The sequence below is a fragment of the Leucopleurus acutus genome (genome assembly GCF_964270905.1).
Source record: "Leucopleurus acutus genome assembly, chromosome: 10".
Classification (NCBI taxonomy): Eukaryota; Metazoa; Chordata; class Mammalia; order Artiodactyla; family Delphinidae; genus Leucopleurus; species Leucopleurus acutus.
The window spans coordinates 179355-251443 of NC_139153.1; positions in this window are offsets into that span (position 1 = coordinate 179355).

Sequence of the window (72089 nt, forward strand, 5' to 3'; positions counted from 1 at the left end):
CCCCTAACCCTAACCCTAGCCCGAACTCTAACCCTAACCCTTACCCGAAGCCTTCCCCTCACCCGTCCCCTAATCCTAACCCGTACGCTCACACTAACCCGCGCCCTCACACGTACGCTCCCCCTAAACTGTTCTCGTACCCTCATCGGGACCCTAAACCGTCCCCGTCCCCTAACCCTAACAATATCCCGAACCCTAACCCTAACCCTTCCCCGAAGCCTTCCCCTCACCCGTCCCCTAATCCTAACCCGTACGCTCACACTAACCCGCGCCCTCGCACGTACGCTCCCCCTAAACCGTTGTCGTACCCTCACCTGGACCCTAAACCGTCCCCGTTCCCTAACGCTAACCCTAGCCCGAACCCTAACCCAAACACTTCCCCGAAGCCTTCCCCTCACCCGTCCCCTAATCCTAACCCGTACGCTCACACTAACCCGCGCCCTCACATGTACGCTCCCCCTAAACCGTTGTCGTACCCTCACCTGGACCCTAAACCGTCCCCGTCCCCTATCCCTAACCCTAGCCCGAACCCTAACCCTAACCCTTCCCCGAAGCCTTCCCCTCACCCGTCCCATAATCCTAACCCGTACGCCCACACTAACCCGCGCCCTCACACGTACACTCCCCCTAAACCGTTGTCGTACCCTCACCTGTACCCTAAACCGTCCCCGTCCCCTAACCCTAACCCTAGCCCGAACCCTAACCCTAACCCTTCCCCGAAGCTTTCCCCTCACCCGTCCCCTAATCCTAACCCGTACGCTCACACTAACCCGCGCCCTCACACGTATGCTCCCCCTAAACTGTTCTCGTACCCTCACCTGGACCCTAAACAGTCCCCATCCCCTAACCCTAAACCTAGCCCGAACCCTAAGCCTTACCCTTCCCCGAAGCCTTCCCCTCACCCATCCCCTAATCCTAACCCGTAGGCTCACACTAACCCGCGCCCTCACACGTACGCTCCCCCTAAACCATTGTCGTACCCTCTCCTGGACCCTAAACCGTCCCCGTCCCCTAACCCTAACCCTAGCCCGAACCCTAACCCTAACCCTTCCCCGAAGCCTTCACCTCACCCGTACCCTAATCCTAACCCGTACGCTCACACTAACCCGCGCCCTCACACGTACGCTGCCCCTAAACCGTTGTCGTACCCTCACCTGGACACTAATCCGTCCCCGTCCCCTAACCCTAACCCTAGCCCGAACCCTAACCCTAACCCTTCCCCGAAGCCTTCCCCTCACCCGTCCCCTAATCCTAACCCGTACGCTCACACTAACCCGCGCGCTCACACGTACGCTCCCCCTAAACCGTTGTCGTACCCTCACCTGGACCCTAAACCGTCCCCGTCCCCTAACCCTAAACCAAGCCCGAACCCTAACCCTAACACTTCCTCGAAGCCTTCCGCTCACCCGTCCCCTAATCCTAACCCGTACGCTCACACTAACCCGCGCCCTCACACGTACGCTCCCCCTAAACCGTTGTCGTACCCTCACCTGAACCCTAAACCGTCCCCGTCCCCTAACCCTAACCCTAGCCCGAACCCTAACCCTAACCCTTCCCCGAAGCCTTCCCCTCACCCGTCCCCTAGTCTTAACACGTACGCCCACACTAAACCGCGCCCTTACACGTACGCTCCCCCTAAACCGTTGTCGTACCCTCACCTGGACCCTAAACCGTCCCCGTCCCCTAACCCTAACCCTAGCCCGAACCCTAACCCTAACACTTCCCCGAAGCCTTCCCCTCACCCGTCCCCTAATCCTAACCCGTACGCTCACACTAACCCGCGCCCTCACGCGTACGCTCCCCCTAAACCGTTGTTGTACCCTCAACTGGACCCTAAAGTGTCCCCGTCCCCTAACCCTAACCCTAGCCCGAACCCTAACCCTACCCCTTCCCCGAAGCCTTCCCCTCACCCGTCACCTAATCCTAACCCGTACGCCCACACTAACCCGCGCCCTCACACGTACGCTCCCCCTAAACCGTAGTCGTACCCTCACCTGGACCCTAAACAGTCCCCGTCCCCTAACCCTAACCCTAGCCCGAACCCTAACACTAAGCCTTCCCCGAAGCCTTCCCCTCACCCGTCCCCTAATCCTAACCCGTACGCTCACACTAACCCACGCCCTCACACGTATGCTCCCCCTAAACCGTTGTCGTACCCTCACCTGGACCCTAAACAATCCCCGTCCCCTAACCCTAACCCTAGCCCGAACCCTAACACTAACCCTTCCCAGAAGCCTTCCCCTCACCCGTCCCCTAATCCTAATCCGTACGCTCACACTAACCCACGCCCTCACACGTACGCTCCCCCTAAACCGTTGTCATACCCTCACCTGGACCCTAAACCGTCCCCGTCCCCTAACCCTAACCCTAGCCCGAACCCTAACCCTAACCCTTCCCCGAAGCCTTCCCCTCACCCGTCCACTAATCCTAACCCGTACGCTCACACTAACCCGCGCCCTCAAACGTACGCTCCCCCTAAACCGTTGTCGTACCCTCACCTGGACCCTAAACCGTCCCCATCCCCTAACCCTAACCCTAGCCCGAACCCTAACCCTAACCCTTCCCCGAAGCCTTCCCCTCACCCGTCCCCTAATCCTAACCCGTACGCTCACACTAACCCACGCCCTCACACGTATGCTCCCCCTAAACCATTGTCGTACCCTCTCCTGGACCCTAAACCGTCCCCGTCCCCTAACCCTAACCCTAGCCCGAACCCTAACCCTAACCCTTCCCCGAAGCCTTCCCCTCACCCGTCCCCTAATCCTAACCCGTACGCTCACACTAACCCACGCCCTCACACGTACGCTCCCCCTAAACCGTTGTCATACCCTCACTTGGACCCTAAACCGTCCCCTTCCCCTAACCCTAACCCTAGCCCGAACCCTAACCCTAACCCTTCCCCGAAGCCTTCCCCTCACCCGTCCCCTAATCCTAACCCGTACGCTCACACTAACCCACGCCCTCACACGTACGCTCCCCCTAAACCGTTGTCGTACCCTCACCTGGACCCTAAACAGTCCCCATCCCCTAACCCTAACCCTAGCCCGAACCCTAAGCCTTACCCTTCCCCGAAGCCTTCCCCTCACCCGTCCCCTAATCCTAACCCGTACGCTCACAATAACCGGCGCCCTCACACGTACGCTCCCCCTAAACCGTTGTCGTACCCTCACCTGGACCCTAAACAATCCCCGTCCCCTAACCCTAACCCTAGCCCGAACCCTAACCCTAACCCTTCCCCGAAGCCTTCCCCTCACCCGTCCCCTAATACTAAACCGTACGCTCACACTAACCCGCACGCTCACACGTACGCTCCCCCTAAACCGTTGTCGTACCCTCACCTGGACCCTAAACCGTCCCCGTCCCCTAACCCTAAACCAAGCCCGAACCCTAACCCTAACACTTCCTCGAAGCCTTCCGCTCACCCGTCCCCTAATCCTAACCCGTACGCTCACACTAACCCGCGCCCTCACACGTACGCTCCCCCTGAACCGTTGTCGTACCCTGACCTGAACCCTAAACCGTCCCCGTCCCCTAACCCTAACCCTAGCCCGAACCCTAACCCTAACCCTTCCCCGAAGCTTTCCCCTCACCCGTCCCATAATCCTAACCCGTACGCTCACACTAACCCGCGCCCTCACACGTAAGCTCCCCCTAAACCACTGTCGTACCCTCTCCTGGACCCTAAACCGTCCCCGTCCCCTAACCCTAACCCTAGCCCGAACCCTAACCCTAACCCTTCCCCGAAGCCTTCCCCTCACCCGTCCCATAATCCTAACCCTTACGCTCACACTAACCCATGCCCTCACATGTACGCTCCCCATAAACCGTTGTCGTACCCTCACCTGGACACTAATCCGTCCCCGTCCCCTAACCCTAACCCTAGCCCGAACCCTAACCCTAACCCTTCCCCGAAGCCTTCCCCTCACCCGTCCCGTAATCCTAACCCGTACGCTCACACTAACACGTGCGCTCACACGTACGCTCCCCCTAAACCGTTGTCGTACCCTCACCTGGACCCTAAACCGTCCCCGTCCCCTAACCCTAAACCAAGCCCGAACCCTAACCCTAACCCTTCCCCGAAGCCTTCCCCTCACCCGTCCCGTAATCCTAACCCGTACGCTCACACTAACACGTGCGCTCACACGTACGCTCCCCCTAAACCGTTGTCGTACCCTCACCTGGACCCTAAACCGTCCCCGTCCCCTAACCCTAAACCAAGCCCGAACCCTAACCCTAACACTTCCTCGAAGCCTTCCGCTCACCCGTCCCCTAATCCTAACCCGTACGCTCACACTAACCCGCGCCCTCACACGTACGCTCCCCCTAAACCGTTGTCGTACCCTCACCTGAACCCTAAACCGTCCCCGTCCCCTAACCCTAACCCTAGCCCGAACCCTAACCCTAACCCTTCCCCGAAGCCTTCCCCTCACCCGTCCCCTAATCCTAAGCCGTACGCTCACACTAACCCGCGCCCTCACACGTTCGCTCTCCCTAAACCGTTGTCGTACCCTCACCTGTTCCCTAAACCGTCCCCATCCCCTAACCCTAACCCTAGCCCGAACCCTAACCCTTAGCCTTCCCCGAAGCCTTCCCCTCACCCGTCCCCTAATCCTAACCCGTACGCTCACACTAACCCACGCCCGCACACGTACGCTCCCCCTAAACCGTTGTCGTACCCTCACCTGGACCCTAAACCGTCCCCGTCCCCTAACCCTAACCCTAGCACGAACCCTAACCCTAACCCTTCCCCGAAGCCTTCCCCTCACCCGTCCCCTAATCCTAACCCGTACGCTCGCACTAACATGCGCCCTCACACGTACGCTCCCCCTAAACCGTTGTCGTACCCTCACCTGGACCCTAAACCGTCCCTGTCACCTAACCCTAACCCTAGCCCGAACCCTAACCCTAACCCTGCCCCGAGCCTTCCCCTCACCCGTACCCTAATCCTAACCCGTATGCTCACACTAACCCATGCCCTCACACGTACGCTCCCCCTAAACCGTTGTCGTACCCTCACCTGGACCCTAATCCGTCCCCGTCCCCTAACCCTAACCCTAGCCCGAACCCTAACCCTAACCCTTCCCCGAAGCCTTCCCCTCACCCGTCCCCTAATCCTAACCCGTACGCTCACACTAACCCGCGCCCTCACATGTACGCTCCCCCTAAACCGTTGTCGTACCCTCACCTGGACCCTAAACCGTCCCCGTCCCCTAACCCTAACCCTAGCCCGAACCCTAACGCTAACCCTTCCCCGAAGCCTTCCCCTCACCCGTCCCATAATCCTAAACCGTACGCCCACACTAACCCGCGCCCTCACACGTACACTCCCCCTAAACCGTTGTCGTACCCTCATCTGGACCCTAAACCGTCCCCGTCGCCTAACCCTAACCCTAGCCCGAACCCTAACCCTAACCCTTCCCCGAAGCCTTCCCCTCACCCGTCCCCTAATCCAAACCCGTACGCCCACACTAACCCGCGCCCTCACACGTACGCTCCCCCTAAACCGTTGTCGTACCCTCACCTGGACCCTAAATAGTCCCCGTACCCTAACCCTAACCCTACCCCGAACCCTAAACCTAACCCTTCCCCGAAGCCTTCCCCTCACCCGTCCCCTAATCCTAACCCGTACGCTCACACTAACCCGCACCCTCACACGTTCGCTCCTCCTAAACCGTTGTCGTACCCTCACCTGGACCCTAAAACGTCCCCGTCCCCTAGGCCTTACCCTAGCCCGAACCCTAACCCTAACCCTTCCCCGAAGCCTTCCCCTCACCCGTCTCCTAATCCTAACCCATATGCTCACACTAACCCGCGCCCTCACACGTACATTCCCCTAAACCGTTGTCGTACCCTCACCTGGACCCTAAAACGTCCCTGTCCCCTAACCCTAACCCTAGCCCGAACCCTAACCCTAACCCTTCCCCGAAGCCTTCCCCTCACCCGTCCCCTAATCCTAACCAATACGCTCACACTAACCCGCACCCTCACACGTACGCCCCTCCTAAACCGTTGTCGTACCCTCACCTGGACCCTAAACCGTCCCCGACCCCTTACCCTAACCCTAGCCCGAACCCTAAACCTAACCCTTCCTCGAAGCCTTCCCCTCACCCTTCCCCTAATCCTAACCCGTACGCTCACACTAACCCGCGCCCTCACACGTACGCTCCTCCTAAACCGTTATCGTACGCTCACCTGGACCCTAAACCGTCCCCGTCCCCTAACCCTAACCCTAGCCCGAACCCTAACCTTAACCCTTCCCCGAAGCCTTCCCCTCACCCGTCCCCTAATCCTAACCCGTACGCTCACACTAACCCGCGCCCTCACACGTACGCTCCCCCTAAACCGTTGTCATACCCTCACCTGGACCCTAAACCGTCCCAGTCCCCTAACACTAACCCTAGCCCGAACCCTCACCCTAACACTTCCCCGAAGCCTTCCCCTCACCCGTCCCCTAATCCTAACCTGTAGCCTCACACTATCCCACGCCCTCACACGTACGCTCCCCCTAAACCATTGTCGTACCCTCACCTGGACCCTAAAGAGTCCCCATCCCCTAACCCTAACCGTAGCCCGAACCCTAACCCTAACCCTTCCCCGAAGCCTTCCCCTCACCCGTCCCCTAATCCTAACCCGTATGCTCACACTAACCCACGCCCTCACACGTATGCTCCCCCTAAACCGTTCTCGTACCCTCACCTGGACCTTAAACAGTCCCCGTCCCCTAACCCTAACCCTAGCCCGAACCCTAACCCTAACCCTTCCCCGAAGCCTTCCCCTCACCCGTCCCCTAATCCTAACCCGTACGCTCACACTAACCCACGCCCTCACACGTACGCTCCCCCTAAACCGTTGTCGTACCCTCACCTGGACCCTAAACAGTCCCCATCCCCTAACCCTAACCCTAGCCCGAACCCTAAGCCTTAACCTTCCCCGAAGCCTTCCCTTCACCCGTCCCCTAATCCTAACCCGTACGCTCACACTAACCCACGCCCTCACACGTACGCTCCCCCTAAACCGTTGTCGTACCCTCACCTGGACCTTAAACCGTCCCCGTCCCCTAACCCTAACCCTAGCCCGAACCCTAACCCTAACCCTTCCCCGAAGCCTTCCCCTCACCCGTCCCCTAATCCTAACCCGTACGCTCACACTAACCCGCGCCCTCACACGTACGCTCCCCCTAAACCGTTGTCGTACCCTCACCTGGACCCTAAACCGTCTCCGTCCCCTAACCCTAACCCTAGCCCGAACCCTAACCCTAACCCTTCACCGAAGCCTTCCCGTCACCCGTCCCCTAATCCTAACCCGTACGCTCACACTAACACATGCCCTCACACGTACGCTCCCCCTAAACCGTTGTCGTACCCTCACCTGGACCCTAAACAGTCCCCGTCCCCTAACCCTAACCCTAGCCCGAACCCTAAGCCTTACCCTTCCCCGAAGCCTTCCCGTCACCCGTCCCCTAATCCTAACCCGTACGCTCACACTAACCCGCGCCCTCACACGTACGCTCCCCCTAAACCGTTGTCGTACCCTCACCTGGACCCTAAACCGTCCCCGTCCCCTAACCCTAACCCTAGCCCGAACCCTAACCCTAACCCTTCCCCGAAGCCTTCCCCTCACCCGTCCACTAATCCTAACCCGTACGCTCACACTAACCCGCGCCCTCATACGTACGCTCCCCCTAAACCGTTGTCGTACCCTCAACTGGACCCTAAACCGTCCCCATCCCCTAACCCTAACCCTAGCCCGAACCCTAACCCTAACCCTTCCCCGAAGCCTTCCCCTCACCCGTCCCCTAATCCTAACCCGTACGCTCACACTAACCCACGCCCTCACACGTATGCTCCCCCTAAACCATTGTCGTACCCTCTCCTGGACCCTAAACCGTCCCCGTCCCCTAACCCTAACCCTAGCCCGAACCCTAACCCTAACCCTTCCCCGAAGCCTTCCCCTCACCCGTCCCCTAATCCTAACCCGTACGCTCACACTAACCCACGCACTCACACGTACGCTCCCCCTAAACCGTTGTCGTACCCTCACTTGGACCCTAATCCGTCCCCGTCCCCTAACCCTAACCCTAGCCCGAACCCTAACCCTAACCCTTCCCCGAAGCCTTCCCCTCAACCGTCCCCTAATCCTAACCCGTACGCTCACACTAACCCGCGCACTCACACGTATGCTCCCCCTAAACCGTTGTCATACCCTCACCTGGACCCTAAACCGTCCCCGTCCCCTAACCCTAACCCTAGCCCGAACTCTAACCCTAAACCTTACCCGAAGCCTTCCCCTCACCCGTCCCCTAATCCTAACCCGTACGCTCACACTAACCCGCGCCCTCACACGTACGCTCCCCCTAAACTGTTCTCGTACCCTCACCGGGACCCTAAACCGTCCCCGTCCCCTAACCCTAACAATATCCCGAACCCTAACCCTAACCCTTCCCCGAAGCCTTCCCCTCACCCGTCCCCTAATCCTAACCCGTACGCTCACACTAACCCGCGCCCTCGCACGTACGCTCCCCCTAAACCGTTGTCGTACCCTCACCTGGACCCTAAACCGTCCCCGTTCCCTAACGCTAACCCTAGCCCGAACCCTAACCCAAACACTTCCCCGAAGCCTTCCCCTCACCCGTCCCCTAATCCTAACCCGTACGCTCACACTAACCCGCGCCCTCACATGTACGCTCCCCCTAAACCGTTGTCGTACCCTCACCTGGACCCTAAACCGTCCCCGTCCCCTATCCCTAACCCATAGCCCGAACCCTAACCCTAACCCTTCCCCGAAGCCTTCCCCTCACCCGTCCCATAATCCTAACCCGTACGCCCACACTAACCCGCGCCCTCACACGTACACTCCCCCTAAACCGTTGTCGTACCCTCACCTGTACCCTAAACCGTCCCCGTCCCCTAACCCTAACCCTAGCCCGAACCCTAACCCTAACCCTTCCCCGAAGCTTTCTCCTCACCCGTCCCCTAATCCTAACCCGTACGCTCACACTAACCCGCGCCCTCACACGTATGCTCCCCCTAAACTGTTCTCGTACCCTCACCTGGACCCTAAACAGTCCCCATCCCCTAACCCTAAACCTAGCCCGAACCCTAAGCCTTACCCTTCCCCGAAGCCTTCCCCTCACCCATCCCCTAATCCTAACCCGTAGGCTCACACTAACCCGCGCCCTCACACGTACGCTCCCCCTAAACCATTGTCGTACCCTCTCCTGGACCCTAAACCGTCACCGTCCCCTAACCCTAACCCTAGCCCGAACCCTAACCCTAACCCTTCCCCGAAGCCTTCACCTCACCCGTACCCTAATCCTAACCCGTACGCTCACACTAACCCGCGCCCTCACACGTACGCTGCCCCTAAACCGTTGTCGTACCCTCACCTGGACACTAATCCGTCCCCGTCCCCTAACCCTAACCCTAGCCCGAACCCTAACCCTAACCCTTCCCCGAAGCCTTCCCCTCACCCGTCCCCTAATCCTAACCCGTACGCTCACACTATCCCTCGCCCTCACACGTACGCTCCCCCTAAACCGTTGTCGTACCCTCACCTGGACCCTAAACCGTCCCCGTCCCCTAACCCTAACCCTAGCCCGAACCCTAACCCTAACCCTTCCCCGAAGCCTTCCCCTCACCCGTCCCCTAATCCTAACCCGTACGCTCACACTAACCCGCACCCTCACACGTATGCTCCCCCTAAACCGTTGTCGTACCCTCTCCTGGACCCTAAACCTTCCCCGTCCCCTAACCCTAACCCTAGCCCGAACCCTAACCCTAACCCATCCCCGAAGCCTTCCCCTCACCCGTCCCCTAATCCTAACCCGTACGCCCACACTAACCCGCCCCCTCACACGTATGCTCCCCCTAAACCGTTGTCGTACCCTCACCTGGACCCTAAACCGTCCCCGTCCCCTAACCCTAACCCTAGCCTGAACCCTAACCCTAACCCTTCCCCGAAGCCTTCCCCTCACCCGTCCCCTAATCCTAACCCGTACGCCCACACTAACCCGCGCCCTTACACGTACGCTCCCCCTAAAACGTTGTCGTACCCTCACATGGACCCTAAACCGTCCCCGTCCCGTAACCCTAAGCCTACCCCGAACCCTAACCCTAACCCTTCCCCGAAGCCTTCACCTCACCCTTCCCCTAATCCTAACCCGTACGCTCACACTAACCCGCGCCCTCACACGTACGCTCCCCCTAAATCGTTGTCGTACCCTCACCTGGACCCTAAACCGTCCCTGTCCCCTAACCCTAACCCTAGCCCAAACCCTAAATCTAACATTTCCCCGAAGCCTTCCCCTCACCCGTCCCCTAACCCTAACCCGTACGCCCACACTGACCCGCGCCCTCACACGTACGCTCCCCCTAAACCGTTGTCGTACCCTCACCTGGACCCTAAACCGTCCCCGTCCCCTAACCCTAACCCTAGCCCGAACCCTAACCCTAACCCTTCGCCGAAGCCTTCCCCTCACCCGTCCCCTAATCCTAACCCGTACGCTCACACTAACCCATGCCCTCACACGTACGCTCCCCCTAAACCGTTGTCGTACCCACACCTGGACCCTAAACCGTCCCCGTGCCCTAACCCTAACCCTAGCCCGAACCCTAACCCTAACCCTTCCCCGAGCCTTCCCCTCACCCGTCCCCTAATCCTAACCCGTACGCCCACACTGACCCGCGCCCTCACACGTACGCTCCCCCTAAACCGTTGTCGTACCCTCACCTGGACCCTAAACCGTCCCCGTCCCCTAACCCTAACCCTAGCCCGAACCCTAACCCTAACCCTTCGCCGAAGCCTTCCCCTCACCCGTCCCCTAATCCTAACCCGTACGCCCACACTGACCCGCGCCCTCACACGTACGCTCCCCCTAAACCGTTGTCGTACCCTCACCTGGACCCTAAACCGTCCCTGTCCCCTAACCCTAACCCTAGCCCGAACCCTAACCCTAACCCTTCCCCGAAGCCTTCCCCTCACCCGTCCCCTAATCCTAACCCGTACGCCCACACTAAACCGCGCCCTCACACGTACGCTCCCCCTAAACCGATGTCGTACCCTCACCTGGACCCTAAACCGTCCCCATCCCCTAACACTAACCCTAGCCCGAACCCTAACCCTAACACTTCCCCGAAGCCTTCCCCTCACCCGTCCCTTAATCCTAACCCGTACGCCCACACTGACCCGCGCCCTCACACGTACGCTCCCCCTAAACCGTTGTCGTACCCTCACCTGGACCCTAAACCGTCCCCGTCCCCTAACCCTAACCCTAGCCCGAACCCTAACCCTAACCTTTCCCCTAAGCCTTCCCCTCACCCGTCCCCTAATCCTAACCCGTACGCTCACACTAACACGCGCCCTCACACGTACGCTCCCCCTAAACCGTTGTCGTACCCTCACCTCGACCCTAAACCGTCCCCGTCCCCTAACCATAACCCTAGCCCGAACCCTAACCCTAACCCTTCCCCGAAGCCTTCCCCTCACCCGTCCCCTAATCCTAACCCGTTCGCTCAAACTAACCCGCGCCCTCACACGTACGCTCCTCCGAAACCATTGTCGTACCCTCACCTGGACCCTAAACCGTCCCCGTCCCCTAACCCTAACCCTAGCCCGAACCCTAACCCTAACCCTTCCCCGAAGCCTTCCCCTCACCCGTCCCCTAATCCTAACCCGTACGCTCACACTAACACGCGCCCTCACACGTACGCTCCCCCTAAACCGTTGTCGTACCCTCACCTGGACCCTAAACCGTCCCCGTCCCCTAACCCTAACCCTAGCCCGAACCCTAACCCTAACCCTTCCCCGAAGCCTTCGCCTCACCCGTCCCCTAATCCTAACCCGTTCGCTCACACTAACCCGCGCCCTCACACGTACGCTCCTCCTAAACCATTGTCGTACCCTCACCTGGACCCTAAACCGTCCCCATCCCCTAACCCTAACCCTAGCCCGAACCCTAACCCTAACCCTTCCCCGAAGCCTTCCCCTCACCCGTCCCCTAATCCTAACCCGTACGCACACACTAACCCGCGCCCTCACACGTACGCTCCCCCTACACCGTTGTCGTACCCTCACCTGGACCCTAAACCGTCCCCGTCCCCTAAACCTAACCCTAGCCCGAACCCTAACCCTAACCCTTCCCTGAAGCCTTCCCCTCACCCGTCCCCTAATCCTAACCCGTACGCCCACACTAACCCGCGCCCTCACACGTACGCTCCACCTAAACCATTGTCGTTCCCTCACCTGGACCCTAAACCGTCCCCGTCCCCTAACCCTAACCCTAGCCCGAACCCTAACCCTAACCCTTCCCCGAAGCCTTCCCCTCACCCGTCCCCTAATCCTAACCCGTACGCTCACACTAACCCGCGCCCTCACACGTACGCTACCCGTAAACCGTTGTCGTACCCTCACCTGGACCGTAAACCGTCCCCGTCCCCTAACCCTAACCCTACCCCGAACCCTAACCCTAACCCATCCCCGAAGCCTTCCCCTCACCCTTACCCTAATCCTAACCCGTACGCTCACACTAACCCGCGCCCTCACACGTACGCTCACCCTAAACCGTTGTCGTACCCTCACCTGGACCCGAAACCGTCCCCGTCCCCTAACCCTAACCCTAGCCCGAACCCTAACCCTAACCCTTCCCCGAAGCCTTCCCCTCACCCGTCCCCTAATCCTAACCCGTACGCCCACACTAACCCTCGCCCTCACACGTACGCTCCCCCTAAACCGTTGTCGTACCCTCACCTGGACCCTAAACCGTCCCCGTCCCGTAACCCTAACCCTAGCCCGAACCCTAACCCTAACCCATCCCCGAAGCCTTCCCCTCACCCTTCCCCTAATCCTAACCCGTACGCTCACACTAAACCGCGCCCTCACACGTACGCTCCCCCTAAACCGTTGTCGTACCCTCACCTGGACCCTAAACCGTCCCCGTCCCCTAAACCTAACCCTAGCCCGAACCCTAACCCTAACACTTCCCCGAAGCCTTCCCCTCACCCGTCCCCTAATCCTAACCCGTACGCCCACACTAACCCGCGCCCTCACACGTACGCTCCCCCTAAACCGTTGTCGTACCCTCACCTGGACCCTAAACCGTCCCCGTCCCCTAACCCTAACCCTATCCCGAACCCTAACCCTAACACTTCCCCGAAGCCTTCCCCTCACCCGTCCCATAATCCTAACCCGTACGCCCACACTAAACCGCGCCCTCACACATACGCTCCCCCTAAACCATTGTCGTACCCTCACCTGGACCCTCAACCGTCCCCGTCACCTAACCCTAACCCTAGCCCGAACCCTAACCCTAACACTTCCCCGAAGCCTTCCCCTCACCCGTCCCCTAATCCTAACCCGTACGCCCACACTATCCCGCGCCCTCACACGTACGCTCCCCCTAAACCGTTGTCGTACCCTCACCTGGACCCTAAACCGTCCCCGTCCCCTAACCCTAACCCTAGCCCGAACCCTAACCCTAACCCTTCCCCGAAGCCTTCCCCTCACCCGTCCCCTAATCCTAACCCGTACGCTCACACTAACCCGCGCCCTCACACGTACGCTCCCCCTAAACCGTTGTCGTACCCTCACCTGGACCCTAAACCGTCCCCGTCCCCTAACCCTAACCCTAGCCCGAACCCTAACCCTAACCCTTCCCCGAAGCCTTCCCCTCACCCGTCCCCTAATCCTAACCCGTACGCTCACACTAACCCGCGCCCTCACACGTATGCTCCCCCTAAACCGTTGTCGTACCCTCTCCTGGACCCTAAACCTTCCCCGTCCCCTAACCCTAACCCTAGCCCGAACCCTAACCCTAACCCATCCCCGAAGCCTTCCCCTCACCCGTCCCCTAATCCTAACCCGTACGCCCACACTAACCCGCCCCCTCACACGTACGCTCCCCCTAAACCGTTGTCGTACCCTCACCTGGACCCTAAACCATCCCCGTCCCCTAACCCTAACCCTAGCCTGAACCCTAACCCTAACCCTTCCCCGAAGCCTTCCCCTCACCCGTCCCCTAATCCTAACCCGTACGCCCACACTAACCCGCGCCCTCACACGTACGCTCCCCCTAAAACGTTGTCGTACCCTCACATGGACCCTAAACCGTCCCCGTCCCGTAACCCTAAGCCTACCCCGAACCCTAACCCTAACCCTTCCCCGAAGCCTTCACCTCACCCTTCCCCTAATCCTAACCCGTACGCTCACACTAACCCGCGCCCTCACACGTACGCTCCCGCTAAACCGTTGTCGTACCCTCACCTGGACCCTAAACCGTCCCTGTCCCCTAACCCTAACCCTAGCCCAAACCCTAAACCTAACATTTCCCCGAAGCCTTCCCCTCACCCGTCCCCTAACCCTAACCCGTACGCCCACACTAACCCGCGCCCTCACACGTACGCTTCCCCTAAATCGTTGTCGTACCCTCACCTGGACCCTAAACCGTCCCCGTCCCCTAACCCTAACCCTATCCCGAACCCTAACCCTAACCCTTCCCCGAAGCCTTCCCCACACCCGTCCCCTAATCCTAACCCGTACGCTCACACTAACCCGCGCCCTCACACGTACGCTTCCCCTAAACCGTTGTCGTACCCTCACCTAGACCCTCAACAGTCCCCGTCCCCTAACCCTAACCCTAGCCCGAACCCTAACCCTAAACCTTCCCCGAAGCCTTCCCCTCACCCTTCCCCTAATCCTAACCCGTACGCTCACACTAACCCGCGCCCTCACACATACGCTCCCCCTAAACCGTTGTCGTACCCTCACCTGGACCCTAAACCGTCCCCGTCCCCTAACCCTAACCCTAGCCCGAACCTTAACCCTAACACTTCCCCGAAGCCTTCCCCTCACCCGTCCCCTAATCCTAACCCGTACGCAGACACTAAACCGCGCCCTCACTCATACGCTCCCCCTAAACCATTGTCGTACCCTCACCTGGACCCTCAACCGTCCCCGTCACCTAACCCTAACCCTAGCCCGAACCCTAACCCTAACACTTCCCCGAAGCCTTCCCCTCACCCGTCCCCTAATCCTAACCCGTACGCCCACACTATCCCTCGCCCTCACACGTACGCTCCCCCTAAACCGTTGTCGTACCCTCACCTGGACCCTAAACCGTCCCCGTCCCCTAACCCTAACCCTAGCCCGAACCCTAACCCTAACCCTTCCCCGAAGCCTTCCCCTCACCCGTCCCCTAATCCTAACCCGTACGCTCACACTAACCCGCGCCCTCACACGTACGCTCCCCCTAAACCGTTGTCGTACCCTCACCTGGACCCTAAACCGTCCCCGTCCCCTAACCCTAACCCTAGCCCGAACCCTAACCCTAACCCTTCCCCGAAGCCTTCCCCTCACCCGTCCCCTAATCCTAACCCGTACGCTCACACTAACCCGCACCCTCACACGTATGCTCCCCCTAAACCGTTGTCGTACCCTCTCCTGGACCCTAAACCTTCCCCGTCCCCTAACCCTAACCCTAGCCCGAACCCTAACCCTAACCCATCCCCGAAGCCTTCCCCTCACCCGTCCCCTAATCCTAACCCGTACGCTCACACTAACCCGCGCCCTCACACGTACGCTCCCCCTAAACCGTTGTCGTACCCTCACCTGGACCCTAAACCGTCCCCGTCCCCTAACCCTAACCCTAGCCCGAACCCTAACCCTAACCCTTCGCCGAAGCCTTCCCCTCACCCGTCCCCTAATCCTAACCCGTACGCTCACACTAACCCGCGCCCTCACACGTACGCTCCCCCTAAACCGTTGTCGTACCCACACCTGGACCCTAAACCGTCCCCGTCCCCTAACCCTAACCCTAGCCCGAACCCTAACCCTAACCCTTCCCCGAAGCCTTCCCCTCACCCGTCCCCTAATCCTAACCCGTACGCCCACACTGACCCGCGCCCTCACACGTACGCTCCCCCTAAACCGTTGTCGTACCCTCACCTGGACCCTAAACCGTCCCCGTCCCCTAACCCTAACACTAGCCCGAACCCTAACCCTAACCCTTCTCCGAAGCCTTCCCCTCACCCGTCCCCTAATCCTAACCCGTACGCTCACACTAACCCGCACCCTCACACGTACGCTCCCCCTAAACCGTTGTCGTACCCTCACCTGGACGCTAAACCGTCCCCTTCCCCTAACGCTAACCCTTCCCCGAAGCCTTCCCCTCACCCGTCCCGTAATCCTAACCCGTACGCCCACACTAACCTGCGCCCTCACACGTACGCTCCCCCTAAACCGTTGTCGTACCCTCACCTGGACCCTAAACCGTCCCCGTCCCCTAACCCTAACCCTAGCCCGAACCCTAACCCTAACCCTTCCCCGAAGCCTTCCCCTCACCCGTCCCCTAATCCTAACCCGTACGCTCACACTAACCCGCGCCCTCACACGTATGCTCCCCCTAAACTGTTGTCGTACCCTCACCTGGACCCTAAACCTTCCCCGTCCCCTAACCCTAACCCTAGCCCGAACCCTAACCCTAACCCATCCCCGAAGCCTTCCCCTCACCCGTCCCCTAATCCTAACCCGTACGCCCACACTAACCCGCGCCCTCACACGTACGCTCCCCCTAAAACGTTGTCGTACCCTCACATGGACCCTAAACCGTCCCCGTCCCGTAACCCTAAGCCTACCCCGAACCCTAACCCTAACCCTTCCCCGAAGCCTTCACCTCACCCTTCCCCTAATCCTAACCCGTACGCTCACACTAACCCGCGCCCTCACACGTACGCTCCCCCTAAACCGTTGTCGTACCCTCACCTGGACCCTAAACCGTCCCTGTCCCCTAACCCTAACCCTAGCCCAAACCCTAAACCTAACATTTCCCCGAAGCCTTCCCCTCACCCGTCCCCTAACCCTAACCCGTACGCCCACACTAACCCGCGCCCTCACACGTACGCTCCCCCTAAACCGTTGTCGTACCCTCACCTGGACCCTAAACCGTCCCCGTGCCCTAACCCTAACCCTAGCCCGAACCCTAACCCTAACCCTTCCCCGAAGCCTTCCCCTCACCCGTCCCCTAATCCTAACCCGTACGCTCACACTAATCCGCGCCCTCACACGTACGCTCCCCCTAAACCGTTGTCGTACACTCACCTGGACCCTAAACCGTCCCCGTCCCCTAACCTTAACCCTAGCCCGAATCCTAACCCTAACCCTTCCCCGAAGCCTTCCCCTCACCCTTCCCCTAATCCTAATCCGTACGCTCACACTAACCCGCGCCCTCACACGTACGCTCTCCCTAAACCGTTGTCGTACCCTCACCTGGACCCTAAACCGTCCCCGTCCCCTAACCCTAACCCTAGCCCGAACCCTAACCCTAACCCTTCCCCGAAGCCTTCCCCTCACCTGTCCCCTAATCCTAACCCGTACACCCACACTAAACCGCGCCCTCACACGTACGCTCCCCCTAAACCGTTGTCGTACCCTCACCTGGACCCTAAACCGTCCCCGTCCCCTAACCCTAACCCTAGCCCGAACCCTAACCCTAACACTTCCCCGAAGCCTTCCCCTCACCCGTCCCCTAATCCTAACCCGTAAGCCCACACTGACCCGCGCCCTCACACGTACCCTCCCCCTAAATCATTGTCGTACCCTCACCTGGACCCTAAACCGTCCCCGTCCCCTAACCCTAACCCTAGCCCGAACCCTAACCCTAACCCTTCCCCGAAGCCTTCCCCTCACCCGTCCCCTAATCCTAACCCGTACGCTCACACTAACACGCGCCCTCACACGTACGCTCCCCCTAAACCGTTGTCGTACCCTCACCTGGACCCTAAACCGTCCCCGTCCCCTAACCCTAACCCTAGCCCGAACCCTAACCCTAACCCTTCCCCGAAGCCTTCGCCTCACCCGTCCCCTAATCCTAACCCGTTCGCTCACACTAACCCGCGCCCTCACACGTACGCTCCTCCTAAACCATTGTCGTACCCTCACCTGGACCCTAAACCGTCCCCGTCCCCTAACCCTAACCCTAGCCCGAACCCTAACCCTAACCCTTCCCCGAAGCCTTCCCCTCACCCGTCCCCTAATCCTAACCCGTACGCCCACACTAACCCGCGCCCTCACACGTACGCTCCCCCTAAACCGTTGTCGTACCCTCACCTGGACCCTAAACCGTCCCCGTCCCCTAAACCTAACCCTAGCCCGAACCCTAACCCTAACCCTTCCCTGAAGCCTTCCCCTCACCCGTCCCCTAATCCTAACCCGTACGCCCACACTAACCCGCGCCCTCACACGTACGCTCCACCTAAACCATTGTCGTTCCCTCACCTGGACCCTAAACCGTCCCCGTCCCCTAACCCTAACCCTAGCCCGAACCCTAACCCTAACCCTTCCCCGAAGCCTTCCCCTCACCCGTCCCCTAATCCTAACCCGTACGCTCACACTAACCCGCGCCCTCACACGTACGCTACCCGTAAACCGTTGTCGTACCCTCACCTGGACCGTAAACCGTCCCCGTCCCCTAACCCTAACCCTACACCGAACCCTAACCCTAACCCATCCCCGAAGCCTTCCCCGCACCCTTACCCTAATCCTATCCCGTACGCTCACACTAACCCGCGCCCTCACACGTACGCTCCCCCTAAACCGTTGTCGTACCCTCACCTGGACCCTAAACCGTCCCCGTCCCCTAACCCTAACCCTAGCCCGAACCCTAACCCTAACCCTTCCCCGAAGCCTTCCCCTCACCCGTCCCCTAATCCTAACCCGTACGCCCACACTAACCCGCGCCCTCACACGTACCCTCCCCCTAAACCGTTGTCGTACCCTCACCTGGACCCTAAACCGTCCCCGTCCCGTAACCCTAACCCTAGCCCGAACCCTAACCCTAACCCATCCCCGAAGCCTTCCCCTCACCCTTCCCCTAATCCTAACCCGTACGCTCACACTAACCCGCGCCCTCACACGTACGCTCCCCCTAAACCGTTGTCGTACCCTCACCTGGACCCTAAACCGTCCCCGTCCCCTAAACCTAACCCTAGCCCGAACCCTAACCCTAACACTTCCCCGAATCCTTCCCCTCACCCGTCCCCTAATCCTAACCCGTACGCCCACACTAACCCGCGCCCTCACACGTACGCTCCCCCTAAACCGTTGTCGTACCCTCACCTGGACCCTAAACCGTCCCCGTCCCCTAACCCTAACCCTATCCCGAACCCTAACCCTAACCCTTCCCCGAAGCCTTCCCCTCACCCGTCCCCTAATCCTAACCCGTACGCTCACACTAACCCGCGCCCTTACACGTACGCTTCCCCTAAACCGTTGTCGTACCCTCACCTAGACCCTCAACCGTCCCCGTCCCCTAACCCTAACCCTAGCCCGAACCCTAACCCTAAAACTTCCCCGAAGCCTTCCCCTCACCCTTCCCCTAATCCTAACCCGTACGCTCACACTAACCCGCGCCCTCACACATACGCTCCCCCTAAACCGTTGTCGTACCCTCACCTGGACCCTAAACCGTCCCCGTCCCCTAACCCTAACCCTAGCCCGAACCCTAACCCTAACACTTCCCCGAAGCCTTCCCCTCACCCGTCCCCTAATCCTAACCCGTACGCCCACACTAAACCGCGCCCTCACACATACGCTCCCCCTAAACCATTGTCGTACCCTCACCTGGACCCTCAACCGTCCCCGTCACCTAACCCTAACCCTAGCCCGAACCCTAACCCTAACACTTCCCCGAAGCCTTCCCCTCACCCGTCCCCTAATCCTAACCCGTACGCCCACACTATCCCGCGCCCTCACACGTACGCTCCCCCTAAACCGTTGTCGTACCCTCACCTGGACCCTAAACCGTCCCCGTCCCCTAACCCTAACCCTAGCCCGAACCCTAACCCTAACCCTTCCCCGAAGCCTTCCCCTCACCCGTCCCCTAATCCTAACCCGTACCCTCACACTAACCCGCGCCCTCACACGTACGCTCCCCCTAAACCGTTGTCGTACCCTCACCTGGTCCCTAAACCGTCCCCGTCCCCTAACCCTAACCCTAGCCCGAACCCTAACCCTAACCCTTCCCCGAAGCCTTCCCCTCACCCGTCCCCTAATCCTAACCCGTACGCTCACACTAACCCGCGCCCTCACACGTATGCTCCCCCTAAACCGTTGTCGTACCCTCACCTGGACCCTAAACCTTCCCCGTCCCCTAACCCTAACCCTAGCCCGAACCCTAACCCTAACCCTTCCCCGAAGCCTTCCCCTCACCCGTCCCCTAATCCTAACCCGTACGCCCACACTAACCCGCCCCCTCACACGTACGCTCCCCCTAAACCGTTGTCGTACCCTCACCTGGACCCTAAACCGTCCCCGTCCCCTAACCCTAACCCTAGCCTGAACCCTAACCCTAACCCTTCCCCGAAGCCTTCCCCTCACCCGTCCCCTAATCCTAACCCGTACGCCCACACTAACCCGCGCCCTCACACGTACGCTCCCCCTAAAACGTTGTCGTACCCTCACATGGACCCTAAACCGTCCCCGTCCCGTAACCCTAACCCTACCCCGAACCCTAACCCTAACCCTTCCCCGAAGCCTTCACCTCACCCTTCCCCTAATCCTAACCCGTACGCTCACACTAACCCGCGCCCTCACACGTATGCTCCCCCTAAACCGTTGTCGTACCCTCACCTGGACCCTAAACAGTCCCTGTCCCCTAACCCTAACCCTAGCCCAAACCCTAAACCTAACATTTCCCCGAAGCCTTCCCCTCACCCGTCCCCTAACCCTAACCCGTACGCCCACACTAACCCGCGCCCTCACACGTACGCTCCCCCTAAACCGTTGTCGTACCCTCACCTGGACCCTAAACCGTCCCCGTCCCCTAACCCTAACCCTAGCCCGAAACCTAACCCTAACCCTTCCCCGAAGCCTTCCCCTCACCCGTCCCCTAATCCTAACCCGTACGCCCACACTAACCCACGCCCTCACACGTACGCTCCCCCTAAACCGTTGTCGTACCCTCACCTGGACCCTAAACCGTCCCCGTCCCCTAACCCTTACCCTAGCCCGAACCCTAACCCTAATCCTTCCCCGAAGCCTTCCCCTCACCCATCCCCTAATCCTAACCCGTACGCCCACACTAACCCGCGCCCTCACACGTACGCTCCCCCTAAACCGTTGTCGTACCCTCACGTGGACCCTAAACCGTCCCCGTCCCCTAACCGTAACCCTAGCCCGAACCCTAACCCTAACCCTTCCCCGAAGCCTTCGCCTCACCCGTCCCCTAATCCTAACCCATACGCTCACACTAACCCGCGCCCTCACACGTACGCTCCCCCTAAACCGTTGTCGTACCCTCACCTGGACCCTAAACCGTCCCTGTCCCCTAACCCTAACCCTAGCCTGAACCCTAACCCTAACCCTTCCCCGAAGCCTTCCCCTCACCCGTCCCCTAATCCTAACCCGTACGCCCACACTAACCCGCGCCCTCACACGTACGATCCCCCTAAACGGTTGTCGTACCCTCACCTGGACCCTAAACCGTCCCCGTCCCCTAACCCTAACCCTAGCCCGAACCCTAACCCTAAAACTTCGCCGAAGCCTTCCCCTCACCCGTCCCCTAATCCTAACCCGTACGCTCACACTAACCCGCGCCCTCACACGTACGCTCTCCCTAAACCGTTGTCGTACCCTCACCTGGACCCTAAACCGTCCCCGTCCCCTAACCCTAACCCTAGGCCGAACCCTAACCCTAACCCTTCCCCGAAGCCTTCCCCTCACCCATCCCCTAATCCTAACCCGTACGCTCACACTAACCCGCGCCCTCAGACGTACGCTCCCCCTAAACCATTGTCGTACCCTCACCTGGAGCCTAAACTGTCCCCGTCCCTTAACCCTAACCCTAGCCCGAACCCTAACCCTAACTCTTCCCAGAAGCCTTCCCCTCACCCGTCCCCTAATCCTAACCCGTACGCTCACACTAACCCGCGCCCTCACACGTACGCTCCACCTAAACCGTTGTCGTACCCACTCCTGGACCCTAAACCGTCCCCGTCCCCTAACCCTAACCCTAGCCCGAACCCTAACCCTAACCGTTCACCGAAGCCTTCCCCTCACCCGTCCCCTAATCCTAACCCGTACGCTCACACTAACCCGCGCCCTCACAAGTACTCTCCACCTTAACCGTTGTCGTACCCACACCTGGACCCTAAACCGTCCCCGTCCCCTAACCCTAACCCTAGCCCGAACCCTAACCCTAACCCTTCCCCGAAGCCTTCCCCTCACCCGTCCCCTAATCCTAACCCGTACGCCCACACTAACCCGCGCCCTCACACGTACGCTCCCCCTAAACCGTTGTCGTACCCTCACCTGGACCCTAAACCGTCCCCGTCCCATAACCCTAACCCTAGCCCGAACCCTAACCCTAACCCTTCGCCGAAGCCTTCCCCTCACCCGTCCCCTAATCCTAACCAGTACGCTCACACTAACCTGCGCCCTCACACGTATGCTCCCCCTAAACCGTTGTCGTACCCACACCTGGACCCTAAACCGTCCCCGTCCCCTAACCCTAACCCTAGCCCGAACCCTAACCCTAACCCTTCGCCGAAGCCTTCCCCTCACCCGTCCCCTAATCCTAACCCGTACGCTCACACTGACCCACGCCCTCACACGTACGCTCCCCCTAAACCGTTGTCGTACCCACACCTGGACCCTAAACCGTCCCCGTCCCCTAACCCTAACCCTAGCCCGAACCCTAACCCTAACCCTTCCCCGAAGCCTTCCCCTCACCCGTCCCCTAATCCTAACCCGTACGCCCACACTGACCCGCGCCCTCACACGTACGCTCCCCCTAAACCGTTGTCGTACCCTCACCTGGACCCTAAACCGTCCCCGTCCCGTAACCCTAACCCTAGCCCGAACCCTAACCCTAACCCTTCCCCGAAGCCTTCCCCTCACCCGTCCCCTAATCCTAACCCGTACGCTCACACTAACCCGCACCCTCACACGTACGCTCCCCCTAAACCATTGTCGTACCCTCACCTGGACTCTAAACCGTCCCCTTCCCCTAAACCTAACCCTAGCCCGAACCCTAACCCTAACCCTTCGCCGAAGCCTTCCCCTCACCCGTCCCCTAATCCTAACCCGTACGCTCACACTAACCCGCGCCCTCACACGTACGCTCCCCCTAAACCGTTGTCGTACCCTCACCTGGACCCTAAACCGTCCCCGTCCCCTAACCCTAACCCTAGCCCGAACCCTAACCCTAACCCTTCGCCGAAGCCTTCCCCTCACCCGTCCCCTAATCCTAACCCGTACGCTCACACTAACCCGCGCCCTCACACGTACGCTCCCCCTAAACCATTGTCGTACCCACACCTGGACCCTAAACCGTCCCTGTCCCCTAACCCTAACCCTAGCCCGAACCCTAACCCTAACCCTTCCCCGAAGCCTTCCCCTCACCCGTCCCCTAATCCTAACCCGTACGCCCACACTGACCCGTGCCCTCACACGTACGCTCCCCCTAAACCGTTGTCGTACCCTCACCTGGACCCTAAACCGTCCCCGTCCCCTAACCCTAACCCTAGCCGGAACCCTAACCCTAACCCTTCGCCGAAGCCTTCCCCTCACCCGTCCCCTAATCCTAACCCGTACGCTCACACTAACCCGCGCCCTCACACGTACGCTCCCCCTAAACCGTTGTCGTACCCACACCTGGACCCTAAACCGTCCCCGTCCCCTAACCCTAACCCTAGCCCGAACCCTAACCCTAACCCTTCCCCGAAGCCTTCCCCTCACCCGTCCCCTAATCCTAACCCGTACGCCCACACTGACCCGCGCCCTCACACGTACGCTCCCCCTAAACCGTTGTCGTACCCTCACCTGGACCCTAAACCGTCCCCGTCCCCTAACCCTAACACTAGCCCGAACCCTAACCCTAACCCTTCTCCGAAGCCTTCCCCTCACCCGTCCCCTAATCCTAACCCGTACGCTCACACTAACCCGCGCCCTCACACGTACGCTCCCCCTAAACCGTTGTCGTACCCTCACCTGGACCCAAACCGTCCCCTTCCCCTAACGCTAACCCTAGCCCGAACCCTAACCCTAACTCTTCCCCGAAGCCTTCCCCTCACCCGTCCCCTAATCCTAACCCGGACGCCCACACTAACCTGCGCCCTCACACATACGCTCCCCCTAAACCGTTGTCGTACCCTCACCTGTACCTAAACCATCCCCATCCCCTAACCCTAACCCTAGCCCGAACCCTAACCCTAACCCTTCTCCGAAGCCTTCCCCTCGCCCGTCCTCTAACCCTAACCCGTACGACCACACTAACCCGCGCCATCACACGTACGCTCCCCCTAAAACATTGTCGTACCCTCACCTTGACCCTAAACCGTCCCCGTCCCCTAACCCTAACCCTAGCCCGAACCCTAACCCTAACCCTTCCCCGAAGCCTTCCCCTCAACCGTCCCCTAATCCTAACCCGTAGGCCCACACTAATCCTTGCCCTCACACGTACGCTGCCCCTTAACTTTTCTCGTACCCTCACCTGGACCCTAAACCGTCCCCGTCCCCTAACCCTAACCCTAGCCCGAACCCTAACCCTAACCCTTCCCCGAAGCCTTCCCCTCACCCGTCCCCTAATCCAAACCCGTACGCTCACACTAACCCGCGCCCTCACACGTACGCTCCCCCTAAACCGTTGTCGTACCCTCACCTGGACCCTAAACCGTCCCCGTCCCCTAAACCTAACCCTAGCCCGAACCCTAACCCTAACCCTTCCCCGAAGCCTTCCCCTCACCCGTCCCCTAATCCTAACCCATACGCTCACACTAACCCGCGCCCTCACACGTACGCTTCCCCTAAACCGTTGTCGTACCCTCACCTGGACCCTAAACCGTCCCTGTCCCCTAACCCTAACCCTAGCCTGAACCCTAACCCTAACTCTTCCCCGAAGCCTTCCCCTCACCCGTCCCCTAATCCTAACCTGTACGCCCACACTAACCCGCTCCCTCACACGTACGATCCCCCTAAACGGTTGTCGTACCCTCACCTGGACCCTAAACCGTCCCCGTCCCCTAACCCTAAACCTAGCCCGAACCCTAACCCTAAAACTTCGCCGAAGCCTTCCCCTCACCCGTCCCCTAATCCTAACCCGTACGCTCACACTAACCCGCGCCCTCACACGTACGCTCTCCCTAAACCGTTGTCGTACCCTCACCTGGACCCTAAACCGTCCCCGTCCCCTAACCCTAACCCTAGGCCGAACCCTAACCCTAACCCTTCCCCGAAGCCTTCCCCTCACCCATCCCCTAATCCTAACCCGTACGCTCACACTAACCCGCGCCCTCAGACGTACGCTCCCCCTAAACCATTGTCGTACCCTCACCTGGAGCCTAAACTGTCCCCGTCCCTTAACCCTAACCCTAGCCCGAACCCTAACCCTAACTCTTCCCCGAAGCCTTCCCCTCACCCGTCCCCTAATCCTAACCCGTACGCTCACACTAACCCGCGCCCTCACACGTACGCTCCCCCTAAACCGTTGTCGTACCCTCTCCTGGACCCTAAACCGTCCCCGTCCCCTAACCCTAACCCTAGCCCGAACCCTAACCCTAACCGTTCACCGAAGCCTTCCCCTCACCCGTCCCCTAATCCTAACCCGTACGCTCACACTAACCCGCGCCCTCACACGTACTCTCCACCTAAACCGTTGTCGTACCCACACCTGGACCCTAAACCGTCCCCGTCCCCTAACCCTAACCCTAGCCCGAACCCTAACCCTAACCCTTCCCCGAAGCCTTCCCCTCACCCGTCCCCTAATCCTAACCCGTACGCCCACACTAACCCGCGCCCTCACACGTACGCTCCCCCTAAACCGTTGTCGTACCCTCACCTGGACCCTAAACCGTCCCCGTCCCCTAACCCTAACCCTAGCCCGAACCCTAACCCTAACCCTTCGGCGAAGCCTTCCCCTCACCCGTCCCCTAATCCTAACCCGTACGCTCACACTAACCCGCGCCCTCACACGTACGCTCCCCCTAAACCATTGTCGTACCCACACCTAGACCCTAAACCGTCCCTGTCCCCTAACCCTAACCCTAGCCCGAACCCTAACCCTAACCCTTCGCCGAAGCCTTCCCCTCACCCGTCCCCTAATCCTAACCCGTACGCTCACACTGACCCGCGCCCTCACACGTACGCTCCCCCTAAACCGTTGTCGTACCCACACCTGGACCCTAAACCGTCCCCGTCCCCTAACCCTAACCCTAGCCCGAACCCTAACCCTAACCCTTCCCCGAAGCCTTCCCCTCACCCGTCCCCTAATCCTAACCCGTACGCCCACACTGACCCGCGCCCTCACACGTACGCTCCCCCTAAACCGTTGTCGTACCCTCACCTGGACCCTAAACCGTCCCCGTCCCGTAACCCTAACCCTAGCCCGAACCCTAACCCTAACCCTTCCCCGAAGCCTTCCCCTCACCCGTCCCCTAATCCTAACCCGTACGCTCACACTAACCCGCGCCCTCACACGTACGCTCCCCCTAAACCGTTGTCGTACCCTCACCTGGACTCTAAACCGTCCCCTTCCCCTAACCCTAACCCTAGCCCGAACCCTAACCCTAACCCTTCGCCGAAGCCTTCCCCTCACCCGTCCCCTAATCCTAACCCGTACGCTCACACTAACCCGCGCCCTCACACGTACGCTCCCCCTAAACCGTTGTCGTACCCTCACCTGGACCCTAAACCGTCCCCGTCCCCTAACCCTAACCCTAGCCCGAACCCTAACCCTAACCCTTCGCCGAAGCCTTCCCCTCACCCGTCCCCTAATCCTAACCCGTACGCTCACACTAACCCGCGCCCTCACACGTACGCTCCCCCTAAACCGTTGTCGTACCCACACCTGGACCCTAAACCGTCCCCGTCCCCTAACCCTAACCCTAGCCCGAACCCTAACCCTAACCCTTCCCTGAAGCCTTCCCCTCACCCGTCCCCTAATCCTAACCCGTACGCTCACACTAACCCGCGCCCTCACACGTACGCTCCCCCTAAAACGTTGTCGTACACTCACCTGGACCCTAAACCGTCCCCGTCACCTAACCCTAACCCTAGCCCGAACCCTAACCCTAACCCTTCCCTGAAGCCTTCCCCTCACCCGGCCTCTATTCCTAACCCGTACGCTCACACTAACTCGCTCCCTCACAGGTACGCTCCCCGTAAACCGTTGTCGTACCCTCACCTGGACCCTAAACCGTCCCCGTCCCCTAACCCTAACCCTAGCCTGAACCCTAACCCTAACCCTTCCCCGAAGCCTTCCCCTCAACCGTCCCCTAATCCTAACCCGTACGCCCACACTAACCCGCGCCCTCACACGTACGCTCCCCCTAAACCGTTATCGTACCCTCACCTGGACCCTAAACCGTCCCCGTCCCCTAACCCTAACCCTAGCCCGAACCCTAACTCTAACCCTTCCCCGAAGCCTTCCCCTCACCCATCCCCTAATCCTAACCCATACGCTCACACTAACCCGCGCCCTCGCACGTACGCTCCCCCTAAACCGTTGTCGTACCCTCACCTGGACCCTAAACCGTCTCCGACACCTTACCCTAACCCTAGCCCGAACCATAAACCTAACTCTTCCCCGAAGCCTTCCCCTCACCCGTCCCCTAATCCTAACCCGTACGCTCACACTAACTCGCGCCCTCACACGTATGCTCCCCCTAAACCGTAGTCGTACCCTCACCTGGACCCTAAACAGTCCCCGTCCCCTAACCCTAACCCTAGCCCGAACCCTAACCCTAACCCTTCCCCGAAGCCTTCCCCTCACCCGTCCACTAATCCTAACCCTTACGCTCACACTAACCCACGCCCTCACACGTACGCTCCTCCTAAACCGTAGTCGTACCCTCACCTGGACCCTAAACCGTCCCCGTCCCCTAACCCTAACCCTAGCCCGAACCCTAAGCCTAACTCTTCCCCGAAGCCTTCCCCTCACCCGTCCCCTAATCCTAACCCGTACGCTCACACTAACCCACGCACTCACACGTATGCTACCCCTAAACCGTTGTCGTAACCTCACCTAGACCCTAAACAGTCCCCATCACCTAACCCTAACCCTAGCCCGAACCCTAACCCTAACCCTTCCCCGAAGCCTTCCCCTCACCCGTCCCCTAATCCTAACACGTACGCTCACACTAACACGCGCCCTCACACGTACGCTCCCCCTAAACCGTTATCGTACCCTCACCTGGACCCTAAACCGTCCCCGTCCCCTAACCCTAACCCTAGCCCGAACCCTAACCCTAACCCTTCCCCGAAGCCTTCCCCTCATCCGTCCCCTAATCCTAACCCGTACGCTCACACTAACCCGCGCCCTCACACGTACGCTCCCCCTAAACCGTTGTCATACCCTCACCTGGACCCTAAACCGTCCCCGTCCCCTAACCCTAACCCTAGCCCGAACCCTAACCCTAACACTTTCCCGAAGCCTTCCCCTCACCCGTCCCCTAATCCTAACCCGTAGGCTCACACTAACCCACGCCCTCACACGTACGCTCCCCCTAAACCATTGTCGTACCCTCACCTGGACCCTAAACAGTCCCCATCCCCTAACCCTAACCCTAGCCCGAACCCTAACCCTAACCCTTCCCCGAAGCCTTCCCCTCACCCGTCCCCTAATCCTAACCCGTACGCTCACACTAACCCACGCCCTCACACGTATGCTCCCCCTAAACCGTTGTCGTACCCTCACCTGGACCCTAAACAGTCCCCATCCCCTAACCCTAACCCTAGCCCGAACCCTAACCCTAACCCTTCCCCGAAGCCTTCCCCTCACCCGTCCCCTAATCCTAACCCGTACGCTCACACTAACCCACGCCCTCACACGTACGCTCCCCCTAAACCGTTGTCGTACCCTCACCTGGACCCTAAAAAGTCCACATCCCCTAACCCTAACCCTAGCCCGAACCCTAAGCCTTACCCTTCCCCGAAGCCTTCCCCTCACCCGTCCCCTAATCCTAACCCGTAGGCTCACACTAACCTGCGCCCTCACACGTACGCTCCCCCTAAACCGTTGTCGTACCCTCACCTGGACCCTAAACCGTCCCCGTCCCCTAACCCTAACCCTTGCCCGAACCCTAAACCTAACCCTTCCCCGAAGCCTTCCCCTCACCCGTCCCCTAATCCTAACCTGTACGCTCACACTAACCCACGCCCTCACACGTACGCTCCCCCTAAACCGTTGTCGTACCCTCACCTGGACCCTAAACAGTCCCCGTCCCCTAACCCTAACCCTAGCCCGAACCCTAAGCCTTACCCTTCCCCGAAGCCTTCCCCTCACCCGTCCCCTAATCCTAACCCGTACGCTCACACTAACCCGCGCCCTCACATGTACGCTCCCCCTAAACCGTTGTCGTACCCTCTCCTGGACCCTAAACCGTCCCCGTCCCCTAACCCTAACCCTAGCCCGAACCCTAACCCTAACCCTTCCCCGAAGCCTTCCCCTCACCCGTACCCTAATCCTAACCCGTACGCTCACACTAACCCACGCCCTCACACGTACGCTCCCCCTAAACCGTTGTCGTACCCTCACCTGGACACTAATCCGTCCCCGTCCCCTAACCCTAACCCTAGCCCGAACCCTAACCCTAACCCTTCCCCGAAGCCTTCCCCTCAACCGTCCCCTAATCCTAACCCGTACGCTCACACTAACCCGCGCGCTCACACGTACCCTCCGCCTCAACCGTTGTCGTACCCTCACCTGGACACTAAATCGTCCCCATCCCCTAACCCTAACCCTAGCCCGAACCCTAACCCTAACCCTTCCCCGAAGCCTTCCCCTCACCCGTCCCCTAATCCTAACCCGTACGCTCACACTAACCCACGCCCTCACACGTACGCTCCCGCTAAACCGTTGTCGTACCCTCACCTGGACCCTAAACCGTCCCCGTCCCCTAACCCTAACCCTAGCTCGAACCCTAACCCTAACCCTTCCCCGAAGCCTTCCCCTCACACGTCCCCTAATCCTAACCCGTACGCTCACACTAACCCGCGCCCTCACACGTACGCTCCCCCTAAACCGTTGTCGTACCCTCACCTGGACCCTAAACCGTCCCCGTCCCCTAACCCTAACCCTAGCCCGAACCCTAACCCTAACCCTTCCCCAAAGCCTTCCCGTCACCCGTACCCTAATCCTAACCCGTACGCGAACACTAACCCGCGCCCTCACACGTACGCTCCCCCTAAACCGTTCTCGTACCCTCACCTGGACCCTAAACCGTCCCCGTCCCCTAACCCTAACCCTAGCCCGAACCCTAACCCTAACCCTTCCCCGAAGCCTTCCCCTCACCCGTCCCCTAATCCTAACCCGTACGCTCACACTAACCCGCGCCCTCACACGTACGCTCCCCCTAAACCGTTGTCGTACCCTCACCTGGACCCTAAACCGTCCCTGTCCCTTAACCCTAACCCTAGCCCGAACCCTAACCCTAACCCTTCCCCGAAGCCTTCCCCTCACCTGTCCCCTAATCCTAACCAATACGCTCACACTAACCCGCGCCCTCACACGTACGCTCCCCCTAAACCGTTGTCGTACCCTCACCTGGACCCTAAACCGTCCCCGACCCCTTACCCTAACCCTAGCCCGAACCCTAAACCTAACCCTTCCTCGAAGCCTTCCCCTCACCCGTCCCCTAATCCTAACCCGTACACTCACAGTAATCTGCGCCCTCACACGTACGCTCCCCCTAAACCGTTATCGTACCCTCACCTGAACCCGAAACCGTCCCCGTCCCCTAACCCTAACCCTAGCCCGAACCCTAACCCTAAACCATCCCCGAAGCCTTCCCCTCACCCGTCCCCTAATCCTAACCCGTACGCTCACACTAACACGCGCCCTCACACGTACGCTCCCCCTAAACCGTTGTCATACCCTCACCTGGACCCTAAACCGTACCCGTCCCCTAACCCTAACCCTAGCCCGAACCCTAACCCTAACCCTTCCCCGAAGCCTTCCCCTCACCCGTACCCTAATCCTAACCCGTAGGTTCACACTAACCCACGCCCTCACACGTACGCTCCCCCTAAACCATTGTCGTACCCGCACCTGGACCCTAAACAGTCCCCATCCCCTAACCCTAACCCTAGCCCGAACCCTAAACCTAAACCTTCCCCGAAGCCTTCCCCTCACCCGTCACCTAATCCTAACACGTACGCTCACACTAACCCACGCCCTCACAGGTATGCTCCCCATAAACCGTTGTCGTACCCTCACCTGGACCTTAAACAGTCCCTGTCCCCTAACCCTAACCCTAGCCCGAACCCTAACACTAACACTTCCCCGAAGCCTTCCCCTCAACCGTCCCCTAATCCTAACCCGTACGCTCACACTAACCCACGCCCTCACACGTACGCTCCCCCTAAACCGTTGTCGTACCCTCACCTGGACCCTAAACAGTCCCCATCCCCTAACCCTAACCCTAGCCCGAACCCTAAGCCTTACCCTTCCCCAAAGCCTTCCCCTCACCCGTCCCCTAATCCTAACCCGTACGCTCACACTAACCAGCGCCCTCACACGTACGCTCCCCCTAAACCGTTGTCGTACCCTCACCTGGACCCTAAACCGTCCCCGTCCCCTAACCCTAACCCTAGCCCGAACCCTAACCCTAACCCTTCCCAGAAGCCTTCCCCTCACCCGTCCACTAATCCTAACCCGTACGCTCACACTAACCCGCGCCCTCACACGTACGCTCCCCCTAAACCGTTGTCGTACCCTCACCTGGACCCTAAACCGTCCCCGTCCCCTAACCCTAACCCTAGCCCGAACCCTAACTCTAACCCTTCCCCGAAGCCTTCCCCTCACCCGTCCCCTAATCCTAACCCATACGCTCACACTAACCAGCGCCCTCGCACGTACGCTCCCCCTAAACCGTTGTCGTACCCTCACCTGGACCCTATACCGTCCCCGACCCCTTACCCTAACCCTAGCCCGAACCCTAAACCTAACTCTTCCCCGAAGCCTTCCCCTCACCTGTCCCCTAATCCTAACCCGTACGCTCACACTAACCCGCGCCCTCACACGTACGCTCCCCCTAAACCGTAGTCGTACCCTCACCTGGACCCTAAACAGTCCCCGTCCCCTAACCCTAACCCTAGCCCGAACCCTAACCCTAACCCTTCCCCGAAGCCTTCCCCTCACCCGTCCCCTAATCCTAACCCGTACGCTCACACTAACCCACGCCCTCACACGTACGCTCTCCCTAAACCGTTGTCGTACCCTCACCTAGACCCTAAACAGTCCCCATCCCCTAACCCTAACCCTAGCCCGAACCCTAAGCCTTACCCTTCCCCGAAGCCTTCCCCTCACCCGTCCCCTAATCCTAACCCGTAGGCTCACACTAACCCGCGCCCTCACACGTACGCTCCCCCTAAACCGTTGTCGTACCCTCACCTGGACCCTAAACCGTCCCCGTCCCCTAACCCTAACCCTAGCCCGAACCCTAACCCTAACCCTTCCCCGAAGCCTTCCCCTCACCCTTCCCCTAATCCTAACCTGTACGCTCACACTAACCCACGCCCTCACACGTACGCTCCCCCTAAACCGTTGTCGTACCCTCACCTGGACCCTAAACAGAACCCGTCCCCTAACCCTAACCCTAGCCCGAACCCTAACCCTAAGCCTTCCCCGAAGCCTTCCCCTCACCCGTCCCCTAATCCTAACCCGTACGCTCACACTAACCCGTGCCCTCACACGTACGCTCCCCCTAAACCGTTGTCGTACCCTCACCTGGACCCTAAACCGTCCCCGTCCCCTAACCCTAACCCTAGCCCGAACCCTAACCCTACCCCTTCCCCGAAGCCTTCCCCTCACCCGTCACCTAATCCTAACCCGTACGCTCACACTAACCCGCACCCTCACATGTACGCTCCCACTAAACCATTGTCGTACCCTCACCTGGACCCTAAACTGTCCCCGTCCCCTAACCCTAACCCTAGCCCGAACCCTAACCCTAACCCTTCCCCGAAGCCTTCCCCTCACCCGTCCCCTAATCCTAACCCGTATGCTCACACTAACCCGCGCCCTCACACGTACCCTCCCCCTAAACCGTTGTCGTACCCTCACCTGGACCCTAAACCGTCCCCGTCCCCTAACCCTAACCCTAGCCCGAACTCTAACCCTAACCCTTCCCCGAAGCCTTCCCCTCACCCGTCCCCTAATCCTAAACCGTACGCTCACACTAACCCGCGCCCTCACACGTACGCTCCCCCTAAACTGTTCTCGTACCCTCACCTGGACCCTAAACCGTCCCCGTCCCCTAACCCTAACAATAGCCCGAACTCTAACCCTAACCCTTCCCCGAAGCCTTCCCCTCACCTGTCCCATAATCCTAACCAATACGCTCACACTAACCCGCGCCCTCACACGTACGCTCTCCCTAAACCGTTGTCGTACCCTCACCTGAACCCGAAACCGTCCCCGTCCCCTAACCCTAACCCTAGCCCGAACACTAACCCTAACCCATCCCCGAAGCCTTCCCCTCACCCGTCCCCTAATCCTAACCCGTACGCTCACACTAACCCGCGCCCTCACACGTACGCTCCCCCTAAACCGTTGTCATACCCTCACCTGGACCCTAAACCGTCCCCGTCCCCTAACCCTAACCCTAACCCTAACCCTAACCGTCCCCGTCCCCTAACCCTAACCCTAGCCCGAACCCTAACCCTAACCCTTCCCAGAAGCCTTCCCCTCACCCGTCCACTAATCCTAACCCGTATGCTCACACTAACCCGCGCCCTCACACGTACGCTCCCCCTAAACCGTTGTCGTACCCTCACCTGGACCCTAAACCATCCCCGTCCCCTAAACCTAACCCTAGCCCGAACCCTAACTCTAACCCTTCCCCGAAGCCTTCCCCTCACCCGTCCCCTAATCCTAACTCATACGCTCACACTAACCCGCGCCCTCGCACGTACGCTCCCCCTAAACCGTTGTCGTACCCTCACCTGGACCCTATACCGTCCCCGACCCCTTACCCTAACCCTAGCCCGAACCCTAAACCTAACTCTTCCCCGAAGCCTTCCCCTCACCCGTCCCCTAATCCTAACCCGTACGCTCACACTAACCCACGCCCTCACATGTACGCTCCCCCTAAACCGTTGTCGTACCCTCACCTGGACCCTATAACGTCCCCGAGCCCTTACCCTAACCCTAGCCCGAACCCTAACCCTAACCCTTCCCCGAAGCCTTCCCCTCACCCGTCCCCTAATCCTAACCCGTACGCTCACACTGACCCACGCCCTCACATGTACGCTCCCCCTAAACCGTTGTCGTACCCTCACCTGGACCCTAAACAGTCCCCATCCCCTAACCCTAACCCTAGACCGAACCCTAAGCCTTACCCTTCCCCGAAGCCTTCCCCTCACCCATCCCCTAATCCTAACCCGTAGGCTCACACTAACCCGCGCCCTCACACGTACGCTCCCCCTAAACCGTTGTCGTACCCTCACCTGGACCCTAAACCGTCCCCGTCCCCTAACCCTAACCCTAGCCCGAACCCTAACCCTAACCCTTCCCCGAAGCCTTCCCCTCACCCGTCCCCTAATCCTAACCCGTACGCCCACACTGACCCGTGCCCTCACACGTACGCTCCCCCTAAACCGTTGTCGTACCCTCACCTGGACCCTAAACCGTCCCCGTCCCCTAACCCTAACCCTAGCCGGAACCCTAACCCTAACCCTTCGCCGAAGCCTTCCCCTCACCCGTCCCCTAATCCTAACCCGTACGCTCACACTAACCCGCGCCCTCACACGTACGCTCCCCCTAAACCGTTGTCGTACCCACACCTGGACCCTAAACCGTCCCCGTCCCCTAACCCTAACCCTAGCCCGAACCCTAACCCTAACCCATCCCCGAAGCCTTCCCCTCACCCGTCCCCTAATCCTAACCCGTACGCCCACACTGAACCGCGCTCTCACACGTACGCTCCCCCTAAACCGTTGTCGTACCCTCACCTGGACCCTAAACCGTCCCCGTCCCCTAACCCTAACACTAGCCCGAACCCTAACCCTAACCCTTCTCCGAAGCCTTCCCCTCACCCGTCCCCTAATCCTAACCCGTACGCTCACACTAACCCGCGCCCTCACACGTACGCTCCCCCTAAACCGTTGTCGTACCCTCACCTGGACCCTAAACCGTCCCCTTCCCCTAACGCTAACCCTAGCCCGAACCCTAACCCTAACCCTTCCCCGAAGCCTTCCCCTCACCCGTCCCCTAATCCTAACCCGGACGCCCACACTAACCTGCGCCCTCACACATACGCTCCCCCTAAACCGTTGTCGTACCCTCACCTGTACCTAAACCATCCCCATCCCCTAACCCTAACCCTAGCCCGAACCCTAACCCTAACCCTTCCCCGAAGCCTTCCCCTCACCCGTCCCCTAATCCTAACCCGTAGGCCCACACTAATCCGTGCCCTCACACGTAAGCTCCCCCTTAACTTTTCTCGTACCCTCACCTGGACCCTAAACCGTCCCCGTCCCCTAACCCTAACCCTAGCCCGAACCCTAACCCTAACCCTTCCCCGAAGCCTTCCCCTCACCCGTCCCCTAATCCAAACCCGTACGCTCACACTAACCCGCGCCCTCACACGTACGCTCCCCCTAAACCGTTGTCGTACCCTCACCTGGACCCTAAACCGTCCCCGTCCCCTAAACCTAACCCTAGCCCGAACCCTAACCCTAACACTTCCCCGAAGCCTTCCCCTCACCCGTCCCCTAATCCTAACCCGTACGCCCACACTAACCCGCGCCCTCACACGTACGCTCCCCCTAAACCGTTGTCGTACCCTCACCTGGACCCTAAACCGTCCCTGTCCCCTAACCCTAACCCTATCCCGAACCCTAACCCTAACCCTTCCCCGAAGCCTTCCCCTCACCCGTCCCCTAATCCTAACCCGTACGCTCACATTAACCCGCGCCCTCACACGTACGCTTCCCCTAAACCGTTGTCGTACCCTCACCTAGACCCTCAACCGTCCCCGTCCCCTAACCCTAACCCTAGCCCGAACCCTAACCCTAAACCTTCCCCGAAGCCTTCCCCTCACCCTTCCCCTAATCCTAACCCGTACGCTCACACTAACCCGCGCCCTCACACATACGCTCCCCCTAAACCGTTGTCGTACCCTCACCTGGACCCTAAACCGTCCCCGTCCCCTAACCCTTACCCTAGCCCGAACCCTAACCCTAATCCTTCCCCGAAGCCTTCCCCTCACCCATCCCCTAATCCTAACCCGTACGCCCACACTAACCCGCGCCCTCACACGTACGCTCCCCCTAAACCGTTGTCGTACCCTCACGTGGACCCTAAACCGTCCCCGTCCCCTAACCGTAACCCTAGCCCGAACCCTAACCCTAACCCTTCCCCGAAGCCTTCCCCTAACCCGTCCCCTAATCCTAACCCATACGCTCACACTAACCCGCGCCCTCACACGTACGCTTCCCCTAAACCGTTGTCGTACCCTCACCTGGACCCTAAACCGTCCCTGTCCCCTAACCCTAACCCTAGCCTGAACCCTAACCCTAACTCTTCCCCGAAGCCTTCCCCTCACCCGTCCCCTAATCCTAACCCGTACGCCCACACTAACCCGCGCCCTCACACGTACGATCCCCCTAAACGGTTGTCGTACCCTCACCTGGACCCTAAACCGTCCCCGTCCCCTAACCCTAAACCTAGCCCGAACCCTAACCCTAAAACTTCGCCGAAGCGTTCCCCTCACCCGTCCCCTAATCCTAACCCGTACGCTCACACTAACCCGCGCCCTCACACGTACGCTCTCCCTAAACCGTTGTCGTACCCTCACCTGGACCCTAAACCGTCCCCGTCCCCTAACCCTAACCCTAGGCCGAACCCTAACCCTAACCCTTCCCCGAAGCCTTCCCCTCACCCATCCCCTAATCCTAACCCGTACGCTCACACTAACCCGCGCCCTCAGACGAACGCTCCCCCTAAACCATTGTCGTACCCTCACCTGGAGCCTAAACTGTCCCCGTCCCTTAACCCTAACCCTAGCCCGAACCGTAACCCTAACTCTTCCCCGAAGCCTTCCCCTCACCCGTCCCCTAATCCTAACCCGTACGCTCACACTAACCCGCGCCCTCACACGTACGCTCCCCCTAAACCGTTGTCGTACCCTCTCCTGGACCCTAAACCGTCCCCGTCCCCTAACCCTAACCCTAGCCCGAACCCTAACCCTAACCGTTCACCGAAGCCTTCCCCTCACCCGTCCCCTAATCCTAACCCGTACGCTCACACTGACCCACGCCCTCACATGTACGCTCCCCCTAAACCGTTGTCGTACCCTCACCTGGACCCTAAACAGTCCCCATCCCCTAACCCTAACCCTAGACCGAACCCTAAGCCTTACCCTTCCCCGAAGCCTTCCCCTCACCCATCCCCTAATCCTAACCCGTAGGCTCACACTAACCCGCGCCCTCACACGTACGCTCCCCCTAAACCGTTGTCGTACCCTCACCTGGACCCTAAACCGTCCCCGTCCCCTAACCCTAACCCTAGCCCGAACCCTAACCCTAACCCTTCCCCGAAGCCTTCCCCTCACCCGTCCCCTAATCCTAACCCGTACGCCCACACTGACCCGTGCCCTCACACGTACGCTCCCCCTAAACCGTTGTCGTACCCTCACCTGGACCCTAAACCGTCCCCGTCCCCTAACCCTAACCCTAGCCGGAACCCTAACCCTAACCCTTCGCCGAAGCCTTCCCCTCACCCGTCCCCTAATCCTAACCCGTATGCTCACACTAACCCGCGCCCTCACACGTACGCTCCCCCTAAACCGTTGTCGTACCCACACCTGGACCCTAAACCGTCCCCGTCCCCTAACCCTAACGCTAGCCCGAACCCTAACCCTAACCCATCCCCGAAGCCTTCCCCTCACCCGTCCCCTAATCCTAACCCGTACGCCCACACTGAACCGCGCTCTCACACGTACGCTCCCCCTAAACCGTTGTCGTACCCTCACCTGGACCCTAAACCGTCCCCGTCCCCTAACCCTAACACTAGCCCGAACCCTAACCCTAACCCTTCTCCGAAGCCTTCCCCTCACCCGTCCCCTAATCCTAACCCGTACGCTCACACTAACCCGCGCCCTCACACGTACGCTCCCCCTAAACCGTTGTCGTACCCTCACCTGGACCCTAAACCGTCCCCTTCCCCTAACGCTAACCCTAGCCCGAACCCTAACCCTAACCCTTCCCCGAAGCCTTCCCCTCACCCGTCCCCTAATCCTAACCCGGACGCCCACACTAACCTGCGCCCTCACACATACGCTCCCCCTAAACCGTTGTCGTACCCTCACCTGTACCTAAACCATCCCCATCCCCTAACCCTAACCCTAGCCCGAACCCTAACCCTAACCCTTCCCCGAAGCCTTCCCCTCACCCGTCCCCTAATCCTAACCCGTAGGCCCACACTAATCCGTGCCCTCACACGTAAGCTCCCCCTTAACTTTTCTCGTACCCTCACCTGGACCCTAAACCGTCCCCGTCCCCTAACCCTAACCCTAGCCCGAACCCTAACCCTAACCCTTCCCCGAAGCCTTCCCCTCACCCGTCCCCTAATCCAAACCCGTACGCTCACACTAACCCGCGCCCTCACACGTACGCTCCCCCTAAACCGTTGTCATACCCTCACCTGGACCCTAAACCGTCCCCGTCCCCTAAACCTAACCCTAGCCCGAACCCTAACCCTAACACTTCCCCGAAGCCTTCCCCTCACCCGTCCCCTAATCCTAACCCGTACGCCCACACTAACCCGCGCCCTCACACGTACGCTCCCCCTAAACCGTTGTCGTACCCTCACCTGGACCCTAAACCGTCCCTGTCCCCTAACCCTAACCCTATCCCGAACCCTAACCCTAACCCTTCCCCGAAGCCTTCCCCTCACCCGTCCCCTAATCCTAACCCGTACGCTCACATTAACCCGCGCCCTCACACGTACGCTTCCCCTAAACCGTTGTCGTACCCTCACCTAGACCCTCAACCGTCCCCGTCCCCTAACCCTAACCCTAGCCCGAACCCTAACCCTAAACCTTCCCCGAAGCCTTCCCCTCACCCTTCCCCTAATCCTAACCCGTACGCTCACACTAACCCGCGCCCTCACACATACGCTCCCCCTAAACCGTTGTCGTACCCTCACCTGGACCCTAAACCGTCCCCGTCCCCTAACCCTTACCCTAGCCCGAACCCTAACCCTAATCCTTCCCCGAAGCCTTCCCCTCACCCATCCCCTAATCCTAACCCGTACGCCCACACTAACCCGCGCCCTCACACGTACGCTCCCCCTAAACCGTTGTCGTACCCTCACGTGGACCCTAAACCGTCCCCGTCCCCTAACCGTAACCCTAGCCCGAACCCTAACCCTAACCCTTCCCCGAAGCCTTCCCCTCACCCGTCCCCTAATCCTAACCCATACGCTCACACTAACCCGCGCCCTCACACGTACGCTTCCCCTAAACCGTTGTCGTACCCTCACCTGGACCCTAAACCGTCCCTGTCCCCTAACCCTAACCCTAGCCTGAACCCTAACCCTAACTCTTCCCCGAAGCCTTCCCCTCACCCGTCCCCTAATCCTAACCCGTACGCCCACACTAACCCGCGCCCTCACACGTACGATCCCCCTAAACGGTTGTCGTACCCTCACCTGGACCCTAAACCGTCCCCGTCCCCTAACCCTAAACCTAGCCCGAACCCTAACCCTAAAACTTCGCCGAAGCGTTCCCCTCACCCGTCCCCTAATCCTAACCCGTACGCTCACACTAACCCGCGCCCTCACACGTACGCTCTCCCTAAACCGTTGTCGTACCCTCACCTGGACCCTAAACCGTCCCCGTCCCCTAACCCTAACCCTAGGCCGAACCCTAACCCTAACCCTTCCCCGAAGCCTTCCCCTCACCCATCCCCTAATCCTAACCCGTACGCTCACACTAACCCGCGCCCTCAGACGAACGCTCCCCCTAAACCATTGTCGTACCCTCACCTGGAGCCTAAACTGTCCCCGTCCCTTAACCCTAACCCTAGCCCGAACCGTAACCCTAACTCTTCCCCGAAGCCTTCCCCTCACCCGTCCCCTAATCCTAACCCGTACGCTCACACTAACCCGCGCCCTCACACGTACGCTCCCCCTAAACCGTTGTCGTACCCTCTCCTGGACCCTAAACCGTCCCCGTCCCCTAACCCTAACCCTAGCCCGAACCCTAACCCTAACCGTTCACCGAAGCCTTCCCCTCACCCGTCCCCTAATCCTAACCCGTACGCTCACACTAACCCGCGCCCTCACACGTACTCTCCACCTAAACCGTTGTCGTACCCACACCTGGACCCTAAACCGTCCCCGTCCCCTAACCCTAACCCTAGCCCGAACCCTAACCCTAACCCTTCCCCGAAGCCTTCCCCTCACCCGTCCCCTAATCCTAACCCGTACGCCCACACTAACCCGCGCCCTCACACGTACGCTCCCCCTAAACCGTTGTCGTACCCTCACCTGGACCCTAAACCGTCCGCGTCCCCTAACCCTAACCCTAGCCCGAACCCTAACCCTAACCCTTCGCCGAAGCCTTCCCCTCACCCGTCCCCTAATCCTAACCCGTACGCTCACACTAACCCGCGCCCTCACACGTACGCTCCCCCTAAACCGTTGTCGTACCCACACCTGGACCCTAAACCGTCCCTGTCCCCTAACCCTAACCCTAGCCCGAACCCTAACCCTAACCCTTCGCCGAAGCCTTCCCCTCACCCGTCCCCTAATCCTAACCCGTACGCTCACACTGACCCGCGCCCTCACACGTACGCTCCCCCTAAACCGTTGTCGTACCCACACCTGGACCCTAAACCGTCCCCGTCCCCTAACCCTAACCCTAGCCCGAACCCTAACCCTAACCCTTCCCCGAAGCCTTCCCCTCACCCGTCCCCTAATCCTAACCCGTACGCCCACACTGACCCGCGCCCTCACACGTACGCTCCCCCTAAACCGTTGTCGTACCCTCACCTGGACCCTAAACCGTCCCCGTCCCGTAACCCTAACCCTAGCCCGAACCCTAACCCTAACCCTTCCCCGAAGCCTTCCCCTCACCCGTCCCCTAATCCTAACCCGTACGCTCACACTAACCCGCGCCCTCACACGTACGCTCCCCCTAAACCGTTGTCGTACCCTCACCTGGACTCTAAACCGTCCCCTTCCCCTAACCCTAACCCTAGCCCGAACCCTAACCCTAACCCTTCGCCGAAGCCTTCCCCTCACCCGTCCCCTAATCCTAACCCGTACGCTCACACTAACCCGCGCCCTCACACGTACGCTCCCCCTAAACCGTTGTCGTACCCTCACCTGGACCCTAAACCGTCCCCGTCCCCTAACCCTAACCCTAGCCCGAACCCTAACCCTAACCCTTCGCCGAAGCCTTCCCCTCACCCGTCCCCTAATCCTAACCCGTACGCTCACACTAACCCGCGCCCTCACACGTACGCTCCCCCTAAACCGTTGTCGTACCCACACCTGGACCCTAAACCGTCCCCGTCCCCTAACCCTAACCCTAGCCCGAACCCTAACCCTAACCCTTCCCCGAAGCCTTCCCCTCACCCGTCCCCTAATCCTAACCCGTACGCTCACACTAACCCGCGCCCTCACACGTACGCTCCCCCTAAAACGTTGTCGTACACTCACCTGGACCCTAAACCGTCCCCGTCACCTAACCCTAACCCTAGCCCGAACCCTAACCCTAACCCTTCCCTGAAGCCTTCCCCTCACCCGGCCTCTATTCCTAACACGTACGCTCACACTAACTCGCTCCCTCACAGGTACGCTCCCCGTAAACCGTTGTCGTACCCTCACCTGGACCCTAAACCGTCCCCGTCCCCTAACCCTAACCCTAGCCTGAACCCTAACCCTAACCCTTCCCCGAAGCCTTCCCCTCAACCGTCCCCTAATCCTAACCCGTACGCTCACACTAACCCGCGCCCTCACACGTACGCTCCCCCTAAACCGTTATCGTACCCTCACCTGGACCCTAAACCGTCCCCGTCCCCTAACCCTAACCCTAGCCCGAACCCTAACTCTAACCCTTCCCCGAAGCCTTCCCCTCACCCGTCCCCTAATCCTAACCCATACGCTCACACTAACCCGCGCCCTCGCACGTACGCTCCCCCTAAACCGTTGTCGTACCCTCACCTGGACCCTAAACCGTCTCCGACACCTTACCCTAACCCTAGCCCGAACCATAAACCTAACTCTTCCCCGAAGCCTTCCCCTCACCCGTCCCCTAATCCTAACCCGTACGCTCACACTAACTCGCGCCCTCACACGTACGCTCCCCCTAAACCGTAGTCGTACCCTCACCTGGACCCTAAACAGTCCCCATCCCCTAACCCTAACCCTAGCCCGAACCCTAACCCTAACACTTCCCCGAAGCCTTCCCCTCACCCGTCCCCTAATCCTAACCCGTACGCTCACACTAACCCACGCCCTCACACGTATGCTCCCCCTAAACCGTTGTCGTACCCTCACCTGGACCCTAAACAGTCCCCATCCCCTAACCCTAACCCTAGCCCGAACCCTAACCCTAACCCTTCCCCGAAGCCTTCCCCTCACCCGTCCCCTAATCCTAACCCGTACGCTCACACTAACCCACGCCCTCACACGTACGCTCCCCCTAAACCGTTGTCGTACCCTCACCTGGACCCTAAAAAGTCCCCATCCCCTAACCCTAACCCTAGCCCGAACCCTAAGCCTTACCCTTCCCCGAAGCCTTCCCCTCACCCGTCCCCTAATCCTAACCCGTAGGCTCACACTAACCTGCGCCCTCACACGTACGCTCCCCCTAAACCGTTGTCGTACCCTCACCTGGACCCTAAACCGTCCCCGTCCCCTAACCCTAACCCTAGCCCGAACCCTAACCCTAACCCTTCCCCGAAGCCTTCCCCTCACCCGTCCCCTAATCCTAACCTGTACGCTCACACTAACCCACGCCCTCACACGTACGCTCCCCCTAAACCGTTGTCGTACCCTCACCTGGACACTAAACCGTCCCCGTCCCCTAAACCTAACCCTAGCCCGAACCCTAAGCCTTACCCTTCCCCGAAGCCTTCCCCTCACCCGTCCCCTAATCCTAACCCGTACGCTCACACTAACCCGCGCCCTCACATGTACGCTCCCCCTAAACCGTTGTCGTACCCTCTCCTGGACCCTAAACCGTCCCCGTCTCCTAACCCTAACCCTAGCCCGAACCCTAACCCTAACCCTTCCCCGAAGCCTTCCCCTCACCCGTACCCTAATCCTAACCCGTACGCTCACACTAACCCACGCCCTCACACGTACGCTCCCCCTAAACCGTTGTCGTACCCTCACCTGGACAGTAATCCGTCCCCGTCCCCTAACCCTAACCCTAGCCCGAACCCTAACCCTAACCCTTCCCCGAAGCCTTCCCCTCAACCGTCCCCTAATCCTAACCCGTACGCTCACACTAACCCGCGCGCTCACACGTACCCTCCGCCTCAACCGTTGTCGTACCCTCACCTGGACACTAAACCGTCCCCATCCCCTAACCCTAACCCTAGCCCGAACCCTAACCCTAACCCTTCCCCGAAGCCTTCCCCTCACCCGTCCCCTAATCCTAACCCGTACGCCCACACTAACCCGCGCCCTCACACGTACGCTCCCCCTAAACCGTTGTCGTACCCTCACCTGGACCCTAAACCGTCCCCGTCCCCTAACCCTAACCCTAGCCCGAACCCTAACCCTAACCCTTCGCCGAAGCCTTCCCCTCACCCGTCCCCTAATCCTAACCCGTACGCTCACACTAACCCGCGCCCTCACACGTACGCTCCCCCTAAACCGTTGTCGTACCCACACCTGGACCCTAAACCGTCCCTGTCCCCTAACCCTAACCCTAGCCCGAACCCTAACCCTAACCCTTCGCCGAAGCCTTCCCCTCACCCGTCCCCTAATCCTAACCCGTACGCTCACACTGACCCGCGCCCTCACACGTACGCTCCCCCTAAACCGTTGTCGTACCCACACCTGGACCCTAAACCGTCCCCGTCCCCTAACCCTAACCCTAGCCTGAACCCTAACCCTAACCCTTCCCCGAAGCCTTCCCCTCACCCGTCCCCTAATCCTAACCCGTACGCCCACACTGACCCGCGCCCTCACACGTACGCTCCCCCTAAACCGTTGTCGTACCCTCACCTGGACCCTAAACCGTCCCCGTCCCGTAACCCTAACCCTAGCCCGAACCCTAACCCTAACCCTTCCCCGAAGCCTTCCCCTCACCCGTCCCCTAATCCTAACCCGTACGCTCACACTAACCCGCGCCCTCACACGTACGCTCCCCCTAAACCGTTGTCGTACCCTCACCTGGACTCTAAACCGTCCCCTTCCCCTAACCCTAACCCTAGCCCGAACCCTAACCCTAACCCTTCGCCGAAGCCTTCCCCTCACCCGTCCCCTAATCCTAACCCGTACGCTCACACTAACCCGCGCCCTCACACGTACGCTCCCCCTAAACCGTTGTCGTACCCTCACCTGGACCCTAAACCGTCCCCGTCCCCTAACCCTAACCCTAGCCCGAACCCTAACCCTAACCCTTCGCCGAAGCCTTCCCCTCACCCGTCCCCTAATCCTAACCCGTACGCTCACACTAACCCGCGCCCTCACACGTACGCTCCCCCTAAACCGTTGTCGTACCCACACCTGGACCCTAAACCGTCCCCGTCCCCTAACCCTAACCCTAGCCCGAACCCTAACCCTAACCCTTCCCCGAAGCCTTCCCCTCACCCGTCCCCTAATCCTAACCCGTACGCTCACACTAACCCGCGCCCTCACACGTACGCTCCCCCTAAAACGTTGTCGTACACTCACCTGGACCCTAAACCGTCCCCGTCACCTAACCCTAACCCTAGCCCGAACCCTAACCCTAACCCTTCCCTGAAGCCTTCCCCTCACCCGGCCTCTATTCCTAACCCGTACGCTCACACTAACTCGCTCCCTCACAGGTACGCTCCCCGTAAACCGTTGTCGTACCCTCACCTGGACCCTAAACCGTCCCCGTCCCCTAACCCTAACCCTAGCCTGAACCCTAACCCTAACCCTTCCCCGAAGCCTTCCCCTCAACCGTCCCCTAATCCTAACCCGTACGCTCACACTAACCCGCGCCCTCACACGTACGCTCCCCCTAAACCGTTGTCGTACCCTCACCTGGACCCTAAACCGTCTCCGACACCTTACCCTAACCCTAGCCCGAACCATAAACCTAACTCTTCCCCGAAGCCTTCCCCTCACCCGTCCCCTAATCCTAACCCGTACGCTCACACTAACTCGCGCCCTCACACGTACGCTCCCCCTAAACCGTAGTCGTACCCTCACCTGGACCCTAAACTGTCCCCGTCCCCTAACCCTAACCCTAGCCCGAACCCTAACCCTAACCCTTCCCCGAAGCCTTCCCCTCACCCGTCCACTAATCCTAACCCTTACGCTCACACTAACCCACGCCCTCACACGTACGCTCCTCCTAAACCGTAGTCGTACCCTCACCTGGACCCTAAACCGTCCCCGTCCCCTAACCCTAACCCTAGCCCGAACCCTAAGCCTAACTCTTCCCCGAAGCCTTCCCCTCACCCGTCCCCTAATCCTAACCCGTACGCTCACACTAACCCACGCACTCACACGTATGCTACCCCTAAACCGTTGTCGTAACCTCACCTAGACCCTAAACAGTCCCCATCACCTAACCCTAACCCTAGCCCGAACCCTAACCCTAACCCTTCCCCGAAGCCTTCCCCTCACCCGTCCCCTAATCCTAACACGTACGCTCACACTAACACGCGCCCTCACACGTACGCTCCCCCTAAACCGTTATCGTACCCTCACCTGGACCCTAAACCGTCCCCGTCCCCTAACCCTAACCCTAGCCCGAACCCTAACCCTAACCCTTCCCCGAAGCCTTCCCCTCATCCGTCCCCTAATCCTAACCCGTACGCTCACACTAACCCGCGCCCTCACACGTACGCTCCCCCTAAACCGTTGTCATACCCTCACCTGGACCCTAAACCTTCCCCGTCCCCTAACCCTAACCCTAGCCCGAACCCTAACCCTAACCCTTTCCCGAAGCCTTCCCCTCACCCGTCCCCTCATCCTAACCCGTAGGCTCACACTAACCCACGCCCTCACACGTACGCTCCCCCTAAACCATTGTGGTACCCTCACCTGGACCCTAAACAGTCCCCGTCCCCTAACCGTAACCGTAGCCCGAACCCTAACCCTAACCCTTCCCCGAAGCCTTCCCCTCACCCGTCCCCTAATCCTAACCCGTACGCTCACACTAACCCACGCCCTCACACGTATGCTCCCCCTAAACCGTTGTCGTACCCTCACCTGGACCCTAAACAGTCCCCATCCCCTAACCCTAACCCTAGCCCGAACCCTAACCCTAACCCTTCCCCGAAGCCTTCCCCTCACCCGTCCCTAATCCTAACCCGTACGCTCACACTAACCCACGCCCTCACACGTACGCTCCCCCTAAACCGTTGTCGTACCCTCACCTGGACCCTAAAAAGTCCCCATCCCCTAACCCTAACCCTAGCCCGAACCCTAAGCCTTACCCTTCCCCGAAGCCTTCCCCTCACCCGTCCCCTAATCCTAACCCGTAGGCTCACACTAACCTGCGCCCTCACACGTACGCTCCCCCTAAACCGTTGTCGTACCCTCACCTGGACCCTAAACCGTCCCCGTCCCCTAACCCTAACCCTAGCCCGAACCCTAACCCTAACCCTTCCCCGAAGCCTTCCCCTCACCCGTCCCCTAATCCTAACCTGTACGCTCACACTAACCCACGCCCTCACACGTACGCTCCCCCTAAACCGTTGTCGTACCCTCACCTGGACCCTAAACAGTCCCCGTCCCCTAACCCTAACCCTAGCCCGAACCCTAAGCCTTACCCTTCCCCGAAGCCTTCCCCTCACCCGTCCCCTAATCCTAACCCGTACGCTCACACTAACCCGCGCCCTCACATGTACGCTCCCCCTAAACGGTTGTCGTACCCTCTCCTGGACCCTAAACCGTCCCCGTCCCCTAACCCTAACCCTAGCCCGAACCCTAACCCTAACCCTTCCCCGAAGCCTTCCCCTCACCCGTACCCTAATCCTAACCCGTACGCTCACACTAACCCACGCCCTCACACGTACGCTCCCCCTAAACCGTTGTCGTACCCTCACCTGGACACTAATCCGTCCCCGTCCCCTAACCCTAACCCTAGCCCGAACCCTAACCCTAACCCTTCCCCGAAGCCTTCCCCTCAACCGTCCCCTAATCCTAACCCGTACGCTCACACTAACCCGCGCGCTCACACGTACCCTCCGCCTCAACCGTTGTCGTACCCTCACCTGGACACTAAATCGTCCCCATCCCCTAACCCTAACCCTAGCCCGAACCCTAACCCTAACCCTTCCCCGAAGCCTTCCCCTCACCCGTCCCCTAATCCTAACCCGTACGCTCACACTAACCCACGCCCTCACACGTACGCTCCCGCTAAACCGTTGTCGTACCCTCACCTGGACCCTAAACCGTCCCCGTCCCCTAACCCTAACCCTAGCTCGAACCCTAACCCTAACCCTTCCCCGAAGCCTTCCCCTCACACGTCCCCTAATCCTAACCCGTACGCTCACACTAACCCGCGCCCTCACACGTACGCTCCCCCTAAACCGTTGTCGTACCCTCACCTGGACCCTAAACCGTCCCCGTCCCCTAATCCTAACCCTAGCCCGAACCCTAACCCTAACCCTTCCCCAAAGCCTTCCCGTCACCCGTACCCTAATCCTAACCCGTACGCTAACACTAACCCGCGCCCTCACACGTACGCTCCCCCTAAACCGTTCTCGTACCCTCACCTGGACCCTAAACCGTCCCCGTCCCCTAACCCTAACCCTAGCCCGAACCCTAACCCTAACCCTTTCCCGAAGCCTTCCCCTCACCCGTCCCCTAATCCTAACCCGTACGCTCACACTAACCCGCGCCCTCACACGTACGCTCCCCCTAAACCGTTGTCGTACCCTCACCTGGACCCTAAACCGTCCCTGTCCCTTAACCCTAACCCTAGCACGAACCCTAACCCTAACCCTTCCCCGAAGCCTTCCCCTCACCTGTCCCCTAATCCTAACCAATACGCTCACACTAACCCGCGCCCTCACACGTACGCTCCCCCTAAACCGTTGTCGTACCCTCACCTGGACCCTAAACCGTCCCCGACCCCTTACCCTAACCCTAGCCCGAACCCTAAACCTAACCCTTCCTCGAAGCCTTCCCCTCACACGTCCCCTAATCCTAACCCGTACACTCACAGTAATCTGCGCCCTCACACGTACGCTCCCCCTAAACCGTTGTCGTACCCTCACCTGAACCCGAAACCGTCCCCGTCCCCTAACCCTAACCCTAGCCCGAACCCTAACCCTAACCCATCCCCGAAGCCTTCCCCTCACCCGTCCCCTAATCCTAACCCGTACGCTCACACTAACACGCGCCCTCACACGTACGCTCCCCCTAAACCGTTGTCATACCCTCACCTGGACCCTAAACCGTACCCGTCCCCTAACCCTAACCCTAGCCCGAACCCTAACCCTAACCCTTCCCCGAAGCCTTCCCCTCACCCGTACCCTAATCCTAACCCGTAGGTTCACACTAACCCGCGCCCTCACACGTACGCTCCCCCTAAACCATTGTCGTACCCGCACCTGGACCCTAAACAGTCCCCATCCCCTAACCCTAACCCTAGCCCGAACCCTAAACCTAAACCTTCCCCGAAGCCTTCCCCTCACCCGTCCCCTAATCCTAACCCGTACGCTCACACTAACCCACGCCCTCACAGGTATGCTCCCCATAAACCGTTGTCGTACCCTCACCTGGACCTTAAACAGTCCCTGTCCCCTAACCCTAACCCTAGCCCGAACCCTAACACTAACACTTCCCCGAAGCCTTCCCCTCACCCGTCCCCTAATCCTAACCCGTACGCTCACACTAACCCATGCCCTCACACGTACGCTCTCCCTAAACCGTTGTCGTACCCTCACCTAGACCCTAAACAGTCCCCATCCCCTAACCCTAACCCTAGCCCGAACCCTAAGCCTTACCCTTCCCCGAAGCCTTCCCCTCACCCGTCCCCTAATCCTAACCCGTAGGCTCACACTAACCCGCGCCCTCACACGTACGCTCCCCCTAAACCGTTGTCGTACCCTCACCTGGACCCTAAACCGTCCCCGTCCCCTAACCCTAACCCTAGCCCGAACCCTAACCCTAACCCTTCCCCGAAGCCTTCCCCTCACCCTTCCCCTAATCCTAACCTGTACGCTCACACTAACCCACGCCCTCACACGTACGCTCCCCCTAAACCGTTGTCGTACCCTCACCTGGACCCTAAACAGAACCCGTCCCCTAACCCTAACCCTAGCCCGAACCCTAACCCTAAGCCTTCCCCGAAGCCTTCCCCTCACCCGTCCCCTAATCCTAACCCGTACGCTCACACTAACCCGTGCCCTCACACGTACGCTCCCCCTAAACCGTTGTCGTACCCTCACCTGGACCCTAAACCGTCCCCGTCCCCTAACCCTAACCCTAGCCCGAACCCTAACCCTACCCCTTCCCCGAAGCCTTCCCCTCACCCGTCACCTAATCCTAACCCGTACGCTCACACTAACCTGCACCCTCACATGTACGCTCCCACTAAACCATTGTCGTACCCTCACCTGGACCCTAAACTGTCCCCGTCCCCTAACCCTAACCCTAGCCCGAACCCTAACCCTAACCCTTCCCCGAAGCCTTCCCCTCACCCGTCCCCTAATCCTAACCCGTATGCTCACACTAACCCGCGCCCTCACACGTACCCTCCCCCTAAACCGTTGTCGTACCCTCACCTGGACCCTAAACCGTCCCCGTCCCCTAACCCTAACCCTAGCCCGAACTCTAACCCTAACCCTTCCCCGAAGCCTTCCCCTCACCCGTCCCCTAATCCTAAACCGTACGCTCACACTAACCCGCGCCCTCACACGTATGCTCCCCCTAAACTGTTCTCGTACCCTCACCTGGACCCTAAACCGTCCCCGTCCCCTAACCCTAACCCTAGCCCGAACTCTAACCCTAACCCTTCCCCGAAGCCTTCCCCTCACCTGTCCCATAATCCTAACCATTACGCTCACACTAACCCGCGCCCTCACACGTACGCTCTCCCTAAACCGTTGTCGTACCCTCACCTGGACCCTAAACCGTCCCCGAACCTTTACCCTAACCCTAGCCCGAACCCTAAACCTAAACCTTCCTCGAAGACTTCCCCTCACCCGTCCCCTAATCCTAACCCGTACGCTCACACTAATCCGCGCCCTCACACGTACGCTCCCCCTAAACCGTTGTCGTACCCTCACCTGAACCCGAAACCGTCCCCGTCCCCTAACCCTAACCCTAGCCCGAACCCTAACCCTAACCCATCCCCGAAGCCTTCCCCTCACCCGTCCCCTAATCCTAACCCGTACGCTCACACTAACCCGCGCCCTCACACGTACGCTCCCCCTAAACCGTTGTCATACCCTCACCTGGACCCTAAACCGTCCCCGTCCCCTAACCCTAACCCTAACCCTAACCCTAACCGTCCCCGTCCCCTAACCCTAACCCTACCCCGAACCCTAACCCTAACCCTTCCCAGAAGCCTTCCCCTCACCCGTCCACTAATCCTAACCCGTATGCTCACACTAACCCGCGCCCTCACACGTACGCTCCCCCTAAACCGTTGTCGTACCCTCACCTGGACCCTAAACCATCCCCGTCCCCTAACCCTAACCCTAGCCCGAACCCTAACTCTAACCCTTCCCCGAAGCCTTCCCCTCACCCGTCCCCTAATCCTAACTCATACGCTCACACTAACCCGCGCCCTCGCACGTACGCTCCCCCTAAACCGTTGTCGTACACTCACCTGGACCCTATACCGTCCCCGACCCCTTACCCTAACCCAAGCCCGAACCCTAAACCTAACTCTTCCCCGAAGCCTTCCCCTCACCCGTCCCCTAATCCTAACCCGTACGCTCACACTAACCCGCGCCCTCACACGTACGCTCCCCCTAAACCGTAGTCGTACCCTCACCTGGACCCTAAACAGTCCCTGTCCCCTAACCCTAACCCTAGCCCGAACCCTAACCCTAAGCCTTCCCCGAAGCCTTCCCCTCACCCGTCCCCTAATCCTAACCCGTACGCTCACACTAACCCACGCCCTCACACTTATGCTCCCCCTAAACCATTGTCGTACCCTCACCTGGACCCTAAACAGTCCCCGTCCCCTAACCCTAACCCTAGCCCGAACCCTAACCCTAACCCTTCCCCGAAGCCTTCCCCTCACCCGTCCCCTAATCCTAACCCGTACGCTCACACTAACCCACGCCCTCACATGTACGCTCCCCCTAAACCGTTGTCGTACCCTCACCTGGACCCTAAACAGTCCCCATCCCCTAACCCTAACCCTAGACCGAACCCTAAGCCTTACCCTTCCCCGAAGCCTTCCCCTCACCCATCCCCTAATCCTAACCCGTAGGCTCACACTAACCCGCGCCCTCACACGTACGCTCCCCCTAAACCGTTGTCGTACCCTCACCTGGACCCTAAACCGTCCCCGTCCCCTAACCCTAACCCTAGCCCGAACCCTAACCCTAACCCTTCCCCGAAGCCTTCCCCTCACCCGTCCCCTAATCCTAACCTGTACGCTCACACTAACCCACGCCCTCACACGTACGCTCCCCCTAAACCGTAGTCGTACCCTCACCTGGACCCTAAACCGTCCCCGTCCCCTAACCCTAACCCTAGCCCGAACCCTAACTCTAACACTTCCCCGAAGCCTTCCCCTAAACCGTCCCCTAATCCTAACCCATACGCTCACACTAACCTGCGCCCTCGCACGTTCGCTCCACCGAAACTGTTGTCGTACCCTCACCTGGACCCTAAACCGTCCCCGACCCCTTACCCTAACCCTAGCCCGAACCCTAAACCTAACTCTTCCCCGAAGCCTTCCCCTCACCCGTCCCCTAATCCTAACCCGTACGCTCACACTAACCCGCGCTTTCACACGTACGCTCCCCCTAAACCGTAGTCGTACCCTCACCTGGACCCTAAACAGTCCCCGTCCCCTAACCCTAACCCTAGCCCGAACCCTAAGCCTAACTCTTCCCCGAAGCCTTCCCCTCACCCGTCCCATAATCCTAACCCGTACGCTCACACTAACCCACGCCCTCACACGTATGCTACCCCTAAACTGTTGTCGTACCCTCACCTGGACCCTAAACAGTCCCCGTCCCCTAACCCTAACCCTAGCCCGAACCCTAACCCTAACCCTTCCCCGAAGCCTTCCCCTCACCCGTCCACTAATCCTAACCCGTACGCTCACACTAACCCGCGCCCTCACACGTACGCTCCTCCTAAACCGTTATCGTACCCTCACCTGGACCCTAAACCGTCCCCGTCCCCTAACCCTAACCCTAGCCCGAACCCTAACCTTAACCCTTCCCCGAAGCCTTCCTCTCACCCGTCCCCTAATCCTAACCCGTACGCTCACACTAACCCGCGCCCTCACACGTACGTTCCCCCTAAACCGTTGTCGTACCCTCACCTGGACCCTAAACCGTCCCCGTCCCCTAACCCTAACCCTAGCCCGAACCCTAACCCTAACCCTTCCCCGAAGCCTTCCCCTCACCCGTCCCCTAATCCTAACCCGTACGCTCACAATAACACACGCCCTCACACGTACGCTCCCCCTAAACCGTTGTCGTACCCTCACCTGGACCCTAAACAGTCCCCGTCCCCTAACCCTAACCCTAGCCCGAACCCTAAGCCTTACCCTTCCCCGAAGCCTTCCCGTCACCCGTCCCCTAATCCTAACCCGTACGCTCACACTAACCCGCGCCCTCACACGTACGCTCCCCCTAAACCGTTGTCGTACCCTCACCTGGACCCTATACCGTCCCCATCCCCTAACCCTAACCCTAGCCCGAACCCTAACCCTAACCCTTCCCCGAAGCTTTCCCCTCACCCGTCCCATAATCCTAACCCGTACGCTCACACTAACCCGCGCCCTCACACGTAAGCTCCCCCTAAACCATTGTCGTACCCTCTCCTGGACCCTAAACCGTCTCCGTCCCCTAACCCTAACCCTAGCCCGAACCCTAACCCTAACCCTTCCGCGAAGCCTTCCCCTCACCCGTCCCCTAATCCTAACCCGTACGCTCACACTAACCCACGCCCTCACACGTACGCTCCCCCTAAACCGTTGTCGTACCCTCACCTGGACCCTAATCCGTCCCCGTCCCCTAACCCTAACCCTAGCCCGAACCCTAACCCTAACCCTTCCCCGAAGCCTTCCCCTCACCCGTCCCCTAATCCTAACCCGTACGCTAACACTAACCCGCGCGCTCACACTTACGCTCCCCCTAAACCGTTGTCGTACCCTCACCTGGACCCTATACCGTCCCCGTCCCCTAACCCTAAACCAAGCCCGAACCCTAACCCTAACACTTCCTCGAAGCCTTCCGCTCACCCGTCCCCTAATCCTAACCCGTACGCTCACACTAACCCGCGCCCTCACACGTACGCTCCCCCTAAACCGTTGTCGTACCCTCACCTGGAACCTAAACAGTCCCCGTCCCCTAACCCTAACCCTAGCCCGAACCCTAACCCTAACCCTTCCCCGAAGCCTTCCCCTCACCCGTCCCCTAATCCTAACCCGTACGCTCACACTAACCCACGCCCTCACACGTGCGCTCCCCCTAAACCGTTGTCGTACCCTCACCTGGAACCTAAACAGTCCCCGTCCCCTAACCCTAACCCTAGCCCGAACCCTAAGCCTTACCCTTCCCCGAAGCCTTCTCCTCACCCGTCCCCTAATTCTAACCTGTAGGCTCACACTAACCCGCGCCCTCACACGTCCGCTCCCCCTAAACCGTTGTTGTACCCTCAACTGGACCCTAAACCGTCCCCTTCCCCTAACCCTAACACTAGCCCGAACCCTAACCCTAACCCTTCCCCGAAGCCTTCCCCTCACCCGTCCCCTAATCCTAACCCGTACGCTCACACTAACCCACGCCCTCACACGTACGCTCCCCCTAAACCGTTGTCGTACCCTCACCTGGAACCTAAACAGTCCCCGTCCCCTAACCCTAACCCTAGCCCGAACCCTAACCCTTACCCTTCCCCGAAGCCTTCCCCTCACCCGTCCCCTAATCCTAACCCGTACGCTCACACTAACCCGCGCCCTCACACGTACGCTCCCCCTAAACCGTTGTCGTATCCTCACCTGGACCCTAAACCGTCCCCGTCCCCTAACCCTAACCCTAGCCCGAACCCTAACCCTAACCCTTCCCCGAAGCCTTCCCCTCACCCGTCCACTAATCCTAACCCGTACGCTCACACTAACCCGCGCCCTCACACGTACGCTCCCCCTAAACCATTGTCGTTCCCTCACCTGGACCCTAAACCGTCCCCATCCCCTAACCCTAACCCTAGCCCGAACCCTAACCCTAACCCTTCCCCGAAGCCTTCCCCTCACCCGTCCCCTAATCCTAACCCATACGCTCACACTAACGCACGCGCTCACACGTACGGTCCCCCTAAACCATTGTCGTACCCTCTCCTGGACCCTAAACCGTCCCCGTACCCTAACCCTAACCCTAGCCCGAACCCTAACCCTAACCCTTCCCCGAAGCCTTCCCCTCACCCGTACCCTAATCCTAACCCGTACGCTCACACTAACCCACGCCCTCACACGTACGCTCCCCCTAAACCGTTGTCGTACCCTCACCTGGACCCTAATCCGTCCCCGTCCCCTAACCCTAACCCTAGCCCGAACCCTAACCCTAACCCTTCCCCGAAGCCTTCCCCTCACCCGTCCCGTAATCCTAACCCGTACGCTCACACTAACACGTGCGCTCACACGTACGCTCCCCCTAAACCGTTGTCGTACCCTCACCTGGACCCTAAACCGTCCCCGTCCCCTAACCCTAAACCAAGCCCGAACCCTAACCCTAACCCTTCCCCGAAGCCTTCCCCTCACCCGTCCCGTAATCCTAACCCGTACGCTCACACTAACACGTGCGCTCACACGTACGCTCCCCCTAAACCGTTGTCGTACCCTCACCTGGACCCTAAACCGTCCCCGTCCCCTAACCCTAAACCAAGCCCGAACCCTAACCCTAACACTTCCTCGAAGCCTTCCGCTCACCCGTCCCCTAATCCTAACCCGTACGCTCACACTAACCCGCGCCCTCACACGTACGCTTCCCCTAAACCGTTGTCGTACCCTCACCTGAACCCTAAACCGTCCCCGTCCCCTAACCCTAACCCTAGCCCGAACCCTAACCCTAACCCTTCCCCGAAGCCTTCCCCTCACCCGTCCCCTAATCCTAAGCCGTACGCTCACACTAACCCGCGCCCTCACACGTACGCTCTCCCTAAACCGTTGTCGTACCCTCACCTGTTCCCTAAACCGTCCCCATCCCCTAACCCTAACCCTAGCCCGAACCCTAACCCTTAGCCTTCCCCGAAGCCTTCCCCTCACCCGTCCCCTAATCCTAACCCGTACGCTCACACTAACCCACGCCCGCACACGTACGCTCCCCCTAAACCGTTGTCGTACCCTCACCTGGACCCTAAACCGTCCCCGTCCCCTAACCCTAACCCTAGCCCGAACCCTAACCCTAACCCTTCCCCGAAGCCTTCCTCTCACCCGTCCCCTAATCGTAACCCGTACGCTCACACTAACCCGCGCCCTCACACGTACGCTCCCCCTAAACCGTTGTCGTACCCTCACCTGGACCCTAAACCGTCCCCGTCCCCTAACCCTAACCCTAGCACGAACCCTAACCCTAACCCTTCCCCGAAGCCTTCGCCTCACCCGTCCCCTAATCCTAAACCGTACGCTCGCACTAACATGCGCCCTCACACGTACGCTCCCCCTAAACCGTTGTCGTACCCTCACCTGGACCCTAAACCGTCCCTGTCACCTAACCCTAACCCTAGCCCGAACCCTAACCCTAACCCTGCCCCGAGCCTTCCCCTCACCCGTACCCTAATCCTAACCCGTATGCTCACACTAACCCACGCCCTCACACGTACGCTCCCCCTAAACCGTTGTCGTACCCTCACCTGGACCCTAATCCGTCCCCGTCCCCTAACCCTAACCCTAGCCCGAACCCTAACCCTAAACCTTCCCCGAAGCCTTCCCCTCACCCGTCCCCTAATCCTAACCCGTACGCTCACACTAACCCGCGCCCTCACATGTACGCTCCTCCTAAACCGTTGTCGTACCCTCACCTGGACCCTAAACCGTCCCCGTCCCCTAACCCTAACCCTAGCCCGAACCCTAACGCTAACCCTTCCCCGAAGCCTTCCCCTCACCCGTCCCATAATCCTAAACCGTACGCGCACACTAACCCGCGCCCTCACACGTACACTCCCCCTAAACCGTTGTCGTACCCTCATCTGGACCCTAAACCGTCCCCGTCGCCTAACCCTAACCCTAGCCCGAACCCTAACCCTAACCCTTCCCCGAAGCCTTCCCCTCACCCGTCCCCTAATCCAAACCCGTACGCCCACACTAACCCGCGCCCTCACACGTACGCTCCCCCTAAACCGTTGTCGTACCCTCACCTGGACCCTAAATAGTCCCCGTACCCTAACCCTAACCCTACCCCGAACCCTAAACCTAACCCTTCCCCGAAGCCTTCCCCTCACCCGTCCCCTAATCCTAACCCGTACGCTCACACTAACCCGCACCCTCACACGTTCGCTCCTCCTAAACCGTTGTCGTACCCTCACCTGGACCCTAAACCGTCCCCGTCCCCTAACCCTAACCCTAGCCCAAACCCTAACCCTAACACTTCCCCGAAGCCTTCCCCTCACCCGTCCACTAATCCTAACCCGTACGCTCACACTAACCCGCGCCCTCACACGTACGCTCCCCCTAAACCGTTGTCATACCCTCACCTGGACCCTAAACCGTCCCCGTCCCCTAACCCTAACCCTAGCCCGAACCCTAACCCTAACCCTTCCCCGAAGCTTTCCCCTCACCCGTCCCCTAATCCTAACCCGTACGCTCACACTAACCCGCGCCCTCACACGTACGCTCCCCCTAAACCATTGTCGTACCCTCTCCTGGACCCTAAACCGTCCCCGTCCCCTAACCCTAACCCTAGCCCGAACCCTAACCCTAACCCTTCCCCGAAGCCTTCACCTCACCCGTACCCTAATCCTAACCCGTACGCTCACACTAACCCGCGCCCTCACACGTACGCTGCCCCTAAACCGTTGTCGTACCCTCACCTGGACACTAATCCGTCCCCGTCCCCTAACCCTAACCCTAGCCCGAACCCTAACCCTAACCCTTCCCCGAAGCCTTCCCCTCACCCGTCCCCTAATCCTAACCCGTACGCTCACACTAACCCGCGCGCTCACACGTACGCTCCCCCTAAACCGTTGTCGTACCCTCACCTGGACCCTAAACAGTCCCCATCCCCTAACCCTAACCCTAGCCCGAACCCTAAGCCTTACCCTTTCCCGAAGCCTTCCCCTCACCCATCCCCTAATCCTAACCCGTAGGCTCACACTAACCCGCGCCCTCACACGTACGCTCCACCTAAACCGTTGTCGTACCCTCACCTGGACCCTAAACCATCCCCGTCCCCTAACCCTAACCCTAGCCCGAACCCTAACCCTAACCCTTCCCCGAAGCCTTCCCCTCACCCGTCCCATAATCCTAACCCGTACGCCGACACTAACCCGCGCCCTCACACCTACACTCGCCCTAAACCGTTGTCATACCCTCACCTGTACCCTAAACCGTCCCCGTCCCCTAACCCTAACCCTAGCCCGAACCCTAACCCTAACCCTTCCCCGAAGCTTTCCCCTCACCCGTCCCCTAATCCTAACCCGTACGCTCACACTAACCCGCGCCCTCACACGTACGCTCCCCCTAAACCGTTGTCGTACCCTCACCTGGACCCTAAAAAGTCCCCGTCCCCTAACCCTAACCCTAGCCCGAACCCTAACTCTAACACTTCCCCGAAGCCTTCCCCTAACCCGTCCCCTAATCCTTACACATACGCTCACACTAACCCGCGCCCTCGCACGTTCGCTCCACCGAAACTGTTGTCGTACCCTCACCTGGACCCTAAAACGTCCCCGTCCCCTAGGCCTTACCCTAGGCCGAACCCTAACCCTAACACTTCCCCGAAGCCTTCCCCTCACCCGTCTCCTAATCCTAACCCATATGCTCACACTAACCCGCGCCCTCACACGTACATTCCCCTAAACCGTTGTCGTACCCTCACCTGGACCCTAAAACGTCCCTGTCCCCTAACCCTAACCCTAGCCCGAACCCTAACCCTAACCCTTCCCCGAAGCCTTCCCCTCACCCGTCCCCTAATCCTAACCAATACGCTCACACTAACCCGCGCCCTCACACGTACGCCCCTGCTAAACCGTTGTCGTACCCTCACCTGGACCCTAAACCGTCCCCGACCCCTTACCCTAACCCTAGCCCGAACCCTAAACCTAACCCTTCCTCGAAGCCTTCCCCTCACCCTTCCCCTAATCCTAACCCGTACGCTCACACTAACCCGCGCCCTCACACGTACGCTCCTCCTAAACCGTTATCGTACCCTCACCTGGACCCTAAACCGTCCCCGTCCCCTAACCCTAACCCTAGCCCGAACCCTAGCCTTAACCCTTCCCCGAAGCCTTCCCCTCACCCGTCCCCTAATCCTAACCCGTACGCTCACACTAACCCGCGCCCTCACACGTACGCTCCCCCTAAACCGTTGTCATACCCTCACCTGGACCCTAAACCGTCCCAGTCCCCTAACACTAACCCTAGCCCGAACCCTAACCCTAACACTTCCCCGAAGCCTTCCCCTCACCCGTCCCCTAATCCTAACCTGTAGCCTCACACTATCCCGCGCCCTCACACGTACGCTCCCCCTAAACCATTGTCGTACCCTCACCTGGACCCTAAAGAGTCCCCATCCCCTAACCCTAACCGTAGCCCGAACCCTAACCCTAACCCTTCCCCGAAGCCTTCCCCTCACCCGTCCCCTAATCCTAACCCGTATGCTCACACTAACCCACGCCCTCACACGTATGCTCCCCCTAAACCGTTGTCGTACCCTCACCTGGACCTTAAACAGTCCCCGTCCCCTAACCCTAACCCTAGCCCGAACCCTAACCCTAACCCTTCCCCGAAGCCTTCCCCTCACCCGTCCCCTAATCCTAACCCGTACGCTCACACTAACCCACGCCCTCACACGTACGCTCCCCCTAAACCGTTGTCGTACCCTCACCTGGACCCTAAACAGTCCCCATCCCCTAACCCTAACCCTAGCCCGAACCCTAAGCCTTAACCTTCCCCGAAGCCTTCCCTTCACCCGTCCCCTAATCCTAACCCGTACGCTCACACTAACCCACGCCCTCACACGTACGCTCCCCCTAAACCGTTGTCGTACCCTCACCTGGACCTTAAACCGTCCCCGTCCCCTAACCCTAACCCTAGCCCGAACCCTAACCCTAACCCTTCCCCGAAGCCTTCCCCTCACCCGTGCCCTAATCCTAACCCGTACGCTCACACTAACCCGCGCCCTCACACGTACGCTCCCCCTAAACCGTTGTCGTACCCTCACCTGGACCCTAAACCGTCCCCGTCCCCTAACCCTAACCCTAGCCCGAACCCTAACCCTAACCCTTCCCCGAAGCCTTCCCCTCACCCGTCCCCTAATCCTAACCCGTACGCTCACACTAACCCACGCCCTCACACGTATGCTCCCCCTAAACCATTGTCGTACCCTCTCCTGGACCCTAAACCGTCCCCGTCCCCTAACCCTAACCCTAGCCCGAACCCTAACCCTAACCCTTCCCCGAAGCCTTCCCCTCACCCGTCCCCTAATCCTAACTCGTACGCTCACACTAACCCACGCCCTCACACGTACGCTCCCCCTAAACCGTTGTCGTACCCTCACTTGGACCCTAATCCGTCCCCGTCCCCTAACCCTAACCCTAGCCCGAACCCTAACCCTAACCCTTCCCCGAAGCCTTCCCCTCAACCGTCCCCTAATCCTAACCCGTACGCTCACACTAACCCGCGCACTCACACGTACGCTCCCCCTAAACCGTTGTCATACCCTCACCTGGACCCTAAACCGTCCCCGTCCCCTAACCCTAACCCTAGCCCGAACTCTAACCCTAACCCTTACCCGAAGCCTTCCCCTCACCCGTCCCCTAATCCTAACCCGTACGCTCACACTAACCCGCGCCCTCACACGTAAGCTCCCCCTAAACTGTTCTCGTACCTTCACCGGGACCCTAAACCGTCCCCGTCCCCTAACCCTAACAATATCCCGAACCCTAACCCTAAACCTTCCCCGAAGCCTTCCCCTCACCCGTCCCATAATCCTAACCCGTACGCCCACACTAACCCGCGCCCTCACACGTACACTCCCCCTAAACCGTTGTCGTACCCTCACCTGTACCCTAAACCGTCCCCGTCCCCTAACCCTAACCCTAGCCCGAACCCTAACCCTAACCCTTCCCCGAAGCTTTCCCCTCACCCGTCCCCTAATCCTAACCCGTACGCTCACACTAACCCGCGCCCTCGCACGTACGCTCCCCCTAAACCGTTGTCGTACCCTCACCTGGACCCTAAACCGTCCCCGTTCCCTAACGCTAACCCTAGCCCGAACCCTAACCCTAACACTTCCCCGAAGCCTTCCCCTCACCCGTCCCCTAATCCTAACCCGTACTCTCACACTAACCCGCGCCCTCACATGTACGCTCCCCCTAAACCGTTGTCGTACCCTCACCTGGACCCTAAACCGTCCCCGTCCCCTATCCCTAACCCTAGCCCGAACCCTAACCCTAACCCTTCCCCGAAGCCTTCCCCTCACCCGTCCCATAATCCTAACCCGTACGCCCACACTAACCCGCGCCCTCACACGTACACTCCCCCTAAACCGTTGTCATACCCTCACCTGTACCCTAAACCGTCCCCGTCCCCTAACCCTAACCCTAGCCCGAACCCTAACCATAAACCTTCCCCGAAGCTTTCCCCTCACCCGTCCCCTAATCCTAACCCGTACGCTCACACTAACCCGTGCCCTCACACGTACGCTCCCCCTAAACCGTTGTCGTACCCTCACCTGGACCCTAAACAGTCCCCGTCCCCTAACCCTAACCCTAGCCCGAACCCTAACTCTAACACTTCCCCGAAGCCTTCCCCTAACCCGTCCCCTAATCCTTACCCATACGCTCACACTAACCCGCGCCCTCGCACGTTCGCTCCACCGAAACTGTTGTCGTACCCTCACCTGGACCCTAAAACGTCCCCGTCCCCTAAGCCTTACCCTAGCCCGAACCCTAACCCTAACCCGTCCCCGAAGCCTTCCCCTCACCCGTCTCCTAATCCTAACCCATATGCTCACACTAACCCGCGCCCTCACACGTACATTCCCCCTAAACCGTTGTCGTACCCTCACCTGGACCCTAAAACGTCCCTGTCCCCTAACCCTAACCCTAGCCCGAACCCTAACCCTAACCCTTCCCCGAAGCCTTCCCCTCACCCGTCCCCTAATCCTAACCAATACGCTCACACTAACCCGCGCCCTCACACGTACGCCCCTCCTAAACCGTTGTCGTACCCTCACCTGGACCCTAAACCGTCCCCGACCCCTTACCCTAACCCTAGCCCGAACCCTAAACCTAACCCTTCCTCGAAACCTTCCCCTCACCCTTCCCCTAATCCTAAACCGTACGCTCACACTAACCCGCGCCCTCACACGTACGCTCCTCCTAAACCGTTATCGTACCCTCACCTGGACCCTAAACCGTCCCCGTCCCCTAACCCTAACCCTAGCCCGAACCCTAACCTTAACCCTTCCCCGAAGCCTTCCCCTCACCCGTCCCCTAATCCTAACCCGTACGCTCACACTAACCCGCGCCCTCACACGTACGCTCCCCCTAAACCGTTGTCATACCCTCACCTGGACCCTAAACCGTCCCCGTCCCCTAACACTAACCCTAGCCCGAACCCTCACCCTAACACTTCCCCGAAGCCTTCCCCTCACCCGTCCCCTAATCCTAACCTGTAGCCTCACACTATCCCGCGCCCTCACACGTACGCTCCCCCTAAACCATTGTCGTACCCTCACCTGGACCCTAAAGAGTCCCCATCCCCTAACCCTAACCGTAGCCCGAACCCTAACCCTAACCCTTCCCCGAAGCCTTCCCCTCACCCGTCCCCTAATCCTAACCCGTACGCTCACACTAACCCACGCCCTCACACGTATGCTCCCCCTAAACCGTTGTCGTACCCTCACCTGGACCTTAAACAGTCCCCGTCCCCTAACCCTAACCCTAGCCCGAACCCTAACCCTAACCCTTCCCCGAAGCCTTCCCCTCACCCGTCCCCTAATCCTAACCCGTACGCTCACACTAACCCACGCCCTCACACGTACGCTCCCCCTAAACCGTTGTCGTACCCTCACCTGGACCCTAAACAGTCCCCATCCCCTAACCCTAACCCTAGCCCGAACCCTAAGCCTTAACCTTCCCCGAAGCCTTCCCTTCACCCGTCCCCTAATCCTAACCCGTACGCTCACACTAACCCGCGCCCTCACACGTACGCTCCCCCTAAACCGTTGTCGTACCCTCACTTGGACCCTAATCCGTCCCCGTCCCCTAACCCTAACCCTAGCCCGAACCCTAACCCTAACCCTTCCCCGAAGCCTTCCCCGCAACCGTCCCCTAATCCTAACCCGTACGCTCACACTAACCCGCGCACTCACACGTACGCTCCCCCTAAACCGTTGTCATACCCTCACCTGGACCCTAAACCGTCCCCGTCCCCTAACCCTAAACCAAGCCCGAACCCTAACGCTAACCCTTCCCCGAAGCCTTCCCCTCACCCGTCCCCTAATCCTAACCCGTACGCTCACACTAACCCACGCCCTCACGCGTACGCTCCCCCTAAACCGTTGTCGTACCCTCACCTGAACCCTAAACCGTCCCCGTCCCCTAACCCTAACCCTAGCCCGAACCCTAACCCTAACCCATCCCCGAAGCCTTCCCCTCACCCGTCCCCTAATCCTAACCCGTACGCTCACACTAACCCGCGCCCTCACACGTACGCTGCCCCTAAACCGTTGTCATACCCTCAACTGGACCATAAACCGTCCCCGTCCCCTAACCCTAACCCTAGCCCGAACCCTAACCCTAACCCTTCCCCGAAGCCTTCCCCTCACCCGTCCCCTAATCCTAACCCGTAGGCTCACACTAACCCGCGCCCTCACACGTACGCTCCCCCTAAACCATTGTCGTACCCTCACCTGGACCCTAATCCGTCCCCGTCCCCTAACCCTAACCCTAGCCCGAACTCTAACCCTAACCCTTCCCCGAAGCCTTCCCCTCACCCGTCCCCTAATCCTAACCCGTACGCTAACACTAACCCGCGCGCTCACACTTACGCTCCCCCTAAACCGTTGTCGTACCATCACCTGGACCCTAAACCGTCCCCTTCCCCTAACCCTAAACCAAGCTCGAACCCTAACCCTAACACTTCCTCGAAGCCTTCCGCTCACCCGTCCCCTAATCCTAACCCGTACGCTCACACTAACCCGCGCCCTCACACGTACGCTCCCCCTAAACCGTTGTCGTACACTCACCTGGAACCTAAACAGTCCCCGTCCCCTAACCCTAACCCTAGCCCGAACCCTAACCCTAACCCTTCCCCGAAGCCTTCCCCTCACCCGTCCCCTAATCCTAACCCGTACGCTCACACTAACCCACGCCCTCACACGTGCGCTCCCCCTAAACCGTTGTCGTACCCTCACCTGGAACCTAAACAGTCCCCGTCCCCTAACCCTAACCTTAGCCCGATCCCTAAGCCTTACCCTTCCCCGAAGCCTTCTCCTCACCCGTCCCCTAATCCTAACCTGTAGGCTCACACTAACCCGCGCCCTCACACGTCCGCTCCCCCTAAACCGTTGTTGTACCCTCACCTGGACCCTAAACCGTCCCCTTCCCCAAACCCTAACACTAGCCCGAACCCTAACCCTAACCCTTCCCCGAAGCCTTCCCCTCACCCGTCCCCTAATCCTAACCCGTACGCTCACACTAACCCACGCCCTCACACGTACGCTCCCCCTAAACCGTTGTCGTACCCTCACCTGGAACCTAAACAGTCCCCGTCCCCTAACCCTAACCCTAGCCCGAACCCTAACCCTTACCCTTCCCCGAAGCCTTCCCCTCACCCGTCCCCTAATCCTAACCCGTACGCTCACACTAACCCGCGCCCTCACACGTACGCTCCCCCTAAACCATTGTCGTACCCTCTCCTGGACCCTAAACCGTCCCCGTACCCTAACCCTAACCCTAGCCCGAACCCTAACCCTAACCCTTCCCCGAAGCCTTCCCCTCACACGTACCCTAATCCTAACCCGTACGCTCACACTAACCCACGCCCTCACACGTACGCTCCCCCTAAACCGTTGTCGTACCCTCACCTGGACCCTAATCCGTCCCCGTCCCCTAACCCTAACCCTAGCCCGAACCCTAACCCTAACCCTTCCCCGAAGCCTTCCCCTCACCCGTCCCGTAATCCTAACCCGTACGCTCACACTAACACGTGCGCTCACACGTACGCTCCCCCTAAACCGTTGTCGTACCCTCACCTGGACCCTAAACCGTCCCCGTCCCCTAACCCTAAACCAAGCCCGAACCCTAACCCTAACCCTTCCCCGAAGCCTTACCCTCACCCGTCCCGTAATCCTAACCCGTACGCTCACACTAACACGTGCGCTCACACGTACGCTCCCCCTAAACCGTTGTCGTACCCTCACCTGGACCCTAAACCGTCCCCGTCCCCTAACCCTAAACCAAGCCCGAACCCTAACCCTAACACTTCCTCGAAGCCTTCCGCTCACCCGTCCCCTAATCCTAACCCGTACGCTCACACTAACCCGCGCCCTCACACGTACGCTCCCCCTAAACCGTTGTCGTACCCTCACCTGAACCCTAAACCGTCCCCGTCCCCTAACCCTAACCCTAGCCCGAACCCTAACCCTAACCCTTCCCCGAAGCCTTCCCCTCACCCGTCCCCTAATCCTAAGCCGTACGCTCACACTAACCCGCGCCCTCACACGTACGCTCTCCCTAAACCGTTGTCGTACCCTCACCTGGACCCTAAACCGTCCCCATCCCCTAACCCTAACCCTAGCCCGAACCCTAACCCTTAGCCTTCCCCGAAGCCTTCCCCTCACCCGTCCCCTAATCCTAACCCGTACGCTCACACTAACCCACGCCCGCACACGTACGCTCCCCCTAAACCGTTGTCGTACCCTCACCTGGACCCTAAACCGTCCCCGTCCCCTAACCCTAACCCTAGCCCGAACCCTAACGCTAACACTTCCCCGAAGCCTTCCCCTCACCCGTCCCATAATCCTAAACCGTACGCCCACACTAACCCGCGCCCTCACACGTACACTCCCCCTAAACCGTTGTCGTACCCTCATCTGGACCCTAAACATTCCCCGTCGCCTAACCCTAACCCTAGCCCGAACCCTAACCCTAACCCTTCCCCGAAGCCTTCCCCTCACCCGTCCCCTAATCCAAACCCGTACGCCCACACTAACACGCGCCCTCACACGTACGCTCCCCCTAAACCGTTGTCGTACCCTCACCTGGACCCTAAATAGTCCCCGTACCCTAACCCTAACCCTACCCCGAACCCTAAACCTAACCCTTCCCCGAAGCCTTCCCCTCACCCGTCCCCTAATCCTAACCCGTACGCTCACACTAACCCGCACCCTCACACGTTCGCTCCTCCTAAACCGTTGTCGTACCCTCACCTGGACCCTAAACCGTCCCCGTCCCCTAACCCTAACCCTAGCCCAAACCCTAACCCTAACCCTTCCCCAAAGCCTTCCCCTCACCCGTCCACTAATCCTAACCCGTACGCTCACACTAACCCGCGCCCTCACACGTACGCTCCCCCTAAACTGTTGTCATACCCTCACCTGGACCCTAAACTGTCCCCGTCCCCTAACCCTAACCCTAGCCCGAACCCTAACCCTAACCCTTCCCCGAAGCTTTCCCCTCACCCGTCCCCTAATCCTAACCCGTACGCTCACACTAACCCGCGCCCTCACACGTACGCTCCCCCTAAACCATTGTCGTACCCTCTCCTGGACCCTAAACCGTCCCCGTCCCCTAACCCTAACCCTAGCCCGAACCCTAACCCTAACCCTTCCCCGAAGCCTTCACCTCACCCGTACCCTAATCCTAACCCGTACGCTCACACTAACCCGCGCCCTCACACGTACGCTGCCCCTAAACCGTTGTCGTACCCTCACCTGGACACTAATCCGTCCCCGTCCCCTAACCCTAACCCTAGCCCGAACCCTAACCCTAACCCTTCCCCGAAGCCTTCCCCTCACCCGTCCCCTAATCCTAACCCGTACGCTCACACTAACCCGCGCGCTCACACGTACGCTCCCCCTAAACCGTTGTCGTACCCTCACCTGGACCCTAAACCGTCACCGTCCCCTAACCCTAAACCAAGCCCGAACCCTAACCCTAACACTTCCTCGAAGCCTTCCGCTCACCCGTCCCCTAATCCTAACCCGTACGCTCACACTAACCCGCGCCCTCACACGTACGCTCCCCCTAAACCGTTGTCGTACCCTCACCTGAACCCTAAACCGTCCCCGTCCCCTAACCCTAACCCTAGCCCGAACCCTAACCCTACCCCTTCCCCGAAGCCTTCCCCTCACCCGTCACATAATCCTAACCCGTACGCCCACACTAACCCGCGCCCTCACACGTACGCTGCCCCTAAACCGTAGTCGTACCCTCACCTGGACCCTAATCCGTCCCCGTCCCCTAACCCTAACCCTAGCCCGAACCCTAACCCTAACCCTTCCCCGAAGCCTTCCCCTCACCCGTCCCCTAATCCTAACCCGTACGCTAACACTAACCCGCGCGCTCACACTTACGCTCCCCCTAAACCGTTGTCGTACCCTCACCTGGACCCTATACCGTCCCCGTCCCCTAACCCTAAACCAAGCCCGAACCCTAACCCTAACACTTCCTCGAAGCCTTCCGCTCACCCGTCCCCTAATCCTAACCCGTACGCTCACACTAACCCGCGCCCTCACACGTACGCTCCCCCTAAACCGTTGTCGTACCCTCACCTGGAACCTAAACAGTCCCCGTCCCCTAACCCTAACCCTAGCCCGAACCCTAACCCTACCCCTTCCCCGAAGCCTTCCCCTCACCCGTCCCCTAATCCTAACCCGTAAGCTCACACTAACCCACGCCCTCACACGTGCGCTCCCCCTAAACCGTTGTCGTACCCTCACCTGGAACCTAATCAGTCCCCGTCCCCTAACCCTAACCCTAGCCCGAACCCTAAGCCTTACCCTTCCCCGAAGCCTTCTCCTCACCCGTCCCCTAATTCTAACCTGTAGGCTCACACTAACCCGCGCCCTCACACGTCCGCTCCCCCTAAACCGTTGTTGTACCCTCACCTGGACCCTAAACCGTCCCCTTCCCCTAACCCTAACACTAGCCCGAACCCTAACCCTAACCCTTCCCCGAAGCCTTCCCCTCACCCGTCCCCTAATCCTAACCCGTACGCTCACACTAACCCACGCCCTCACACGTACGCTCCCCCTAAACCGTTGTCGTACCCTCACCTGGAACCTAAACAGTCCCCGTCCCCTAACCCTAACCCTAGCCCGAACCCTAACCCTTACCCTTCCCCGAAGCCTTCCCCTCACCCGTCCCCTAATCCTAACCCGTACGCTCACACTAACCCGCGCCCTCACACGTACGCTCCCCCTAAACCGTTGTCGTATCCTCACCTGGACCCTAAACCGTCCCCGTCCCCTAACCCTAACCCTAGCCCGAACCCTAACCCTAACCCTTCCCCGAAGCCTTCCCCTCACCCGTCCACTAATCCTAACCCGTACGCTCACACTAACCCGCGCCCTCACACGTACGCTCCCCCTAAACCATTGTCGTTCCCTCACCTGGACCCTAAACCGTCCCCATCCCCTAACCCTAACCCTAGCCCGAACCCTAACCCTAACCCTTCCCCGAAGCCTTCCCCTCACCCGTCCCCTAATCCTAACCCATACGCTCACACTAACCCACGCGCTCACACGTACGCTCCCCCTAAACCATTGTCGTACCCTCTCCTGGACCCTAAACCGTCCCCGTACCCTAACCCTAACCCTAGACCGAACCCTAACCCTAACCCTTCCCCGAAGCCTTCCCCTCACCCGTACCCTAATCCTAACCCGTACGCTCACACTAACCCACGCCCTCACACGTACGCTCCCCCTAAACCGTTGTCGTACCCTCACCTGGACCCTAATCCGTCCCCGTCCCCTAACCCTAACCCTAGCCCGAACCCTAACCCTAACCCTTCCCCGAAGCCTTCCCCTCACCCGTCCCGTAATCCTAACCCGTACGCTCACACTAACACGTGCGCTCACACGTACGCTCCCCCTAAACCGTTGTCGTACCCTCACCTGGACCCTAAACCGTCCCCGTCCCCTAACCCTAAACCAAGCCCGAACCCTAACCCTAACCCTTCCCCGAAGCCTTCCCCTCACCCGTCCCGTAATCCTAACCCGTACGCTCACACTAACACGTGCGCTCACACGTACGCTCCCCCTAAACCGTTGTCGTACCCTCACCTGGACCCTAAACCGTCCCCGTCCCCTAACCCTAAACCAAGCCCGAACCCTAACCCTAACACTTCCTCGAAGCCTTCCACTCACCCGTCCCCTAATCCTAACCCGTACGCTCACACTAACCCGCGCCCTCACACGTACGCTCCCCCTAAACCGTTGTCGTACCCTCACCTGAACCCTAAACCGTCCCCGTCCCCTAACCCTAACCCTAGCCCGAACCCTAACCCTAACCCTTCCCCGAAGCCTTCCCCTCACCCGTCCCCTAATCCTAAGCCGTACGCTCACACTAACCCGCGCCCTCACACGTACGCTCTCCCTAAACCGTTGTCGTACCCTCACCTGTTCCCTAAACCGTCCCCATCCCCTAACCCTAACCCTAGCCCGAACCCTAACCCTTAGCCTTCCCCGAAGCCTTCCCCTCACCCGTCCCCTAATCCTAACCCGTACGCTCACACTAACCCACGCCCGCACACGTACGCTCCCCCTAAACCGTTGTCGTACCCTCACCTGGACCCTAAACCGTCCCCGTCCCCTAACCCTAACCCTAGCACGAACCCTAACCCTAACCCTTCCCCGAAGCCTTCCCCTCACCCGTCCCCTAATCCTAACCCGTACGCTCGCACTAACATGCGCCCTCACACGTACGCTCCCCCTAAACCGTTGTCGTACCCTCACCTGGACCCTAAACCGTCCCTGTCACCTAACCCTAACCCTAGCCCGAACCCTAACCCTAACCCTGCCCCGAGCCTTCCCCTCACCCGTACCCTAATCCTAACCCGTATGCTCACACTAACCCACGCCCTCACACGTACGCTCCCCCTAAACCGTTGGCGTACCCTCACCTGGACCCTAATCCGTCCCCGTCCCCTAACCCTAACCCTAGCCCGAACCCTAACCCTAACCCTTCCCCGAAGCCTTCCCCTCACCCGTCCCCTAATCCTAACCCGTACGCTCACACTAACCCGCGCCCTCACATGTACGCTCCCCCTAAACCGTTGTCGTACCCTCACCTGGACCCTAAACCGTCCCCGTCCCCTAACCCTAACCCTAGCCCGAACCCTAACGCTAACCCTTCCCCGAAGCCTTCCCCTCACCCGTCCCATAATCCTAAACCGTACGCCCACACTAACCCGCGCCCTCACACGTACACTCCCCCTAAACCGTTGTCGTACCCTCATCTGGACCCTAAACCGTCCCCGTCGCCTAACCCTAACCCTAGCCCGAACCCTAACCCTAACCCTTCCCCGAAGCCTTCCCCTCACCCGTCCCCTAATCCAAACCCGTACGCCCACACTAACCCGCGCCCTCACACGTACGCTCCCCCTAAACCGTTGTCGTACCCTCACCTGGACCCTAAATAGTCCCCGTACCCTAACCCTAACCCTACCCCGAACCCTAAACCTAACCCTTCCCCGAAGCCTTCCCCTCACCCGTCCCCTAATCCTAACCCGTACGCTCACACTAACCCGCACCCTCACACGTTCGCTCCTCCTAAACCGTTGTCGTACCCTCACCTGGACCCTAAAACGTCCCCGTCCCCTAGGCCTTACCCTAGCCCGAACCCTAACCCTAACCCTTCCCCGAAGCCTTCCCCTCACCCGTCTCCTAATCCTAACCCATATGCTCACACTAACCCGCGCCCTCACACGTACATTCCCCTAAACCGTTGTCGTACCCTCACCTGGACCCTAAAACGTCCCTGTCCCCTAACCCTAACCCTAGCCCGAACCCTAACCCTAACCCTTCCCCGAAGCCTTCCCCTCACCCGTCCCCTAATCCTAACCAATACGCTCACACTAACCCGCACCCTCACACGTACGTCCCTCCTAAACCGTTGTCGTACCCTCACCTGGACCCTAAATAGTCCCCGTACCCTAACCCTAACCCTACCCCGAACCCTAAACCTAACCCTTCCCCGAAGCCTTCCCCTCACCCGTCCCCTAATCCTAACCCGTACGCTCACACTAACCCGCACCCTCACACGTTCGCTCCTCCTAAACCGTTGTCGTACCCTCACCTGGACCCTAAACCGTCCCCGTCCCCTAACCCTAACCCTAGCCCAAACCCTAACCCTAACCCTTCCCCGAAGCCTTCCCCTCACCCGTCCACTAATCCTAACCCGTACGCTCACACTAACCCGCGCCCTCACACGTACGCTCCCCCTAAACCGTTGTCATACCCTCACCTGGACCCTAAACTGTCCCCGTCCCCTAACCCTAACCCTAGCCCGAACCCTAACCCTAACCCTTCCCCGAAGCTTTCCCCTCACCCGTCCCCTAATCCTAACCCGTACGCTCACACTAACCCGCGCCCTCACACGTACGCTCCCCCTAAACCATTGTCGTACCCTCTCCTGGACCCTAAACCGTCCCCGTCCCCTAACCCTAACCCTAGCCCGAACCCTAACCCTAACCCTTCCCCGAAGCCTTCACCTCACCCGTACCCTAATCCTAACCCGTACGCTCACACTAACCCACGCCCTCACACGTACGCTGCCCCTAAACCGTTGTCGTACCCTCACCTGGACACTAATCCGTCCCCGTCCCCTAACCCTAACCCTAGCCCGAACCCTAACCCTAACCCTTCCCCGAAGCCTTCCCCTCACCCGTCCCCTAATCCTAACCCGTACGCTCACACTAACCCGCGCGCTCACACGTACGCTCCCCCTAAACCGTTGTCGTACCCTCACCTGGACCCTAAACCGTCACCGTCCCCTAACCCTAAACCAAGCCCGAACCCTAACCCTAACACTTCCTCGAAGCCTTCCGCTCACCCGTCCCCTAATCCTAACCCGTACGCTCACACTAACCCGCGCCCTCACACGTACGCTCCCCCTAAACCGTTGTCGTACCCTCACCTGAACCCTAAACCGTCCCCGTCCCCTAACCCTAACCCTAGCCCGAACCCTAACTCTAACCCTTCCCCGAAGCCTTCCCCTCACCCGTCCCCTAATCTTAACACGTACGCCCACACTAACCCGCGCCCTTACACGTACGCTCCCCCTAAACCGTTGTCGTACCCTCACCTGGACCCTAAACCGTCCCCGTCCCCTAACCCTAACCCTAGCCCGAACCCTAACCCTAACACTTCCCCGAAGCCTTCCCCTCACCCGTCCCCTAATCCTAACCCGTACGCTCACACTAACCCGCGCCCTCACGCGTACGCTCCCCCTAAACCGTTGTTGTACCCTCAACTGGACCCTAAAGTGTCCCCGTCCCCTAACCCTAACCCTAGCCCGAACCCTAACCCTACCCCTTCCCCGAAGCCTTCCCCTCACCCGTCACATAATCCTAACCCGTACGCCCACACTAACCCGCGCCCTCACACGTACGCTCCCCCTAAACCGTAGTCGT